Genomic DNA, 72,089 nt, shown 5'->3' on the forward strand with positions numbered 1-72,089 from the left:
GCAGGAGTTCTGGTCCAGCCAGTTGGGACCCTGCCTGATCGGGGAGGCTCAGGCAGCCTACCAAGCCATGAATCACCATCACGCCACCGACTATGACCTGGTCAAGCAGGCTATCCTCCGCCGCCTTAATATAACCACAGAGACCCACCGGGCGCTGTTTAGGGAGTACGGGAGAGCCCCGGAGACACGCCCCAGGGTGGTCGCAGAGCGGTTGTGCGACCACATAGTCCATTGGCTGACCCCCGGGAAGAAGACCGTCCAGCAGATGGGGGAAACCATTGTGGTAGAGCAGTTCTGCCATGTGGTCAGTGCCGAGACCCAGGCGTGGATACGGCGCCACAACCCCGACACCCTGGAGGAGGCTGTCAAACTGGCTGAAGACTTTGAGGACTCCCTGGCTTCTGGCCGGGTCGGAATCCTGTCTGCCCCTGCCCTTCGGAGCAGCCGACCTCTCCATCCCTCTCCTCCAACACCACCACTACCACCACCTTCGTTCCCAGGACCCAGACCTCCTAGAGAACCGACCCCATTGGCCCCATGGAGACCAAGGTTGGCCCCCAGCTGGGATAGAGGTGCTGCCCCTGCCCCATTGCCATACCAGCAGCGGGACAGATTTTTGACCTATGCCCCCTCTGTCCCTCCTATCTGTTTCAGGTGCAATCAGCTGGGACATCTGGCCAGGTCATGCCCCTCTGCCATGGAGTGTGATGTGGCCATGTGCAATTGGTCAGGAGGGGCCTTGTCTGATTAATGTGGTTTTAGGGAATGTGAAAACCCACGCATTAGTGGACACAGGGTGTGAGCAAACCTTGATTAGGACAGCTCTCTTGGGTGGTGTGTCGTGGCAGCCACAAGGTCAGGTGGCCATCTCCTGTATCCAGGAGACACGGCGGCATACCCCACATTAAAAGTATACTTATCGGTAGGACCGATAAAACGTCACCTCGTAGTCGGGGTGGCGGAAAGGTTGCCACACCCAGTTATTCTGGGCCGAGACTGGCCAAAATTCAAAGAATTAATGCAAATAATGGCAGTCTCAGCCACACACGTAAACGTGGCAGAAAAAAAAGGAATGGATTGGTGATGTGTTTCCTTTTCACCCTGAAATGTTTTCCCCTCTTTTCCGTCCTAGAAAAACAAATAGGAGAGACAGACTGCGAAATGGGAGGGAGCGTCTTTGAGACAAGGCTGGGGTCTAGTGGGAGAGTGCTGCAATGGTAACAAACGCCAGTCAAAGGCAGTGGGAACGCAGTGCGACCGAGAGGGCGAGGTTACTGGACCGACTAGGGCAGAGGTTATTCCAGCCCCTCTCAATGTACCGGAACTGTTGGTTCCCCCGTCTTTTCCGACCTAGGTCATGAGGCTCGTGCATGATTCCCTTTTGCGGGGCACCTCGGATCTGAGAAGACGAGGGAATGAATATTGGCTCGATTCTATTGGCTCAGTCTTCATACTGATGTGTCGAAATATGTAGCCACATACCCAGACTGCCAACGAGTAGTGCCGGGTCGAGTGTGCCCCACCCCTTTAGTCCCACTGCCCATTATTTCCACTCCTTTCGAGCGCATTGCAATGGACATAATGGGCCCTTTGCTACCTTCTGACTCTGGGTATATGCATATATTAGTAGTGGTGGATTATGCAACGCTATACCCGGAGGCAGTTCCATTTAGGTCCACTAGTGCAGCTGCAATAGCCACCGAGTTAGCGCAGATTATGGCTAGAGTAGGGATCCCCAAGGAGATTTTGACTGATCACGGGACCAATTTTTTGTCCAAGACGTTACAGCAGGTGTACAAAATATTAAAAATACGTCCCATCAGGACGTCCGTTTATCATCCACAATCGGACGGTTTGGTTGAACGCTTTAATCAGACTTTAAAGTCGATGCTGAGGTGATTCGTAACACAGGAGCAGAAACATTGGGCATCGCTTCTTCCCTACCTCCTTTTTGTGGTGAGAGAAGTGCCACAGAGTTCAACAGGGTTCTCCCCCTTTGAGCTCCTGTATGGCCGGAAGCTTCGCGGCATTCTCGACCTGCTGAGGGAGGGGTGGGAGGAGCACAAAGGCTCGTATAAAAGTGTAGTGAAGTATGTGCTTCTACTACGAGATCGCCTGGATTTGGTTGGTCGTTTGGCCCAAGACAACCTCAGATCGGCTCAGCACCGACAGCAGCAGCATTACAACAATAATGCATGGATTCGAACCTTTCCACCAGGGTACAAGGTAATGCTGCTACTTCCCTCATCAGAATCGAAACTGTGTGCTAAATGGCAGGGACCGTATGAGGTGATTCGGGCTATAAGGAAAGTAAATTATGAAACTAGACATCCCGATCGCTGAAATGAACGTGAAATTTATCATGTCAATTTGTTAAAGCCCTGGCAGGCAAGGGAGGTCTTATTTATAGCCCCAGGCAATATGGAGGATGATTTAGGTCCCTGTCCAGAGACCCCAAGCACAAGAGCGATTTCTATGGGGGAACAATTTGTTCCGGATCAGCAAAGAGAGCTGCGTAAGCTTATTGAGGAGTTCAGCGACGTTTTTTTTCTGACGTGCCCGGCAAAACAAACTTAGTTGAATATGACATTGTCTCTCTACCAGGTGTCACAGTGCGAGAGAGACCATACCGGATCCCGGAAAGTCGGCGAAGTGGCGTTCGCAAAGAGGTATGGGATATGCTCGAGCTTGGGGTGATTGAACCTTCCAGGATAAGTGGTGCAGTCCGATCGTCATAGTGGCTAAGAAAGACGGCACCAACCGCTTCTGTGTGGATTTCAGAAAGGTGAACGCTATTGCTAAGTTCAATGCATATCCCATGACTCAGGTCGACGTACTTTTAGACAGACTGGGAAAAGCAAGGTTTATTTCCACTCTGGACCTGACAAAGGGATACTGGCAAATCCCTTTAACCCACAGCTCCAGAGAGAAAACCGCATTTTCAACACCAGAAGGGCTGTTCCACTTTAAAACCATGTAATTTGGGCTACATGGTGCGCCCGCTGCCTTTCAGAGACTGATGGACCAGGTTTTATGCCCACATCATGAATATGCTGGAGTGTATAGTGATGACGTGGTGATTTATAGCTCCACCTGGCAAGAGCATTTGGCTAGGGTTACAGCCATTCTTCAGTCTCTAAGGGAAGCCCACCTGACAGCTAACTTGAGGAAATGTGCGTTTGCCAAAATAGAGACTCAATATTTGGGATTTTTAATGAGGAATAGAAGGGTGAGACCTGCGGTCACCAAAATCCAGGCTTTGGTTGATACAGCGATCCCCAAAACCAAGACTCAGGTGAGGTCACTACTGTGCTTAGCCAATTATTACCGCTGCTTCATCCCCAAGTACGCCACAGTGGTTAACCCGTTGGTCGACCTCACCAAAAAGAGTGCTCCAAATTTAATTAAATAGTCAGCTGAGTGTCAGGGGGCATTTGATACTATTAAGCGTACACTTTGCCAGGCCTCCACTCTTATCACACTGGATTTCACCAAGAGATTCGTCCTCCACACCTCTCCATGCATTGGATGTAGGTTTGGGTGCAGTCTTGTCCCAAAAAGTGGCTGGAGTAGAGCACCCGATATTGTACCTGAGTAAAAAAATGTTACCTCGGGAACGCAACTACTCCGTACTACTCCGCAACTACTACTCACTCTTTACAATACTACCTGCTGGGACACTCATTTGATCTGGTCACAGACCACGCCCCACTCAAGTGGTTAAGCACAATGAAGGACAGCAATGCCCGGATAACTCGGTGGTATCTGGCATTGCAGCCCTTCATGTACCACATGGTACACCAAAATGCTGATTATTTTTCCCGGGAGGGGGGGAGTAATGGGGAAGGTAGATTTAGCCAAGTGTTCCTTCGGCTCCACTCTGAGCGGTGGAATATGTGACGGAAAGATGAGTTCTGGTGATGAATCTTCCTCCCAACCTGTGAGGGCGCTAAAGAACAAGAGGAGAAGTATCTGGAGGGGCTGGCCTGACCGTTCGTTTCCGGGTCAGGGAAGTGGGTCAGCCTGGAAAGAAGCGAGACTCTGTTGTAAGACCGTATTGATTTGAAAGGTAAACGAGAGGCAGCTTCAAGTAGTAAGGCAGCTGCAACCCATAGGCGCAGAGTTAGAAGGTGCAAAGGGGCATTTGCCCCTGCAATATTTATTTTGAGGGGGCACACCCTAAATAAAGCTATGTACATGGTGTACCTGCTACTGTACCAATGCAGTAGTTGTATGAACACATCAATACTGTAAACTTGTACGAAGGCATGCATCAGTGTGGATGACGTGATCATATGATTATTTCAAATGAAAAATTTTATCCTGTAAAGAAGAGCCATACGTGCAATGCCGAGTAGGCTACAACATAATTTTTTTTTTTTAAAAGTTAGGTAAACTTTCCTTTAATGAAGTTATTTTTTTTTGTTTTATTTTAATTTAAATGTCATCGAGAAGATATGGAGGTGGATACCTCGTCAACCTCGGTGAAAACAAGCACTAGCACTAATGTTTCTGAAATGTTGGAGGATTCAAAAACAAACTGCTGCTGCCGCTACCTCAGATGAACCCCCATTACAATTTGTTTTATAAGATGCTACGGTGGGAAAAAGACATTTTCGAGAGGAATGGATTAAAACATACAACTGGCCCGTCTTTGATGAAAGGAACAATAGTTATTTGTAAACGTGTTCCATGTGCAAGAAGTAGAATATGTTTACATTTTCAACAAAGAATGAACACGACTTCATCTCGGTAGGTTTTGATAACTCAATAAAGGCAACCAAGCAATTTTGAAATCATGAGTCTCGAATCACATTTCAATTGTGTAACTACAATATGAAACAGATGACACAAGCCGGGATGCTCTTTTTGATATTTTTACACGCATTACCTTTCTAGGTCGACAAGGTTTATCAGTTCGTGGCCATAGTGACTTGAATTCAGGTTTAATTCAGCTACTAAATCTCTGGAGTCAGGATAACATTGCATTGAAGCAGTGGCTTCAAAGGGATAAGAAATACAAATGGTTGTTGCGTGACGTTCAGAATTAAATTATTCACATTATTGCTGATGTGAAAGGAACTAATTGTTTTTCTGTTATAGCTGATGAAACAGCATATGTTTCACAAATTGGTCAACTAAGCTTCTGCTTACAATAAGTGACCAGTGCATTGGAAGTGCTGTGAAGATTTTGTAGGGTTTTAGGGAGTCCAATGCAAAAATTCAGAGATGCCTTTCTCAGTACTTAACGACATGTTACTGAAGTTAGATATTTCTGACTCCCATGTACAATGCTACAATGGGGCTGCCAGCATGTCAGGGTGTGTATCTGGTTTGCAGACCCACGTTAAAAGAAACCCAGTGTTGAGCCATGTTTGTGCATTGTAATTCACACTTTCTGAATCTGGCATTTCAGATGCGCTTAAATGTGTGCCTGCTTGTCAAAACTTTTTGAAGGACTTAATAGTGATGGTAAAGTCATCACCCAAGAGATTGGCATTGTTTTAATTATTTCATAAGCCAATAGATGGACAGAGCAAGGTGTCTTAAGGATTGAGCCCATTGTGCCCAACAAGATGGACAATGCGGATTAAGAGTGCAAAATCTTTTCTGACAAACTAAAAAAGTCTGATTGAGTTTCTGGCTGATTTTGCACATCAGAACAATCTTTCAGTGGCTTGCGATGCCTCAGACCTATTTAAGATCTGCTTTTTAAAAATCACCTTGCTCTTCTAACACACATGCAGTCACAACGAACTTGATTAGTGGTTTTTTGTATAAATTAACATGATCACAAATAAGATGAATTAAACCTTTTTTAAACTTGTAGATAGTTGGTAATAGCATATTTGGTGGAATGGATAGCCTAATTTTAAAGACCACCCTAAACTATTATAAGAGTTCCACAAGGTTGCATCCTCTCACAAGTAGACATGGTGTCGATAAAAATGTTTTCATATTTTACTGGGTTTTAATGTTTATTTTTCGTAAACGTTATTTAGTGTATTTTATGATTGTCAGTTTGTATCTTACATGCGTTTTTAGATTACCTGTTTCACTCACGAGCAAACAATGACATTTTTTTATTTTAATGACATTTTATTATGCTCCAAAGATTTGATTTGCTGTTGGTGGTTAAAAAAAAGGGGCTTGTGGGCTCCTGAGGATGCACCTATAGCTTGGAGATCGCCAGCTCGAATGCAAGCTATTCCACTGCTGATCTTGGACGGGAGTTCCTAGGGGGCGGTGCACAATTGGTCAAGCAATGCCTGGTTGGGGTAGGGGTTAGGTTGGCTGGGGAGTCTTTGGCTCACCGCACACCAACAACCCCTACATTTATACTGTAGTCTTTGCATTGAAGTATCTCTAAGCTTCTTGATGACTAAATGTTAAGTGGCTGACTGCACAAGTTCACAATCTCAATAATATTTAATTTGAATGTTAAAAAACTAGAGAAACTAAGGGCTATATATTTGTTCAGCCACTAAATCAAGTTGCATCCAGCTGAAAAATGAATTTGTTTAAATAACTAGAGGATTATAGTAGAAGCACCAGAGTAGTTACTAGGAAGAGAAGAACTAGTGTACACACATACAGAGGGTCCTTATAATTACTTACCAATAGGACCCGAAACTTTACAAATATTTGTATAATTTCAAAATGTTGATAAGAAGCAGCAGTTTAGGTTTGGTGAATATTAGTGAAAATCAAGGAAGTTATTGTGTTCATCATGTAGAGGGTGACAGACAGACAGATGGATGTACATAAAGGCCTCCATTGTTTGTGAGAGCAGCAGTCTTTAAACTTGCCAAACCACTTCAAAGTAAATTAAAGTTATTTTAACTTTCTGTTTGGTATGTGGCAACAGATGGTTTTATTTGGAATTCAATTTAAAGTTTTGACTCGCTCAAAAAGTCTGAACAAAACACAGCACACAGATCTTCTCAAGATGGCTGCCTGCAAAGAGCAGCATGACCACAGTCATATCCAGGAAGCAACAGCATACAACACATTATTATACCAGGAGGGCAAGCCACTCCTCCTTAACTTAGAACTCTTCTTTCCATGAACAATTTTTAAAATATGTATCGCAACTCCTAAAGAAGAGAATTCTACAGTAATACAAAAAAAAAAAAAACAACTAAAAGAGAATTATATTATTAAACTGTAATTTTGACAGGAATTTTCAGTGGCACTGTTGTGGTAGATTTCACGTGGTGGCAGCTTTTGTCCGGACAAGAAGAGTATGATGTCCAGCCATACGTCAACGTGATGCGATTCATTAGAATATAGTGTACAAATAAAAATAATACATTATTTTAAATTAAGGTACAAAGTGTTGTAAAAATATTTATTTTAGATTATTACATAATAAACCTGCACAGATAAAAACTCAACTTGTGATTTAATTAATGTACTCATTTAGAAACAGTGCAAATAATACTGTACTTTAAATATATTTATTCACATGAGTTGCCCTAACAACCTTTGCTACTGAAGAAAATTCCTCAAACGACTCACACAGACATTTTGCCATGACCACCAAACAAGGTTACGATAGTAAGCAGAGTTGAAAAATGTAAATGGTTAATAATTCCTTCCAACTAACACTGGATTCTTTATATTGGGCAGCCCTGCAAAAGCAGCTACATGCATACACAGTAAAAATATACCGCAACCAAAGTATACAAGTGCTACCAGATATAACTTCAGTATCCTTTTCACAGAACCTCCTTGTCCTTTCTGTCATACTATAATTGCACATTAGTAATCCTTGCTCTTAGTCAGAGATTTAGAAGGCTAGTTATAGTCAGTTTGATTAACTATCATCATGCAAAGAAAAGCATAGCTATCCAGGACAGTAAAAAGATTATATCTTAAGTACAGCCACTTTCAACTGTACTCGATTGACAGTCAACAAGTCAGATTTTTTTTCATAGATTTCTTTTATATCTTCAAAAATGACTAAGGATTCCTGCACAAGTGAAATATATTTGTGACCAATGTTATGTATTTTGTTAAATTACCTTTGTGCTTAGGGAAATAATGTGATTTAAATAACAGCTTGGTATGTTTATGAAATATCAGTGTTATCTTAAAAATATGTATTCCTCCCTACAACACTCTGTCTCCAGTGACTGCAAGAAGTATTTGTTGTATGTAATATTTGTACTATGTGCTTCTTACATCTACTAGGGCAGAGTGTAGTAGGATGGGTATGTTTGTTACACTCTGGGCCAGAGGTTCTTAGAGGTTAGTTGTAATTCTGAGGGCCCTGTTCAGGCCATAGGAGTGCTTTTAAAAGTCACCGATAAGACTGAAACAGAAATTGTATACAAAGTGAATCTAAAACAACAAGATAGTTGTAGTAATGCATACCCAATTCGAATCGTCTACCAGATCAGACAAATTGTCTTTTAGAACAGCTACTTACTTATGTCTATAGCAGGCAATTAGAACTGAGGAGCAGGTCCTGAACTCTTTATTTCGCTATCTGACTTACACTAAAAAAACGGAATTAGTAAAAGGCCCTTATACAGGAAAATATATGACTTTTACAGTTTACTGTCAACATGGACAGTGAATTAACCTAATTAGTGAATTAGTGAGGGGATTGTATATGAGTAATTGCAAACGTCATGAAAAGGTAATGGGACAAAAATTAAGAATGTTATTTGAAACTCCTTATTCTTTCAATTTCAGCGCTGTGACCTCCAGTTTGTTCTTCTCCCATCCTCTGAGACTAGCTGCAAAGAATTTAATAGTGGGGTTCCTGATGAACAGCCAGTACACAGCTTTCAAGACCTGCGATGAGTGGATAGTATTGCAAAAGGAAAGGGAAGGTTGCAGCTTTGCTGAGAACATTTACTTCAAGTCATTGGCAAGTCATTTTTTGCACTTCATTAATGTGCCTTGCCTTTCTGTTTTGTTGATCTGTCGATAGTTGTTATTTGCTTATTTATGCCACCTGCTTCTTTTATATTCTGTACATATATACAATTTTTGTGTATGCGCACACACACACACACACACACACACACACACACACACACATATATATAATGTATGGGCTGCATTTTATCAAGGGGTTCTGTGACATCATAAACAAGCCCCTCTACCACAGAACACATGGTGCCCCCTTGTGCAGTTCCTGGTGCCAGGCCTGCTTTAGCATTAAAGCTTTTAATCAAACTCAGCATTCATTGTGAGCTATTCAGAGGAAGAATTTTGAAATTAAAAACAAGGTGTCAATACGTAAGCAACTCAGTGTTTATTGGTTGTGTCCTCATATAAATAAACATACTTTTTTTTTTACACTTTAAACTATACGCAAAAAACACCCTTTTTCCCTTACACACACTCCCTCTGCCCTCTTCTTTCCCTTCTCTCCAGCATGTTCCTGTTTCACCCTAATCCTGGCTGAAGACAGATGCAGTTTGTGTGTAAAAGATATCTCTTTGCTTTTTCTGCCTCAGTTAATTTTTTTCTTTCTTGTCACTTATTGTGATAGGCTGGACAGAAGCATGGAGATGTGTACTGAAGACTCATTCACAAGGCCTTAATCTAGTCTTTAATGCATGACTTCAGAGAAGTCATTTATCTTGTGACTGCAGCAGGCATCCACAAAACTTTATCTCTAATAATATATTGATGGATTAAAAGGGGTCAGGCAGCAGACCAGGCAAGAAAAATTGCTTATTGGCATCAAAATACAGTGGCATGCTCCTGATAAACATAGACAGGAGAGGCGAGAGGGGCGGCTGTATGGAAGGGAGGAGGGGGGGGATGCATTGTGAATATTTGCACTGTAATTTCCCCTTCACCAGAAGACCCTCCAGTGCTAGATAAAACTTGTTTTCTCACTCAAGCACAGCAGAGTTGCCGAAAGGAAAAGCCAACCACTGCCAGCTTCTGGTTTGTCTGTGCTGTCCTTAAACCTTGTTAATCACACTTAAGTATCATGTGAGTCTGGAGCACTTGTTGGGGCACTGAATGCAAAAGAGCTGGCTGGTACAGGCCTCTCAAGGCTGGTCCTGAATACAATAAGGGGCAGTTTTGGGAGACCACCACCCCCCCCCCCCCCCCCCCCCCCCCCATAGATCAACTAGATCAACAATGATAAAGCAACATTTCTGTGCTATAGGGAAATGGTTGGGCATCTAGAATGGTAAGAACATGGTACAATGATACCCTTCCCAAGTGCTTTCCAATGTTTACAGACAATTATAATCCAACTGTTTCTAGGGTATCAGAAGAACAGCTTTTGTACTATGGTACAGTTTTGAACAATGGCAGCCCTATCCTACTGCTGACAATGACATGAGGCTGCTATTGGTATCAATAAACCAAAAGCTGGCTAACTGCAATATAGCTTCCCAAAAGGATCTTCAATGGCAATGCAGAAAGACTGTACTAGTATGACAATGTTGGCAGCTGCACTTGTAAAAGGGTTAGATAGACTGTACACATAGCATCACAATCAATGAACATAATCCATTGCAACACAATATACCATATCAGTAGCAGACATGGTGTATCAGGTTCATTGTACAATCTATTGTGTTGCCATAGCTGGTAAATGATACATCATGTTATCAGTAATCACGACCATGATTTTTTAAATGGAGCACATGTATTTATAGATAAGCATTGTATGTTCAGTGGCTGTAGTTCTGCCATACCTTGTCATGCTAACCTGTAGGGCTTGTCTGACAACACTATACCACTACTAGAACTACAGCAGCTGAACATTACTGACTTTCTAACTAAATTACATACACCTTTAAACAAACAAAACTAGTGGCCCTGCCATTAAAAATATAGGGTATATTTATTATATACTTTTGCTTATAAGAATTACAGTAACTGAAAGGCGTTGACTCTTTTAATGTCTGTCAAACTACATTTTAACGTAAACTTATAGTTGAGACTCATAGACCCTGATAATGTGGTGGGTGTCTACAGAGGTTTGCTGTAACACTGTACGTGGTACTTGACTAAGAAATCTGGCTGTATGGGAAACGCAGTGTATCTTTGAGCTGAGATGTCTACATTATACAAAACACATATCTGCAGAATCTTAATACCATTTTTTTCACACAGAAATGTGAGCCTATATATACCCAGGTGTGAGAGGGTGCCACTTATTCAATTAACAAATGCACTAATGGTGCAGTGTGTAAAGATAATTCCAATGTGATTCCTAAGCGAAAAAAAAATAGTATAATTAAATATACACCAACAAAAGAATACATTACAGTAAAATCAAAATAATAAAAAAATATATACATTAGTGCAAAATCTAATTAACCACCACCACAGCAGTAACTCTGTCACATTAGCTTGCCATTAACTTTCGGTATGTGGATATATAAAAAAAAATGAAAAAAAAAATCTAAAAATAGATAACAACTTTCCTAAAACAATTTTACTAAGAATTTCCAAAAGATGTACACAACAAGAGTATATTGTTTGTTCGCAATGTGTAATTTGCACTAAATGAAAAGACAGAAGCTCTTTTTTTCCTTTATACTTTATATATATATATATATATATATATATATATATATATATATATATATATATATATATATATATATAGCGCTGGAAAAAATTAAGAGACCACTGCAAAATTATCAGTTTCTCTGGTTTTACTATTTATAGGTATGTGTTTGGGTAAAATGAACATTTTTGTTTTATTCTATAAACTACTGACAACATTTCTCCCAAATTCCAAATAAAAATATTGTCATTTAGAGCATTTATTTGCAGAAAATGACAACTGGTCAAAATAACAAAAAAGATGCAGTGTTGTCAGACCTCGAATAATGCAAAGAAAATAAGTTCAGATTCATTTTTAAACAACACAATACTAATGTTTTAACTTAGGAAGAGTTCAGAAATCAATATATGGTGGAATAACCCTGATTTTCAACCACAGCTTTCATGCGTCTTGGCATGCTCTCCACCAGTCTTTCACATTGATGTTGGGTGACTTTATGCCACTCCTGGCGCAAAAATTCAAGCAGCTCGGCTTTGTTTGATGGCTTGTGACCATCCATCTTCCTCTTGATCACATTCCAGAGGTATTCAATGGGGTTCAGGTCTGGAGATTGGGCTGGCCATGACAGGGTCTTGATCTGGTGGTCCTCCATCCACACCTTGATTGACCTGGCTGTGTGGCATGGAGCATTGTCCTGCTGGAAAAACCAATCCTCAGAGTTGGGGAACATTGTCAGAGCAGAAGGAAGCAAGCTTTCTTCCAGGACAACCTTGTACTTGGCTATATATATATATATATATATATATATATATATATATATATATATATATATTATATATATCATATATGTTTATAGAAAGTCTACATCCTCTTGAACTTTTTTCACATTTTGTTGTGTCAGTGCCTCACAGTTTCATGCATTTAAATTAAGATTTTTTTCCACTTATCTACACACCATACTCCACACTCTTAAGGGGGAAAAAAGTTTTTATTGAGAAATTGAAAAAAAAAAAAAAAAATAATATATATATATATATATATATATATATATATATATATATTAAAAATACAAAACTGAAAGATCATAATTGGATAAGTCTCCACCCCCCTGAGTGAGTCTGTTGGAACAGGTCTGTACACCTAGATTTGACAATATTTGACCATTCTTCTTTACAAAACTGTTCAAGCTCTGTCAAGTTCCTTGGGGAGTATGATGGACAGCAATCTTCAAGTCATGCCACACATTTTTGATTAGATTTAGGTCGGGGCTCTGACTGGGCCACCCAAGGACATTTACCGTTTTGTTCCTTAGTCACTCTACTGTAGCTTTGGCTGTGTGCTTTGGGTCATTGTCATGCTGAAAGGTGAACTTCCATCCCAGCTTCCATTTCAGCTTTCTTGCAGAGGGCAGCAGGTTTTCCTCAGGACTTCTCTGTACTTTGCTCCATTCATTTTCCCTTCCATCCTTACAAGTGCCTGTTGCAGGGCGATTGCCCTGCACGTGGGGAAATATGTAGTTTATTGTATGTTTTTGGGTTAATTGTTAACATATTGATTTAATTAATTGTTTAGCTGCTGTGTCGCTCCACCGGGGACGATTACCCGTCTGCGTGGAGCAGCAGCTGAAAGCAATCAGCTGTTCCAGCAGGCGGGTGGGCGTGTGTCAGTGGAGTGTCAGTATAAAAGCATGACGATCGCTGTGATTTGTGCTGCTGCAAGGCCTGCCGTTTTCATGGCACCTTTGATATATAGTTTGTTGTACTATGTTTTATTTTGCAATTTTGTACAGTTTGCTGTATTAGTCCTCTGTGCGCTACCATCGCTGGTAACATGACCACCTTTATTTTACGTTCGTTTTCTGTCTGTTGTGAACAACCTGCGCCCCTGTGCTGGCATTTTCAACATCAACACCACGTCTGTCTCTCTGTGTGCTTGAACAACGGCGACCACACTCGTGACACAAGTAAGACTCTGTCACAGTGCCCCAGTCCCTGCTGATGAGAAACATTCCCATAACATGCTTCACAGTAGGAATGATGTTCTTTGGGTGATGTGCTGTGTTGGATTTGCGCCAAACATAACGCTTTGCTTTTAGGCCAAAATGTTCCATTTTACTTTCGTCAGACCACAAAACTTTTTGCCACATGGCTACAGCACCTCTTGAGTGTTTTTTTTTTCATACTTCAAACGGGATTCAAGATGGGCTTTCTTGCGTAATGGCTACCTTCTTGTCACCCTACCATACAGGCCAGATTTGTGGAGTGCTTGGGATATTGTTGTCACATGCACACTTTGACCAGTCTTGGCCATAAAAGCTTGTAGCTCTTGCAAAGTTGCTACTGGCCTCTTGGTAGCTTCTTTGGATGTACGGCCTGATCTAGGCAGTGTCTTGCTAGTGCCATCCACCTTCCACTTCTTAATAATTGTCTTGACAGTGCTCCAAGGGATATTTAAGGCCTTTGATATTTTTTTTATATCCATCCTCTGATCTATGCTTTTCAACAACTTTGCCCTGGAGTTCTTTTGAAAGCGCCTTGGTGCTCATAGTTGAGTCTTTGCTTTGAAATGCACTACCTGGCAGAGGTAAACTGCTGAATTTATCCTGAAATAATGTGAGTCACTACAGTTTAAAACAGGTGAGGGCCACATAACTTGGTGTGTGATTTTGAAGGCAATTGGTTACACCTGAGCTAACTCTGGATTGCTATTACAAGGGGGTTCACACTTATCCAACCAATCTATTTCAGTTTTTATTTTTAACAAATTTTCTACAACATTTCTAGAATATTTTTTTCAATTGGAAGTTGTGGGGTAGGATTTTAATGCATTTTAATTCTAGGCTATAAGGCAACAAAAGGAGAACATTTTCTAAGGGACTGTAAATATACAGTGGCTTGCAAAAGTATTCAGACCCCTGACCAATTCTCTCATATTACTGAATTACAAATGGTACATTGAAATTTCGTTCTGTTTGATATTGAATTTTTAAACACTGAAACTTATTATTGTAAGGTGACATTGGTTTTAATTACAATTATTGTAAGGTGACATTGGTTTTATGTTGGGAAATATTTTTAAGAAAAATAAAAAACTGAAATATCTTGCTTGCATAAGTATTCAACCCCTGTGCTGTGGAAGCTCCCAGTTTGCACCGATGAAATTGCCCTAACGAGGACACAATTACCTTACCATTGGCCTCCACCTGTGAACCATTAAAGTTGCTGTCACATTTTCTGGATAAAAACCCCACTGTTGAAGGATCATTGGTAAGGCTGTGAATCTGAAGAAAAATTAAGACCAAAAAGCATTCTACAGAAGTTAGAGATAAAGTAATACAAATGCATAAATTAGGGAAAGGGTACAAAATAATATCCCAGTGATATCCCAATAATCAGGAAGTGGAAGATGCATCACACCACCCAGGCACTGCCAAGAAAAGGCTGTCCCTCAAAACTCAACGCTCAAACAAGAAGGAGACTTATGAGAGAAGCCACAGAGAGGCCAACAATCACTTTGAAGGAGCTACAGACATCAGTGGCTGGGAGTGGAGAATTAGTGCACCAGTCAACCATATCAAGAGCTCTGCATAACACTGGCCTGTATGGGAGGGTGGCAAGAAAGAAGTCGTTACTCAAAAAGTACCACCAGAAAGCATGAGAGTGACCCAGCTGTGATGTGGGAAAAGGTTTTGTGGTCAGATGAGACCAAGATAGAGCTTTTTGGCCAAAACTCAAAGCACTATGTGTGGCGCAAACCTAACACTGCCCATGCCTCAAGACACACCAACCCTACAGTGAAGTATAGTGGTGGCAGCTTCATGCTGTAGGGATAATTCTTATCAGCAGGGACTGGGCAATTGAAGGAAGAATGGATGGAGTAAAATACGAAAAATACTGCAAGAAGCTTGGGAGGAAATTTACCTTTCAGCAGGACAATGATCCCAAGCACAAGGCCAAAGCAACATTCTAGTGGCTCAAGAACAAAAAGATGAATGTCCTACAGTGGCCCAGTCAAATCCCATTGAGAATCTGTGGCACTATTTGAAAATTGCGGTCCACAAGCTTCGACCAACCAACCTGAACAACCTGGAGCAAATCTGCCTAGAAGAATGGGCCAAAATCACTCCAACATTGTGTGCAAAGCTGGTACATACTTACTCCAAAAGACTTAAAGCTGTTATTGCAGCGAAAGGTGGCTCTACCAAATATTAATTTGTGGGAGTTGAATACTTATGCAAGCAAGATATTTCAGTTTTTTATTTTTCTTAAAAATATTTCCCAACATAAAACCAATGTCACCTTACAATAATTGATTTTGAGTTTAAGTTTTTTAAAATAAAATATCGAACAGCACAAAATTTCAATGTACCATTTGTAATTCAGTAATATGAGAGAATTGGTCAGGGGTCTGAATACTTTTGCCAGCCATTGTGTGAGTGTGTGTGGTGTGTGTATATTATATATTTACTCATATAATATATATATATATATATATATATATATATATATATAATATATATATATATATTTCATTCATTGTATTCTTTCATTTTATTACAAATTACTTTTTTAAGGGTTTAATTCACTATGGTTCTGAGGCCATTTTACATTTAAATATTTCTTTTAAAATCAATTTCTGCTTTGATCGGTGATGTCACCACAAGAAAAAGACTACTAGGCTGCAAACATTCTGGAAACCCCGCTAAATAGACCTGGCAAAATACTGATTTCTCTTCTATATGTTCTAAAGTACCCTACCATTGCTGCACTTATATTGACATGTTTTGAAAATGTAAGTTCGTTATGTTTTATCAAAATTTAACATACATTTATTTTAAACTACTGTACAGGCTTGTGAATAAAAGGTGCCTAGTAAGCAAGGAGATGCTTACTCAAAATGACAGAGCAGTGTATGAGAAATGATCCTCTGCTGCTAAAAAGGGGGAATGAATGTACCAATGTTTATGAGAACTACTCAAGGTTAACAGAATGCACAATGAATGATGCAAGAAACAAAAATGCAGTAATGTAAAATATTAATGTTTGTTTTCTATAGAATTCTGAAAAACAAGGCTTAACAAGGTTTAGAGTTGTAAAGTGGAAAGAAGCTTTAGTTTTGTTTCTCATCAAGGTAAAAACACATGTAAAGCAAATATACTGCTTGTATATCAATTTTAAAGGCTTTTACTGCTTTACAGTAAAATAGATGACACGAATCTAAGTGGATTCCTGTAGTATATGGGGAGAAGATTGTATTTCCATTAAACTGATGTGGAAAGTTACCTGCGCTTTATATCATACATGGGGAGTCTGATTTGGGGTTTTAACACAAATAAACCAACATACTCTTGGGTTTGTCCACCAGGGTACTATCAACATGTATAAAATGATACATCGATGTGTACCTTGGTTTAGACTAAGTTATCGTTTGGTACCTCAGCATGTCACAAATGTACCCTGCTTTTCAAATTTCGTGAGAAACAACAATTGCCGCAAACTGCCCATTTCCACCCAGAGATGACACGTGCATTACAGCTCCCAACATGGCCTCTGCTGATCAAAATAGGGTTCCTCAGGGCAAAATGCTTGATTATCTCATGAGAATTCAGACATATGCAGCAACTGATATGGTGAGAAAGAGGAAGGAGATTAAGGCAAAATACTGTATGTCACTGTAGACAAGATACAAGACAGTATATTACGCCACTGGCATGATGCCCACAACAAGCGAGTGTATCCTCTTGTGTGTATCGGGGCAGGAAACAAAACCATTGATAAATCATTGTAATGCTTTTCAACAAATAAAACAATCTGATCTCGCGTGCACATTCTCTCTTACTGTGGCATCTCCACTACCATCTGTAGCTCTGACAAATGTTATAACAACGGGATGTTGTAAACGATTCGCAACATGAAATGAGACTTCAAATCAGGGTACATTTGTACAAGGCTGAGGTGAACAATAATTTGTCTAAACCAGGTTACACTGATCTATTTAAATTTACCCTGGATACACTGCGATAATACCCCAGTCGAAAAAGCCCTCATCTGTCATACACTTTCTGTTAACCATTACAATGAGTAAAAAAAAATTAAAAAACCTTTCAATTAATATTTTGAATAAAATTGTAATTAAAAAAAATGTTGTTTTTTTTTCATGTAAAGTTGTGACTCTTATACAGTAACACAATAGCAGAGTGTTATAAGACAGCAATAAAAACATCCACCCACTGGCTATTAATGGATCTACAGGCATAGTCATTTGTGAGCATGCATTGGTCTTTATTTGCTAATTGTTTTGTCTTATTAAAACTACAATCAAGTTCAATTAGTGGGGTTATTTTTATTTGGTTACCATGCTTTTATTTAATCAACTGAATAACATATTCCCAGACTATGCAACGTGAATAGCAGTTCTTATATTGCATCACACAGTCTGTCTAGCACTGATATGTGTTTGTAATAGACTGCCAGTGTGTAGTGGTCCACTGTGACACGACTGAACTGTTCCTACTGCACTGCCATTCTACCTAAGGAATGTGCCATCAGTACAGAACCATTGTAGTGCCACTGTAGGGTTGTGGTAATCAAAGGCAGCGTCTAGGGTGTGGAGTAGAACCTAAATCTTTCCCCAGTACAGCATTGCCTTTTCTCACCTTGATGAACACTTGGGAAAAGCAAAGAAGAAGAACAGGAATAACAAAACAGGCTCTTAAGATCACACAGGCCACCTCGCGCTGGGGAGCAAAAGTAGAGCAATTTCCCTGATAAATAATTTCTCTCCTGCTTTGTTCGTCTACCTAAACACTCAAACAGAGGCCAAGGAGATGGCTCGCAGTAATCTTCCTTTCGGCAGTCGTCTACTAATGCCATTTCCATATTCACTTCCCACTCCCCCATGGCAGCACCACCTCAACACAGAGGAACACAAGCCACCAAGGCAAAACAAGCAGCTGCTCGGCATAGCAATATCCCACAGTACGGTTGCCGAGGAAACAGAGTTCCATCCTGACTCATTATTTAGCATGTCACTGCTATTTTACATGTTAAAGCTGTTTCTCTGCTCTCTAATTTAATGCAGGAATATCAAATGGGCCACATTCAAATTGAGTCATTTGTGTCCTTAGAAAAAAAAAAGCTCAACCGAAAACAGTCAAGGTGAAAACTTGTGTTGGTTGGAGGCTACAGAACATATAAATCAGCTTTAGAACAAGAAACAAGTTATTCATTTATTTGTGTGGTAAATAAATATACAATTGTATGTGTTGGTAAGTGTAACAGAGGTAGGAGCCCTGTACATTTATTTATTTATTTTTAGAACGGGGTCCCCCCCTCCGCCCCTGTGTCGTATTTGTTTTTGTATTATGATTTATTTATTGTATTGATGATGGCGTAGCCATGCGCTTTTGTTTGTTATTGTTTTGTTTCTGGCAGAAGCGAGATTAGGCAGCTCGTCATCTGCTAGCGGTAATTAAAACCCTTGTGCATAAGGTGGGCATCCCCCAAATTAATTAAGTGATTCCTTTGTTGCTAATCTGGAGATGGTCACCTGCATAAAAACCTGCAGCTCTCTGTACTCTGGGTGGATGTTGAAAAGGTGGAACGAGAGTGAGCGATGTGATTAGAAACTAAACTAACTAACAGGAACAGTGAAGGCGATTGCCCCGCCTGACCTATTGTTTGTGTTCGAGATTTATTTTTGTTATTAAAATAAACGGTGCACACTGTGCTTTTGCCCTGCAGTACCTTGCCTGCTATTCTTCCTGCTTCTGACCTTCTGACCACAAAGCTATCCTGTCACACGTGATGTCCTGCGTGGGATTGCAGCACCTCCAGGACTCCCGAAAAGGTACTGCAATTTATTTATTTATTTATTTTTTAATTACTTGTGGAGTGATGAAGAAGAGGAGGATGGAGGAAGCTTCATGTTGCGTGCGCTCCCCAGAGGCCAACTCTCCAGAAAATGATGGAGAGGTACGAGAGCTGGCTGAGGGACCCCCGCGCCCCCCGTGCCTAAAAACAGAGGGGAGACACCTGCTGGGGGACAGCAAATTGAATATCCTTAGACTTCATCAGGCTGAAGCCAGAAGTCTAACAAAAAAACAAACAAAAGAAAAAAACCAGAGAATATCCAGGGCTCACAGAGGAATTGGAGTGGATGACCTAGATGGTTGACTGGGACTACCAGGAGTGGGAGAGAGGAGACATTGAGCCCAAGAGGGAGGTGTCGGTGCATCCACAGCCCAAAAGGGAGGAGGCCGAGTGTCCACAGCCAAGTGGGAGGAGTCGGTTCATCCACAGCCCAAGAGGGGGAAGGCCAAATGTCCACAGTCAAGTGGGAGGAGCCAGTGCGTCCACAGCCCTGGAGGGGGTAGGTCGAATGTCCACAGCCCAAGAGGGAGGAGCCAGTGCATCCACAACTCAAAAGGGGGGAGGCCGAACGTCCACAGCCCACATCTCCACCAGCAGAGGAAGAGTACCTGCTGGTTCCACTTCTACCTCCGTGGGATGACTGCATGCCACTCCCACCTCCACCAGCAGATGGAGAATACCTGATGGTTTCGCCTCCACCGCCGTGGGAGGACTGCTTGCTGCTCCCACCTCCACCAACAAAAGGAGAGTATCTGCTGGTTCTGCCTCCACCATTGTGGGAGGACCTACTGTGCCCATCTCCACCAGCAGAGAGAGCATGCCTGATGGTCCCCCCACTGCAGCCCCTGCTGTCCTTGCAGCCAAAAGGGGAGGGTCTGCTGCCGCCATTGCAGCCAGATGGCCTGCTGCCGCCATCGCCTTCCAAGGATGCCTGCCTTGCACCGCCCAAGGATGTCATGCCCGCTCCACTCGGGGATGCCACACTCGCTCTGCTCAAGGATGCCATGTCTAGATCGCCTGGGGTTGCCTGCTGTTCCACATCACCTGGGGTTGCCTGCTGCTCCGCATTGCCTGGGATTGCCTGCTGGCTGCCTGCTGCACATCACCTGGGAGAGCTGCGTCTTTTATCTCTCCTAGGGTTGCTGACGGTTCTGCTTCCCATGGGGTCACTGCCATCTCTGCTTCGCTTGAAGTTGCTGCCATCTTTGCTTCACCTGGGGTCTCTGCCGTCTCTGCTTCGCCTGGGGTCACTGAGAGCTCTGCTTTGCTTGAGATCGCTTAGAGCTCTACTTCACCTGGAGTTGCTGCTGGTCCTGTGGCCGGAGCCCCATAGAGGGGAGCTGCCAGCCATGAAAAAGGAAGGGGGGAGGTCAGGAGATCAGCTCCCCTCCACAGCAGTTTCATTGCAGAAGATCGGGTGGCCGGAGTCCCAAAAAGGGGAACTGCCAGCCACGAAGAAATGGGGGGTGAAGGACCTCCCACCATGGCGCCACCATGGACACCTTGCTTCCCCTCTTCCGGGACTTTGAAATTGAGGGGGGATGTGGTATGAAAGCAAGAGTTGTTGAATTATAGCAAAATGTCATGTTTAATGGAGGCTAGGAGTGTGACGATTGGTGCAAAATCAAAGCCGTTATCATGGTCACCATGTAGGGTGTCAGAGAGAGATGGGCTGAAGGGTCCCAATTTTTTAATGAGAACCCTAAAAAAAGGGCCCGGGATTGCATGGATAGAGGGACAGAACCACTCCCTTACCCCTATTAGGATGGCCCAACAAGCAGATAGGGGAATGCAAGGCTGTTCATTAGCCCTGTTCAGTAAATTCTTCCACTTCACCTCGTGTTATGATTACATACCTTGTAGCTACAAATCCATCTGATCAATCTTACCTGTTGTGCTCTTCCAGTTACTACATAGGTCTCATATGTGAAGTTCTGAAAGAAACACATGTTATGTCTTTTTAAAACATGATATCGTGTACTACACTGGGTTGAAGAAATCTCTGCAATGCTTTCAGGCCATGTTGGAGTTCCTTGTTCACTTCATGTAAAAAATAAATAAAAAATAAAAAAACAAAGGGAAATCTTCCCCTACACCTCCACCACATCAAAATAAACACTAATTCACTGGGCAGTGTCTGATTACAGATTGTGGATTTCTGGCCAAGAGTCCCCCTCTGGCTATTGAGAACCCAGTGCCAACTCTCTCTAACTTGCCTCTAAAGGGAGATGCAGTTGCAATGGTGTTGGAGGGGAGGATGGAGGAAAAAATGGCCCAGACAGGGAGAGGTGCTTGAACTAGGATTTAAATAGCTATCTGGAAGAAGTAAGAGGAGGAGCCCTTACTACTGCCCCATGAACCATACTATTGGTTACAAAAACTAAGAACACTATTTCAGGGGTGTCCTGGAAAAATGGGATATCCCGTTATTTCAGATTTATTGCTTAGTATTACCATCACATTGTGGTGGAATACTAAAGAAAGGTAACCCACAGACATTTCACTTTAAAAAAAAAAAAAAAAATCATAATAAAAGGAATAAGCTTTGTGATTCGTCTTAGAAAACGGGGAACGTAGGTCCAAAATAAGGCCTCATTCACACTTGGCTGATATTCGGTTTGTTTGAGTTTGGAACGTTTGCCCTTAAGTGTGAAAGCGCCAAATGTTCCCAGGAATGACTAAAACGAACCATCCCGAAACCACATGAAAGAGGTGGTCTCAGCACGGTTGCATCTGTTCTGGGGACAGTTCGCTTATTTTTGCTTCAGTGTGAAAGAAAAATGTTCTCAGTTCAGTTGCGAACATCAAGTGTACCAGTGTCAATTATATTTAGTTCAGTAACTGATGTAACTCAGTTGGAACTAAAACCAGTAGAATCTTGTATACAATAGTATTATTGCCATCATTGTAGCATACCTTGAAAGTGAAGATGTCACTTCATGGAGATGAAGAAAAGCATCCCGTTGCCTCTTGTGCAGCTGTAGAAATATTGTACTTATGCTTTAGCTAACTGTGCTATCGGATGGAAAACGTTAAGTTACTTTTTAAAAAAGATTTAAAAAAAAAAAAAAAACACCACATTTAATACAGTCGAGAATTAAGAATCTTTAACTATGTCATAGAAGTTATATTAGGCGGGTCTATAATAAATAAATCATAACTTGAGATTTGTTTTCGTAGTAGTGCCAGTAGCTGAGAGACTACAAACTGCGGGTGAGATTTTATGCAAACAGCAGATCCCACAAGAAGATAGTGTGAACACACAGTAGGCTTGTGAGGCGAGAGTGTATTAAATGGAATGTCCAGACAGTAATTTATGTGTACAAAAATAAAATAATTTATTTTTATTATGTATACACAACAAAATAATTAAATAACAAAAGAAAACAAAATGGTGTGAGGGAAGGAGTGCAGGGGTGAAATCCAAAACAAACCGTGATGACTCGTCTTTAATCGTCTTCGTGGCGAACCATACATAAACAAAAAAAGACAAAAGAAATGTTAGTGTTTTTTTTTGTTTGTTTTAAAAATCCCGCTGCACCAAACCAGTCTCTCCCTCCACCCGTTACTCCTCCTATTTTACTTTCAGACCAACCCCGAACACAGTAGTACGTTCCCTTTAGTATGTAATGTCCCGCCTCTGTAGTCAAGGGAACACCAATCCCCAACTGACAAGTGTCCTTATCATTCACTTGACTCCCATGGCTGGAATTTACATACTCGTACTTCCGCCCCTCACCAAGGTGCCGCCCCTCAAAAGATGACTGTTGCCATGGTCACGAGATCTTGGTAAGGTAAGTCCGGAGTTGGTTTGATGCCATCTACTGTCGGGAGGCTGAATCACAGACCGAAATCCCTTTGACTCATCACAAGGCTATAATAATAATACAGGTTTTATTTTATTCACGCTTCTCTCATGCAGTGGTTTCATTTGAATGGTACTTTTACTTTAATTTGTAAATTCTGTGATGTGAATACATTTTAATTAAGATGCGTAATTCTCCCAGTGCTATAAAGAAAACAATTGAGTTTTGTTCGGTTTTGCCAAGATCATAATATTGCTACTGCATAATATAGATCAGCTGCATAAAGACCTGTCTACCACAGAATAGAATATGTAGGAGATAAGTGGCTTATGAACAGTAAGTGCAAAATGTTTTATTATTATATTCAATTATAGTGTATTAAATTAAAGCTGCCAAATGTTAAATTCATATGTTTTTTTGTATCATATATCAAACTGTACCGAGTTTTGTTTTATTTGCTATTTATTAGCTATTATCTGTTTTTTGTGTTCTCAGTACAATTGCAGATGTGTAATGTGAAAGGGAAGTGTTCTCGGTACACTTGAAAATAGATGGAAGTGAACTCAGTACATTTGCAAGTGTACTCGGCACAGATCCAGTCTGAAAGAGAAGCGATCTGAGGATGTTTCCACTGAAGCACCGAGCACACTTGGTAAGTGTACCATACTCAGTACATTTACAAGTGTTCCCAGTGTGAAAAGGGGGTAAGACATTTTTTTTACTTTTACTGAATTTAAATATTGGTAGACTTATTGCACAAGCCCCAACTCCACCCCCCCCCCCCCCCCCCCCCCCCCCCCCCCCCCCCCCCTTGATCTGACACAGATGGTCAAAGTAGATCATTTGAAAGAGCAGACAACAAGGACAATGATAGAAAGAGAGAGGGGGCATATATCAGTGCACTCTAGGATGGAGGATTGCTAATCGTTGTGAACATTCAGAAAATTATGTCTTGTGCCTTGAACATCTTGCTTACAGCAGCAGGGTCTGATCCAAACATTATATGAGAAAGCACTTAAAGTCCCCCATCCTTCGCACAGCTTTCTAAACAGAAGTAAATTATCAAAACCGCTTTTGAAAGTGAATGAAAGGTGACTCTCTCTCTCTCTCTCTTTCTACCCCCCTTCCTACTTTGACATCTCTTTTTTTCTTACTTGCTATTTTCTGGGCTAGGTGATAACCGCCGGTAATAGGATTAACATTGATTTATTTTTGCAAGAACAGAGATGTGCCAGTTCTAGCTATTTATTGAACTGCTAGCTTTGAACTGACAAAACTGACTGCAGGAAAAAGACCTAATGTAGTATTTTAAAGAAAAGAAAAGCCTTTCTTTATTTTTGTGCATTTTTTTTCTCTCTTTTTGTTATTGCAGGATAAAAGTGAAAACTTGGCGTCTGTGTTCTGAGCATCAGTAATTACTTGATTTATTCACTTTGTATTCTTTACCTTCCCGGCTTAATATATTTAAGATTTGATCTATGATTTTTTTTATTGTGATTTAACTTCTTTTTCAGCTTGAAATGGAAGATCCTTAGAGACTTTTTTCAGGGTTTTTTTTTCAGTCTATGCATCTCTCAAAGCCAGTGTCTGTAAGTGATTTTAACGCACACTCTACATAGTACTGATGAAATACTGGGTTTAGTGGAAGAATATCTCGAATGCTATGTTGTAATGATGGTTATTAAAAAGACAGGCCCTTGGTGGCAAGATGATATTATGTACTGAACTCATTGTCGCCTCTGGTTTAGGAACTCACTTTTTACTGAAACTTCACTTCTTTACTCATTTACTCACTGAGTTACTGACATACCATGTTTTGGCAACCCAGGTCACAGTCCCACATACTGTTAAACTAATTACCTGAGTCGACCCTAGCCCGATCCGGGTCGGCAACGACCCACCTCGGGATGTGGGCTGACATGCTTTGTCCCTGGTCGAGCAAGATAAAATACATGATGGGCGTTCATAAGTGGACGAAGTAACAAACATCAATGCGTGCGTGAAAGTTTCACTTGTGAGCCATTTCTGTTTATTCTGTTTAGCCAGCTGAAAGGATAGTGTTGAGCGATGAAGAAACGTTTGCTCTAATCAATATTTGGGCAGACGATTCAATCTAGAGAGGCATCTGTAACAAGAATGCCACCTTGAAAGCCTGAACAGATAAAAGGGTTATCATGTGAACATTGCTGCTTCTGGGACATTGTGTACTGTACATGCATTATGTACTTGCTTCTGTCACCCAGGTCGACCCTGCTTCTTCAAAAACCCTTATAAAAACATATCGATACACGTAACATCGGTTCATGACCGAGGTAGGGTCCGACCTGGGTAGAGCATGCCAATATGAGTGTATGACATGGTTGCCGACACATATGCAGTGAGAAACCAGTTGCATTTTATTAACAATTAGGTATTTTTAAGATCCTCATTCAAAAAATTGGGACCCTTAATTGCTGACCGCACATATCCATCAGTCTGTCATTAGTCAGTCACATTCTACATGGCAAGCACCATAATTGCCTTGATTTTGCATCAAACCTTTATGACAATCTGGACGTTTTGGATTGCATTTGGGTATAAGCTCGATTTTGAAATATTTTCAACCTTTAAGTACTGTGTGATTATTACATAAACAATTAAACATATTTCCCAGAGTAAGGATTCTACTTTGAGAAAGATGTTGTCAATCAGGGGAGACTCTGTGAGCATGAGTTATCAATCATGTGGCTATGCAAGATGGTGACTTCTACAGAAGATGACATGGTTAGGAATCCTGCTACAACCAATAGTTATAATGATATGTATGCCGAAGCATTGTAATGCAATTGTGGGATATTCGTGGACTAAGCCTCAGCAGCTCCTCAAAAGTATTTGGATCCATACAAATAAAATTGCTATAACTTAAGATCACAGTCTGCTCCTCTCTCCTCCCGATTCAAGATTCACTCCCTTATCCACACGACTCCTTTGCTGTGCTTTCCTCTTTATTCGAGGAGTATGATCAGCTCCTCTCTTCTCCCGATTCAGATGCACTCCCTTGTCCAGACGGTCCTCTGTTTCCACTTTTACAAAGTTTTAGTGCGATTACATGTGCAGACTTTCCTTCCTTTTTGGAGTGTGCAGCAGAAATGATCATGTGCTGTTTGAAAATGTTTCCCCGACAATGTTTTCTGACAATTTTTGAAGAAAAAAATGTTTCCACAGGCTTAAAGAGTAAGTAGCAGGATTCAGAAAAAATTTAACCTTATATGTTCCCACTTGATGCTACACTGTTTAAATAATGTATCTGTAATTTTTCTTTTCATTGTTAAAATCCTGACAACTTTTTACACTTATAACTTTGAAGTTTCAAAGCTCTTTTAAAAATGTCTGCTCTGGTGCACTGCATTTTGAGGTCTGTCCTCCAAATCAGTGGTTCTCAAACTTTTTGGGCCTTCCTCTTGTCTGTGGTACTTGACACCCCCCTTCCCCCAACACATACACACGCACACACACACACACACACACACACACACACACACACACACACACACACACACACATACACATACTGGTAAAAAAAAAAAAAATCCAACATGCCTGTGGCTTCTCTGTATGTCACTGCTGTTTTTTTCTTCTTCTTTTGAACAAACTAGCCACCGATCCATCAAAATAAGAGCAAACTTGACACTGCAATTTACAGTGTACTGATTGTGACCATCGCTTACTAACGTGGACACCAAGCTGTTAAACAACATAATCTGCTGCCATAATCTGCTGCCAACTTCATCCAAAAATATGCAAGCTTATAAGGCACCAGTCAGATGCACAGTGTCAGATTTTTACATGCCTGGCGGTGTTAGCATAAAGATTTGTTTTAATATACACCTGTGACAGAGATCGAATGACGTTTGGTGTTAGATCTCCCTCCCGACATGAGAGGGCACTAGATAAAAGGAACAGAGTACCCTGGACCAAAAGGCATGACACTTTATTCCTGCGGGTAGGTGGAAGTCGGTCAGCTAGAAAAGGGGCAGGACTATGGTACCCGAACTCAATGACCTGGACGAGAAACGGCGTGGCATCCACGGGTTGGAGAAATGGATGCATTCGTTAACCAAGGGGTCATGAGCGAAGGTATAAAATAGAGGCGTAGCAAAGTAATCTGTTCCTTTGTAAATGGTTAGAATATAACCTCAGAGGATACCCTGCAATAGTAAAAGAAACATGAGTGTTTGTTAAGTCTGTCTTGTTATGCCGTTTGTCTGTATTCTCTGTTCAAGATTACTAACACGATCTGTAGCTGCAGCCGCAGGCCAGCATCAAACCCAAACACCAGCACTTCACTTTTCAATTCAAATTTTTATTGGATTTTATTAAAACACCAAAAAATAGATATATAATAATAACTATAATGGCAATTAAAAAAAAAAAAAAACCATAAAACACTGCAGTTCACTAACAGACCAAAGGAGCATAAACATTTTCCATGGAATAGCCTATACTATAAAAAGGAAAACATAAATAAAAGAGCACAATACATCAATACATAAAAGTCAAGGTCATATCTAACTTTCAGGGGCTGAAGTATGCCCCACTCCCACTCTCAGCATAATTTATTTTATAGCCAGAAAAAATGCTATACTGATCAATTGTGCTAAGAACACCAGGGACCGATTTTTCAGGGTTTGTTGAGTATAAGAGAATATCATCAGCGTAAAGAGATAGTTCATGTTCACTGTCATTAGATAAAATACCATCAATTGTAGAAAAAGATCTAATGGATTCCATGAGGGGTTCTATTGCTAAGGCAAAAAGAAGTGGGGATAGGGTTCACCCCTGCCGTGTGCCTCTACTAAGAGAAAAATTCCATGATAAAATACCATTTAAAAGTATTTGAGCCTGCGGCGAAGAGTACATTGATTTAACCCATTTTATAAAATTAGGACCTAAATAAACTTTTTCAAGCACTAAGAAAAGAAAATCCCACTCAACCCTATTGAAGGCCTTTTCAGCATCTAGTGACACAATCATTGCAGATTTATTATGTTTGTTTATATTATCAATGAGATACCTTCCCTTAAAACCGGTCTGATCTGGCTTAATCACCTCTGGGAGACGTGGCTCTAATATCCTGGCAAATAATTTTGCAACAATTTTATAATCTACATTTAGCAATGATATGGGTCTAAAAGATGATCACTCTAGTGGGTCTATCTTTCTTTTTTAGGAGACTGATGGCAGCAGACTTCATGGAGTTAGGCAAAGAGCCATTTAAAAAAAAAAAAAACATTTAGCATAGGCATAAACACTGGCATGAGTTCTAGCCAAAAATATTTATAATACTCGGCTGGATAGCCATCCAGTCCAGGACGTTTGTTAGAATGCATAGCTTTAATGGCTTCTGGAACTTCCTCAGGTGTAAATGGAGCATTTAGATTCTCATGATCATCATCAGAAATGTTTTGGAGGTCCATAGCATCTAGGTAGGTCGGCATGTCTTTTGCTGTGAAGCTCGATTGGGATTGATAGAGTTTGTTATAGAAATCATGAAAAAGTGTTATTAATAACTGTTGGATTGTATGTAATATCATTATCTGGGGTTCTAATTGATTTTATAAGATGTTCAGTTTGTACTTTTTTAAGCTGGTGAGTGAGTAATTTGCTAGGTTTATTACTAAATTCATAGAACTTCTGTTTAGTAAGAAATAGTAGTTTTTTTATATGGCTAGTGTGGTCCAAGTTGAGTTTAGCTCTGGCTGCTGCCAAAAGGTTCCAGTTTGTGTATTTAGATTTTGCTTATGCAGCTGTTCCAGATGACTCACATGTGCTTCTAGTTCTTTTCTATGTTGTAGTTGTGCTTTTGTTTTAGATGAGGCATATGATATTAAATGACCACGAATAGTTGCTTTAGCAGCATCCCAGAGTAGCTGGGAAAACAAGGGAGTTTCATTGTCCTGCTTGTGTTGGACAATCACCTCACGAATCACAGCATTTCTGATCCAATAGAAGTGATGAATTGAACCTCCAGTTTCTTGTCTTGGGGGTAAAACTATCTAAAGTTATTTCTATATAAACATGTGCATGATCAGAGAGCATGATGGTACTGAGTGAATGTGTTTAGGAGGAATAAAAAAATAATCCAATTGGGAATAGGATTTATGTGGGTTAGAATAAAATGTGTAGTACCTTAATCTAGGGTTTAGTTCTCTCCAGATATCTGTAAGACCGACCTCTTTTCGTAGAGAACTCTGAGTTGTAGAAGCTTTAGAATTAGATAGAGGAGATTCCGAAGATTTATCAAGGTTAAGGTTCAGTACACAATTGAAGTCGCCTGCCATCAAACCCATACCCCTACAGTGCTGACTGAATAGAGTGACCATATCAGACATAAATTAAAGGGGAGTCCTCATTTGGAGCGTAAATATTAAGAATTGTAATATACTGGCCAAGGAGAGATCCCGTAATTAGAATAAACCTGCCCTCTGAGTCTGCAGCTTGATGTTCTAAAATAAAGGGAACATGTTTATTTATTAGAATAGCAGCACCTATATTGTGAGATTTAAAGGAAAAGAAGAATACCTACCTTACCCAGTCTCATTTCAATTTAATATGTTCATTGTCATTCAGATGAGACTCTTGTAATAGTGATATAGACACCTTCTGTTTCTTAAAGAAAGTAATATTGTTTTTTACATTTTATTGGGTGTCCCAGGCCCTTGACATTTCATGTGACAACCCTCAGATTACTCATGGCTCTGTAGTATTATATATATATATATTCAAGTATCTTTTCTTTTTCACGGCCCGCTTCACTTGTGTTGTCTTTTCTTGGCTGTCCATCATATGAGTGTGACTGTGAGCTGTATTGGTGTGTGAATGTGCTGTTTTTCAGCCTACACCTTCAGGGAGAACATTGTTCCTCCATCAGGGCTTGGCTTGCTACCCCGTTTTTGAGTGACTCTGCTGGCTGTCATTAGTGCAGCTTGGGCAAAAAAAAACAAAAACAAAAAAAAAAACAGCTGTGTGTTCCTCCATTGGGGCTGTGCTTTAGCCTGCCCCGTTGTCAAGTAGACCTTGTCGGCTGCCTTGGCCCACCCACCTAGGTGCTTTGGGCCTTCAAAAAAAAACAAAAAAGTGTGTTCTCCCTTCTGCTTTGTTCTTTTTTGAACTAATTGAGCTCTGGCCCACACTTTGGCCTGTGTGTTTCCACTGGTGCATGTTGTTGTTGTCCAGATGACTGACTACACACGGTTGGGTAGGCACCACTGCATTAGCTGCCCCCTGGTGCTTCATTATCTCGGTGCACGTTCAACCCTTGGTACTTCGGTACTCGGTGCACACGGTGTGCACGGTACTTTGGTGCCTCTGTGCATGCGGTATGAGGCTCGTTGCCTCGATGCACTCTGCCTGTAGACGGTGCTCCTATCCGCTGTATGCTACACACTGCCCCGGTTGTATGACAGTTGTGTGTGTAGTCTGCTTTTCTAACCTTACCGCGCTGGCTGTTTTGTGTTTTTTCTTCTGCTATGCAGCTAAAAAAAAAAAGAAAAGAAGAAGAGACACATGATCCTCCACCGGGCCCTGACTCTTCTGCACCTAGCTGTTGAGTTTAGTCTAGTTGTTGGATTGTCTTCGCCCGCTCTCTCGATGCGCTCAAAAATTCAGTTCACCCGCATTGCCGTGGTGTCTGTTTTATTTACCCGCATAGCTTTGCTGTTGTCTTTGTGTTTGTGTTTTTTTTTCTTTTTTTGGTTCGACTGTCAAACCACTGGCTACAGCCAACATTCTGATGAGTGAACAGTTACGTCTGGATCAGAAACGTGAGCTCCATCAATTGGTGGAAAGGTTTAGGGATGTTTTTTCCGACTTGCCTGGCAGAACTAATGTTATTTCTCATGCTATTATTACTCCGCCAGGTGTCAGGGTCTGAGAGAGGCTGTACCGGATCCTGGAGAGTTGCAGGGGTCCTATTCGCAAGGAGGTGGAGAATATGCTTGGGCTTGGAGTCATTGATCCTTCCCAGAGCGAGTGGTGCAGTCCTATCGTGATGGTGGGCAAGAAGGATGGCTCCACTTGGTTCTGTGTGGATTTTCTAAAGGTTAATGCCATCTCCAAGTCAATGCATCTCCAATCCTGTTTACTTTTTTGTTTTATGTGGTTTGTGTTAGTTTCATTGCAGAGGAGGAGTTAGCCCGTGGATCTAGGTCTACCACCAGCAGTCACAACAGCACTTCACTGCACAGCACCACACTCATTGGCAGTACGCTTCCCAGGACCCGAGCATGCACACTACCATGCACAGAGGACTGGGGACAGACAAAGTCCAGTTTATTTGTTTTCTTTTGGGTTTGAAGTCCCGTCGTGTACCCCCCAATAACATTGCTGGTAAAGGGGTGGATTGCTTTTTGTGATTATTATTAAAATACACAGACTGTTTTTGGGAGAAATAGTGCCTGGACATTCCTTTCATTTTTTTGCACCACTTACACCTGACGGCAGGTCATTAGTACACTACAGAACGCTAAGGCTTCCTCCACAAGAGCACTATATGCTTACAAGTGGAGGTAGTTTCAGAAGTGGTGTATGGCCAGAGGTCATAACCCCATCTACTGCCCAAAAGCAATTATTTTACAGTTTCTGCGATATTGTTTCTGCGGGCAGGTCCCCCCCTATGCTGAAAGTGTACCTGGCAGCTATATCTGCATGCCATGTTCCCTTAGACTCCCCTTAGTATCCCCAGATGCCCATATTCTGGTGACCTGTTTTTTAAAGAGTGTGCAGCGGCTGCGTTCCCTAGAAAGGACGTCCTCCTCAAGTGGAGTCTGGAAGTGGTATTGGAGGCTCTCAATAAGACACTGTTTTAGCCTTTACATTCCATAGAGCTGAAATATCTCTCTATGAAGACAGCCTTTATTGGCCATTGTGTCTCCACTAAGTGGGTCAGTGAGCAACAGGCCCTGTCTGTGCACAGTTCCTGTATGCACATTTGGGATAATGAAAACATTGTGCATGAACCCTGCATTCCTGCCTAAGGTGATTACAGCTTTCCACTGGAACCAATCAGTGGAACTAGAGGCCTTCCACCCCACTCCCTTTGATTCGGAGGAGGACAGGAAACTGAATTCCCTCTGCCCAGTGATGGCATTGAGAGATTATGTGGACAAAAGCACTGTGTCAGTCTGACCAGCTCTTTGTTTGCTATGGTGAAAGGGCCCTGGGTCAAGCCCGCTTGAAGCAACAATTGGCCCACTGGATTGTGGACACAGTATCAACTGTGTACAATAATGCCGGCCTACCCCCACCTGGAAGGGTGGCCGCGTACTTTACCAGTAGAGTGGCTGCATCATGGGCTCTCTTTCGAGGTGCATCATTGAGTGACATTTGTACTGCGGCTAGTTGGGCAAAGCCGCATACATTCATCAGGTTCTACTGATTTAATGTGGTAGATCTCTCTAAGCCTTCATTAGGCACAAGGATCCTTGAGGTTGTATGTACACACCACTAATACTAGTTGGCGGTAATGAGGCATCCCTCGTATGCCTTCCACTCAAGCTTCCTCGCGACAGCTATGGTATACTTCCCCAAAAGTATTGGTTGGTGGTCATCTTCGAATTGAAAGGGAACGTTAGGTTACTTACTGTAACCCTGCTTCCTGAGAGAGAAGATGACCATCAAACCTTGCAAGGTCGCATCACTTGCATTCACGGATTCGATGGTGAGCTACACAGAACGACTACTTATTCCTTCGGCAGGCAGGACCAAGGACATCAATCCACGAAGGGGCCTATAGAAAGCTCTGACATAAAATGTTCAGCGAATACCTACATAAGGCAGGAATATCCCAAAAGTATTGGTTGGTGGTCATCTTCTTTTTCAGGGAACCAGGGTTATGGTAAGTAACCTAAAGTTCCCAACATAACACAGTGGAACAATCACAGTACCACCATGCTGTACTTTTAGGGCAGTGCTGCCACATGTGAAATCTTTAACAATAAAGCCGAAATGAAAATGCTTTTATTTGCTTTGAAATCATTTCAAACTGGTTAGTAGACCAGCAAGCACTGGCAAAATCAGCTCAGTTTTATATGGTGCAAAATGTTTTGTTTTGTTACTGGACTTTGCAATACCTGCACGATGCCTGCATTAATAGTTGTATCTACAACATATCTACAATAACAATCATCCATTTTGTTAGACTTTCAACAAGTCTGACACAAACAATTATGGCTATTATTTAATTAACCCTTGTAAAAAAAAAAAAAAAAAAAAAAAGAAAAAAATGCTTAACATAAAAAAGAACAATCTTACTACAGTAACAGGCAGTTTACACTGCTCTAGGTTTCTGATCATATTATCAAGTCAAGATTTTTTAAATCCTGTCATACAAAGTAATACAATATTTTCAAGCAAATTGGCTCCATCACTGCCATTCTCATATCCACTTTGATATCAGACACATTATTTCTCTTGTCCAGTGCTTCTTTAACATGTTCTCTACACCAGTGTGAGGGAGGGATCGCTACAAGTACTTTAATGCAACCCTCTGACTGGTGGAAGTATTAATGGCGAGACAATCAAAACAGCCAATAAAGCCCAAGTAAAGTATCCGCCCATTATACGGTATAGCCTAGGGAGGTATGACACAGGCCCGGTTTTTGGGATGGAACCGCAAAACAGTCTCGCATTTTGATTGGTCCATGTCTGTCACAGGAATATATTGTCACATGAGTGGAAAAGCTTGCAGGCATTTTTAACATTGCGATCAAAGAGAGAAAGAGAGTGAAAGACAGCAATCCACAACCTTCCAATTAAAACATAACATAGTATTTTGCTGTACTAATATAACAAACTATGGGTTATTACAAATGTAAGAATTATTTTTCTGTAGTGGTGTACAAATAGCATTTCTATAATCGTTTGAGCTACGTATTTTATTATCAAATATATACACTATTGCAGTTTTGTTACAGGATACATTAGTTTATCTCTAATGTAATCACAGTTTTAAATATAGACTGCCCCTGTTTTCATTTATGTCCCAAATTCTGGGCCGCTTTGCTTTTCAGATAATGTCACAAATTCTGGGCCCCTTTGGTTTTTAGATAATTTTCTAATTCAGCCCAGTTTTTGGAACTCAGCTGCAGCCATGTTTCTAAGTCATGCATACACAGTTTACCGTTACCTGGATCATGAATTAATTTAAGAATAACCCTTAAAACATGAATCAAAGTTAATGTATTTTTTTACTCACCCCTGAAAACATTATTTTTTATGAAAAACTGAAAGAAAATGCAAATGTTAAAAAAGTATTTCTTATTACAATGAAGAAACTACATTGCACTGATATAGATACATGCAAATTAAAGCAGCTGTTTTCCTTTATTAAAGGGCTAATATTAAAACACATTTTTCAGAAGGAACATGGTATTCCAAAAAAGGACATCTCATTTACTTATGTAATGTCCTCTATATTGTAGCATTTCGGGTTCTTTTTGGGACAGAAATGAGACTGCAACCATAGGTACATGAAGGGTGTTTATTTTGACAATAATTAAATAAACACAAAATAAAATCATAGAGTGAAAAAAGGGGACTGGGAGTCAAAAGTGAAAATAAATGATTGTAGCAGTTTTTCTTTTACCCTACCCTTCCCAGTCTTTTCCCTGCACCCCCTTCCCTGCACCCTCCCCCTCTTTTGTGCCAAACCTGCACTCCCCCCACATCATCAACATGCAACCCCTGCACGTACACACCACCATGCAACCCCATGCACGCACACACCACCATGCAACTCCTGCATGCATACACCACAATGCAACTGTAACAAGTGTAATTTATTATTTTATTTTTTTGAATTTCACCAAAGTTTCATGTTAATTTTCTGTTTTGTTTCAAAGGAAAATGTTTGTTTCCTTTAATTGTAGTCGAAGGTCTTTAATAGGGAATACGACTTTAAGACCAAGCACATGTAAGAATTACCCAGTAATCCCTCAGTCGCCCTGTTGTTAATGTTGAGGGTAAGTCAAGTTTCATGTTCTCTTCCTTTTATAGACTAGAATCTTTATTTAAAATACATTTGTACATGGAGAAAACTGTTGTAACTCATGTTGTAATATGTGTTCATGATGTGTTAATAATAACTCGCTCATCAAATTGTGTTAAAACTATATATATATTTTTTTTTTTTGATAACTTGTGTAGTACTATTGAGAGTGTAGTGTTGCGCACTTCTAATGGTTGTTGTTTTATATAGGGAGAGAACTTCTGGAGTGATCTGCATGTGCTGGTATTCTTTTTATTTTCTGTTAAACAGGTATGTTTCCGACTAGTTACTTTGTGGTCTAAAAAATGTAAAACTGATGTCTGCCTGTGTGTGTGCGTGTAGAGGAAAGATAGAAAAAAAAAAATTAGAATCCGAGTAATAAGGATGTGCATTTTACACTTTTAATTTGTAGGAACAAAAGACAAAAGAAACCTGTAATACCACTATACAATCTAAAAAAAAGAAGAAATTGTTTATTGTTTTTTGTTTTTATTTAATTTACTATGAATTGGTACATGTCTGATTACTACAAGGAAAATATGTAATTATGAATCGCCCTGTTGTTAATGCTGAGGGGAGAGAACTTCTGGAGTGATCTGCATGTGCTGGTATTCTTTTTATTTTCTGTTAAACAGGCACAATAAACAGAGACTGAATCAACACTCATTAGCACTCATGTGGTTTATGAAGCAGTGTATAGAAAGATAACGTAGCAGCTGGGTCGTGTCTGCCACACAACTCCAGCACGCATACACCCACCATGCAACCCCTGCATGCATACACCCACCATGCAACGCCCGCATACACACACACACCATGCAACCCCTGCATGCACACACCCACCATACAACCCTTGCATGCATACACCCACCATGCAACCCCTGCACGCACACACCAGCATGCAGCCCTTGCACACTACACACCACTAATCAACCCCTGCACACACACACATACACCTAGCTATACATTCCTTGAACAAAACGGATCGCTTTACACTCACTGTAAAGAAGATGTAGTCACTACACTACACAACGCTTGTTTCATAAAATACATACATTCTGCCTGGAGAAGCACATAATAAATGCAGAATTAGCAAGAAACAATAAGGAGATTCATTAGGTGTTTTAATTGAAAAGGGCGCAATATATATCTGGTGATATGGAGCAATGAATCTGCTAGCAGGGGTCTCCAATCCTGGTTGTGGAGGGTTGGTGTCCCTCCTGGTTTTTGTTCCAACTATACCCTAAATGACTTAACTAAGTAACAAACGCATGTGCTCAGCTGAAAATTGCTACAGAGCACCTGTAGTACATGCAGATAATAAATTCAAAGCACCTGTTGTTAGGTGGCACAAATCACAGTATTGCCTTATGCTTAAAGCCATTACTTTTAGTGTATATTTCAGGAACAAAAGCACCTAAACCACCATTCAAAGTGATATAGACTCAGGGGAGAGCCCCAAACCACCTCCTAAAATGACGCATTTCACCCAAAAACTGGAGTTGTGATGAAAAAATGTACTTTGCCAAGCCGTCCTGGCACCTAGAGCTGTGAATGTTAACTCCTTGTACCGCTGCAAAAAACATCAATTCCTAACCTCCACAGAACCCAAGATACACCCCTTCTCTGGTCATATCTCAATGAGCCCGGGGCCTAGAACCTGGTTTGATCTTCCTAGGGTCCTGTCTGGGGCCCCTTCTTTTCAAATGCTACATTTTCAACAAATGTTGCCATTTCCATCATGATGGCATGTCAAGGCTAGATTTCCAATAGCTTTTGAGCTTCAGGTTTGCAAAAAATGTCTAAATTGGGGTCCTTTCAAGTTGGGAACATGTCAATTGGAGAGATCGACCGGGGCTCCGAGATGGACCCCGGTACCCATTTTAAGTCTCGATGACCCCCGAAACCCGAGATATAGCACCCTGAAAAATATTTTTCAAATCCCATTATAAAACACCTTTGGGGCAAAGCCTGCCATCTGGCGGCAGGGTGGCTACAAACCCATGGCCGGTGATTTTCTTTAGCTGAGAGTCATGTGCACATGAAGACAGTGCTCTCTAGTTCTTTGGCCCAGGGTTCGTGGAGATATGAGGTACGATGAGACCACCCCCTCTATGGCAAATCCCATTATAAAAACACCATTGGGGAAAGGCTTGGCAAATGGGTGGGGGGTGAGGGGGGTGTTCAACAGATTATTCTCCATTTTATTGCAACTGAGGTACCGTTCATTTGAGTGAAAATTGTAATGGTGTACTTGAGCTGAAACCTCCAGGTAGAAGGGGTACAATTTCAAAAAAAGTTTGAAAACCCCTGGCCTACAGAATAGACTATCAGGAATATATAAGGTTTTATTTGAAGTTGTTGAAGGGCACTGGTCTCTTAAACCCAGAAGGTCTCAACGTTAGTTTACCTACCGTAAACCTGGTTCCTTGAAAGAGAAGATGGCCACCAAAAACTACCTTTTGGTAGGTGTCACTGAGCTCTTTCTATCAAAGCTGCCGATAGGCCCCCTTCCCTCGGTGACCTCCTCGGTCCTGCCTACTGAGGGTATATAATTGTCATGCAGGGAAGGATGTCTCTCTTTTCGCGACGAAACCGTGATGACGATCGATATGAACTTGCGGTTGGTGGCCATCTTCTCTTTCAGGGAACCAGATTTACGGTAGGTAAACTAACGTTCCTTTTCAATTCGAAGATGGCCACCAAAAACAAGATTTATGGAAAAATGAATACCAGAGCCGTTGCGACGGAGAGAAGAAGAAGAATGGTCAGCAGTCGGAGTGTGCAACCTCAAGGACCACTGAAGGGAATGAGGGCTCTATCACATAGGTGATAAAACCTAGAAAAGGTATGCAGGGTAGCCCAGCTACCTGCATCACAAATCTCAGCCATGGAGGCACCTCTGAAGAGGGCCCATGACATAGCCACACTTCTCGTGGAATGTGCAGCTACCTGCCCAGGTGGGGGTAAGCCAGCACCATCATACGCAGTCAAGACTGTGTCCACAATCCAATGGGACAGTCGCTGCTTCGAGAGGGGCTGTCCCAGGGTTCGTGTCCCGTGGCAGACAAAAAGCTGGTCTGAAAGACGCAGCGCTCTTGTCCTATCCATATAACATCTCAATGCCCGAACCGGGCAGAGGAAGTTCAACTTATCCTCCTCCAAAGTAAACGGTGGAGGATGAAAAGACTCCAGTTCCACAGACTGATTCATTGGGAAGGCTGTAACCATCCTGGGGAAGAAAGCAGGGTTTGCATGCAGTGACACTCTGATACCATCGTCCCAAATACGCATGCAGGAGCTATGACAGCACCTGCAGCTCACTAAACCGTTTTGCGGAGGTGACAGCCAAGAGGAAGGCTGTCTTCATAGACAGATACTTCAACTCAATGGAGTATATAGGCTCAAACGGGCCCTGCATACCTGGGGTAAATGGGGGCATGGCAAGCAAAAATAGCCACTAGGTATACCTTCAATGGAGAAGGTGATCTACCAGCCTCAAGCAGATCTTGCAGAAACTGCAAGATGACAGGCATCCAACAAGAGATTGGATCATGACCGTTAGTACGGCATCAATCTTGGAAATACTTACACTTATAGGTATATATCGACCTAGTGAAATGAGCCCTAGTATTCTGCAGCGTACCCACAACCTTGTCTGACAGCCCTAAGGCTGACCAATGGTCCCTTTCAGGGGCCAGACCCATAACTGGAGCCTGCCCAACTCTGGGTGCCAAAGTGTGCCTCTCACCTGACTAAGACAGCATGTGGGAGAAGTACAGGCGTGGAAAAGTACAGAGCAGTTTCGAAGCAGAAAGGAGAAATTGCATCTTGAATTGCTTTAATCAGAAACAAGAGGACATTGGGGAAACACAGCAGCAGCTCAAAGTCAAACAGCCGTGTGTGTTTTTCTGATAACAAACAAGCTGAAACTCGGTGCAGCTGATTCAAATTCAGCGCCGTTTTGAGACACGGGCGAGGGGAGGAGCCAACAGCACAGCAGAACAACGCAGTTAAACGAGGCAGTCTTCCCAGCGACAGCGAGTGGAAGCGACAGCGAGTGGCAGAAGTACAGGCGTGGAAAAGTACAGAGCAGTTTCGAAGCAGTTTGAAAGCAGGCTGACGGCTGCAGAAGAAACTAAACTTAAAAAAAAAAAAACCTCAACATGGTCTTCAAGCCAGTAATCTGTGACACCTGCTTGATGTGGGAAATCCGAGAAAACCCAGCGGAGCTAAACCAAGTGTGCGTAAAGTGCTGCGCGATCCAGGATTTGCATAAACTAGTAAGTATGCTAGAAATGGAGCTGGAAGAAGTGAGACAGCAACAGGATCTTGAGGAACTGGCACACCCACAATTCATGGAAGTCTGCATCACCCCTAACAGACTGAAAGCCACCAGGGAGATAGAAGGTCAGAACAGCTGGGTTCAGGTAGGCAGAAGCAGGGGAAAAAAGAAACTTCGTCAAACACAACCACCAGAAATCAAAACAACCAACAGATTTGAGTCACTTCAGAATTTTGATGAGCAGAACCAACAACAAGAGAATGAAAGGAACAACATCCAGGACCCTATTGACAGTGGTGACCAGACAGCAAAAAGAAGGGAGGTCATGATTGTTGGGGACTCCATATTGAGAAACACAGCAAGTTCAATTCGCAGTTTGGACCCCCTTACTACAACAGTGTGCTGCCTTCCGGGAGCCTCGGTCAAGCACATCACTGAGAACGTGGACAGGCTCCTGGAACGAACAGGAGACGACCCGGTAGTAGTCGTCCACATTGGTACAAACAACATTGGAAGAGACAGACCAAAATCCCTGCAAAACAAATTCAGAGAGCTAGGAAGGAAATTAAAAGAGAAAACCAAAACTGTGGTATTTTCTGGTATACTACCCGCACCTTGCAAAGGACCATATGGACAGCTGGAAATAATTAATCAAAACGCATGGCTGAAGACGTGGTGCACACGGGAAGGCTTCACCTATCTTGATCATTGGACCACATTCTACAACGAGGACTATCTGTATAGACGGGATGGACTGCATTTAAATAACAAGGGAACTAGTCTACTCGGAGAAAAGATCCTCGAGCAGGTTCGGAAGCATTTAAACTAGAAAGGAAGGGGGGAGAAATCAACAAAAAAACAGAAGGGAGACCGCATCAAAACAAGAACAACAACTCAGGTAAGACAACCATTAAATGTATTTATCTAAATGCTAGAAGTATCAGAAACAAAATTCTAGAACTTGAAGCTACTGCACTAACAGGTAACTATGATGTGATAGGTGTTACAGAAACGTGGTTGTCTGAGAGTGATGGGGACGAATTTAATATTTGTGGGTATACACTGTATAGGAAAGACAGGCAGGACAGAAGAGGAGGAGGGGTAGCGCTATACATAAGAAACAGTCTTGAAGCCCAGGTGTTAAACCTGGACAAAGAAAATAAAACCGAATCAATATGGGTCAGAATAACAGACAAAAATTCAAAAGGCATAATAATAGGAGCATGCTATAGACCGCCAGATTCAGACGGTGAGCACAATAATCTGTTATACAATGACATTAGAAATGTGTGTAGCAAAGGAGAAGCCATACTAATGGGGGATTTCAACTTCCCCCAAATAAAATGGGAAAACCCGGTGGGTAGCGCGAAGGATGAAATAGAAATGGTGGAAATGACAAATGACTGCTTCCTAACACAATTTGTGAAGGCACCCACTAGAGGGGAGGCATGCCTTGATTTAGTCTTTTCAAATAACGAAGATAGAATAACTAAAACAGAGGTCAGAGAACCACTGGCAAACTCAGACCACAACATGGTCTCATTTGAAGTGTTTTTTAAATCCCCAAAAGAAATGACTAAAGCTAAGGTTTACAATTTTAGAAAAGCAAACTATGAAGGTATGAAACAGAGACTAACAGAAGTAGATTGGAGTAAAATAGAGAAAACACCCACAGAAGAAGGATGGTTGTTCTTCAAAAATGTAGTACTAGAGGCACAAAGCAATTATATCCCTAAAGTAGACAAATCTAAATGTAAAACTAAATTGCCAAAATGGTTTAATAGATCAATTAAAAAAAATATTCAGCGAAAAAAGGCACTTTACAGAGCATTGAAAAAGGACAAAAAAGAAAGTACGCAGAAAGAGTACACGGAACTGCAAACGCAAGTCAAAAAGGAAGTTAGAAAGGCCAAGAGAGAAATAGAAATGAACATTGCTAAGGGAGCTAAAACCAATTCCAAAATGTTTTTCCAATATTACAACAGCAAGAGAACATTCAAAGAGGAGATTAAATGTTTAAGAGATACAAATGGCAAAATCGTACAGGAAGAAAAAAAAATAGCAAATATGTTAAATGATTACTTTTCACAAGTTTTTACAAAGGAAGATACTGACAACATTAGAACATAAGAACATAAGAACATAAGAAAGTTTACAAACGAGAGGAGGCCATTCGGCCCATCTTGCTCGTTTGGTTGTTAGTAGCTTATTGATCCCAAAATCTCATCAAGCAGCTTCTTGAAGGATCCCAGGGTGTCAGCTTCAACAACATTACTGGGGAGTTGATTCCAGACCCTCACAATTCTCTGTGTAAAAAAGTGTCTCCTATTTTCTGTTCTGAATGCCCCTTTTTCTAAATGCCCCACATGTCATCCAGTTCCTATCCAGTTTTAAATAACTTTAGCATAACTGAGGCAGAAGTGTTAAAGGGACTAGGAGCTCTTAAAATAAACAAATCCCCTGGGCCGGATGAGATCCTCCCAGTAGTACTCAAATAAATGAAAGAAGTTATTTACAAACCGCTAACCAAGATCATGCAGCAGTCTCTTGACACAGGGGTAGTACCGACAGACTGGAAAATTGCAAACGTAATACCGATCCACAAAAAGGGAAACAAAACTGAACCAGGTAACTACAGACCAGTAAGCCTGACTTCTATTATATGCAAACTTATGGAAACTATAATAAGATCCAAAATGGAAAATTACCTATATGGTAACAGGGTACTGGGAGACAGTCAACATGGTTTTAGGAAAGGGAGATCGTGCCTAACTAACTTGCTTGATTTTTTTGACGATGCAACATCGATAATGGATAATTGCAAAGCATATGACATGGTTTATTTAGATTTCCAGAAAGCTTTTGACAAAGTCCCGCACAAAAGATTAATTCTCAAACTGAACGCAGTTGGAATTCAAGGAAACACATGTACATGGATTAGGGAGTGGTTAACATGTAGAAAACAGAAAGTACTAATTAGAGGAAAAACCTCAGAATGGAGTGTGGTAACCAGCGGTGTACCACAGGGATCAGTATTAGGTCCTCTGCTATTCCTAATCTACATTAATGATTTAGATTCTGGTATAGTAAGCAAACTTGTTAAATTTGCAGACGACACAAAAGTAGGAGGAGTGGCAAACACTGTTGCAGCAGCAAAGGTCATTCAAAATGATCTAGACAAGATTCAGAACTGGGCAGACACATGGCAAATGACATTTAATAGAGAAAAGTGTAAGGTACTGCACGCAGGAAATAAAAATGTACATTATAAATATCATATGGGAGATATTGAAATTGGAGAAGGAATCTATGAAAAAGACCTAGGAGTTTTTGTTGACTCAGAAATGTCTTCATCTAGACAATGTGGGGAAGCTATAAAAAAGGCTAACAAGATGCTCGGATACATTGTGAAAAGTGTTGAATTTAAATCAAGGGAAGTAATGTTAAAACTGTACAATGCACTAGTAAGACCTCATCTTGAATATTGTGTTCAGTTCTGGTCACCGCGCTATAAAAAAGATATTGCTGCTCTAGAAAGAGTGCAAAGAAGAGCGACCAGAATTATTCCGGGCTTAAAAGGCATGTCATATGCAGACAGGCTAAAAGAATTGAATCTGATCAGTCTTGAACAAAGAAGACTACATGGCGACCTAATTCAAGCATTCAAAATTCTAAAAGGTATTGACAGTGTCGACCCAAGGGACTTTTTCAGCCTGAAAAAAGAAACAAGGACCAGGGGTCACAAATGGAGTTTAGAAAAAGGGGCATTCAGAACAGAAAATAGGAGACACTTTTTTACACAGAGAATTGTGAGGGTCTGGAATCAACTCCCCAGTAATGTTGTTGAAGCTGACACCCTGGGATCCTTCAAGAAGCTGCTTGATGAGATTTTGGGATCAATAAGCTACTAACAACCAAACGAGCAAGATGGGCCAAATGGCCTCCTCTCGTTTGTAAACTTTCTTATGTTCTTATGTTCTTATGTTCTTATTAGCTGAAGACAGGAGTAGATCTCAAAAAAAAGGGCAAAGTACACAGAGGATAGCACACTATACTTCGCTTAATATGAAACGTCACTGTGGCAGTGTGCTCTGCCCCTGTGTGTATTTTGTGTTATATGTTGTATGTGGAGTGTTAATGTTGGTGTATAGGTATTGCTGCAGAGTATATAAATGGGTCTGTGTATCACGAGTGATTTAAAATATGTAGTTATATTTAGGCACAGGGATCGCTTCACGTTCATTTAAAATATTTAATAAAATGTGAGCACGGGTTTGCACAAATGAATTGACGTGCTGGGATTCAAGTGAACAATTAATTAGTAATTGAATCCCGGCACAACAGTATATATATATATATATATATATATATATATATATATATATATATATGCACATTTCACTCACTCGGGGTTGTGTGTCCAGGTTGAAGGAATGGGAGAGAGTGAGGAGGTAAAAATAATAAGAATAAGAAGTTGCAATTGCTACGTCGTGCTGGAGGACCAGCACAGAACTTGTTTGTTTAGTGTTCATCCATGTTGGTTAGTGTCTGTTTGTTTTGTTTGTCTGTCTGTTTTGGCCAATGCGCCGTTCCCTTTCAAGTGGAATGACAACCATTACCAAATGGAAAGAGCCTCTCTGACTTCCAGTTACGAGCATATATTAAAAAACTGCCCTATCAGGGCCCTGCTGTGAGGAGGAAGTCCCTCACATCTCCTGCTGAAGAGGGTCGTCCTCACAGTAACACATTACTATTTTCTCTCTCACACACTGAGACTGGACATAGATTGCCTCGTGCTTTCTTTGTTCCAAAAATTGGCTGATTTGTACGGTTTTGACCTGCAAATTGAGGATACACGGTAAGCTACATAATTAAGTGCTTTGATATTGCTTATTGCCTTAGTCTCGTGTCGGCATTTTTACTGATTAGAGTTGGTTTCGACCCCTCTATTTGAGACTGTCGATTTGCTATTGTTCTCTTCACTGCCTCGTGTAGTTATATTTACCATTGATAAGAGCTATTGTGGTGCTGTAGGGTGACCCTGCGGGCTCGCGGTGCCGTCCTCTTTGCTGATTACTTGGCCTCAGCTACCTTCCAGCTCAGGCCTATGTGCCCCTCTCAAGCCTCAGGCTTTCCTATCGTGGCCGCACTTCCCCTTGACGCCGACGCTGATTGATTCAGCTATATCAGCCCGGCATAGACCACACCCTCCTCGACACCGACAGCGATTAAACTTGGCACCAGTCAGAACCGACCTTGGCGCCGATTGACTCAGGACTGACCGCTTGGCATCGACCATACTCTTCCTCGGCACCAGTTGACTCAGGAACAGAGTGCACTCCTCCTCGACCCCAACTGATAGCCCGGCACCGTCCGCGCCCTTTTCGGCAACGATTGTGCGTTTGCTCGGCAACAACGCCCCACGCCATGTCAGTGCGCTCTACAGGGTCCTCCGCTGGGTTCCACCAGTGCAACCAGTGTGCAGCTAAGCTCCCCAGGCAAGATGAACACACCTCCTGCACCAGATGCCTAGGGCCAGACCACACAGCCAGGGCGCTGGTGGGTGAGTTGGACTGCTGTCCCTGTGAAAAGTTCTCAAAACAAACAAAGCACAGGAGGGCAGCCCTCTCCCTAGCAGATTCTCTCTCCTCGGGGCAGGGGAGAATGAGATCTGGGTCGCTCATCTTGGAGTAACCCGGCATCCGCTCCCACAGGCTCCAGAACAGCAGAGTCCCTGCTACACACCTCAGAAGCCCAAGATGCTGGCCTAGACACATTCCCTACTACTGGGACACGGTCATGGTACTGCTGCAAGGATCCACCTTCACCAGAAGAGACAAAGACCCATTTGCCCATCCAAGCCATGCAGGACTACTGACGCTTAATGGGGGAGTTAGGTCAGGCATCAGGCATGTCTCTAGAGGTGCTAGTAGCCGCTCGCCAACACCACTGGCTAACCCAGGCCAAGGTCATGGAACCTGAGAAGGTGGCGCTGTTAGATGCCCCTATAACATCAGGGCAGATGTTTGGAGCGACCATTGATGTGAGCCTTGAGAGGTCCCAAAAGGCTATGGAGGTCACAACGAAATTCTCGCATCTTCCTGCCTACCACCAGCACCATAGGTGACCTTCCCAGCCTACAGGGGCAACTGGGCCTGAATGCCACCCTCCATCCCAGATCAAGCAAGCAGGCGGGGTAAGGGACCGCTGCCAACTAGGGGTAACCGGTTCTGCGGCTGGAGACCAAGGCCGGGGCTCCCTCCCAAGCCCAAGGGAGACCCCTGAGGGACTCCGGCTGCCTCCTTCCCCCTTCATAACTGGACTGACCAATGGACACGACGCATAGCAAGGCTACACCCAGGACTCCTGGGTGCTATCGACAATAAGACAAGGTTACGCTCTGTAATTTCGCTTAGGCCCACCACCTTTCAAGGGTGTGCTCCTTACCACCATCGAACCAGCATGCACGATTCTCCTTCAACAGGATCCAATCTTCAACAGAAGAACGCTGTGCGCTTGTTAAACCCAAGCGATGCCCTCAGAGGCTTCTACTACAGCTACTTCCTGGTGCCCAAGAGGGAAGACAGTTTCAGACATATTCTGGACCTCAGGGTCCTCAATATGTTCCTCAAACAAAGGAAGTTCAACATGTTGACCGCACAGCGTATCCTCCAGTCCGTCCAGCCGGAAGACTCGTTCACATAGATCAACCTGCAAGATGCCTGCTTCCATGTCCCGATCTGTGCCACGCACAGAAAATATCTACGCTTCACCTTTCAAGGCAGCGCCTATGAATTTTGCATGCTTTCGTTTGGCCTCTCGCTGTTGCCCTGCACATTTTCCAAGTACATGGATACAGCACTGGCTCCACTCAGGCTGTGAACTACCTGAATGATTTTCTAGTTTGTGTGCTTACAAAGCACCCACCGAGGCGCACACCAGACAGGTCATCAACAGAAGAGCAACTTAGCACCGTCTCAGTCCAAAGTGTTCCTGGGGATCAAACTGAACTCTGTGACCATGCTTGCCTCACTTTCAGAAGACAGGATTCGCCCCGACAATCTGCGCCTCAGATCTCCCCTCGGCTCCCCTCACAAAAGGGAAGTTGTTACTACGAATGCTTCCAGCCTGGGCTGAGGAGCGGTCAGGAATGGGAGGGGAATAAGAAGTCAGTGGAAGGGACATTGGCAGCAAGTGCATATAAATGCCCAAGAGCTGCAAACAGTAGCCCTGGCGCTATGTCATTTTCGTCAGCAGTTAGCGCACAAACATGTGCTGGTCCGGAATGACAACACTACAGTGGGAGCCTACATAAACCACCAAGGTGGCCTGCACTCAGGGCCTTCACCACACAGCGCACAGACTCTTGTCTTGGAAGCACAGAAACTTGCGTTCCATCAGGGCAGTTCAGCTCCCCGATGTGGACAACAGCACAGCAGACCTCCTGTTCAGAGGAGTTCCAGACAGCTAAGAGTGGGGACTGCACCCTCAGGTGGTGAAACAGATTTGGGAGAGGTTTCCTACTGAACAAGTCGACCTCTTCACCGTCCGAGTCCACTCATTGACCCCTATGTGTCTCTATGGAGAGAGACAGGGGCCCCCTGGGAGTAGATGCGCTAGCTCACCCCTGGCCACAGGGGCTCTTGTATGCTTTCCCTCCGCTACCGCTATTACGACTGACACTAGAGAGGATCAGGGTGGAGAGAGCACAGGTTTTGCGGGTTGCACCCAGATGGCGAGGCGCCCCTGGTTTGCTCTTCTCTCCAACATGTTGTTGGGCCAGCCATGGCATCTCCTACTACACAAGGACCTCCTGAGCCAAGCAAAGAGGTTATTATGGCACCCTAACCCAGCCCACCTCCAACTCTGGGTCTGGCCGTTGAACGGGGCCGTCTATCCAGATGAGGTTTGCCAGATGCAGTGGTAGAGACAGTACAGAGACACTACAGACTCTACAGTACCTGTTTGATGAGGGAAAATCCGCATCCACTCTGAAGGTCTACCTGGCAGCATTATCACTGTGCCACGATAAAATTGATTCTGTGTCTCCTGGGGCACACTTCCTACAGTGCATTTCTTAAAAGGGCTGTCTCCGTGAGGCTGTACTATCATTAATCTGGAGCCACGACAGCTTTGGTACAGCTTCCCGTTCGGTAACGGTTGTCATTCCACTTAAAAGGGAATCTTAGGTTATTACCATAACCCTGGTTCCCTGAAAACAATGACAACCATTACCCTTCGAGGTCGTGTCCCCAGCTGACCTCCGATTTTGAAAGAAAATGGCGATATACTACTGTGAGGATGACCCTCTTCAGCAGAAAGTGGGAGGGACTTCCTCCTCACAGCAGGGCCCTGATAGGGCAGCTTTTTTATATATGCTCAGTGATTGGTGGACAGAGAGGCTCTTGCCTTCGGTAATGGTTTTCATTCTTTTCAGGGAACTAGAGTATGGTAATAACCTAACGTTTTCTTTTACAAAGTGTTTTCTGTTTAAACCTTTTATTTACAATAAACTTACTGAGTGCCACAGTGTCTCATTTTCAACCCAGTACTGCTCGTGTCACGTGTAGGGTGACAGCGATAACCACTATACTAAAAGAACTTGAACATAAGTAGCCAACTACATCACCTTGGGTTTCAGAAGGGCAAGGACCTTCGTGGCCGAGAAATCTTTTAATTATTCCTACACAGGTTATTTTCAATCCCCGGGGTTTCGCATATACAACAACAGCAAAAAGTTTAAAATTAATAAAACAAACTTTATTAATTCTCCACAGCGTTAGGTTCACTTTAAAAATACACACACAAGCAAGCACCAACTAAAACAAACAAAATACAAAGTCTAGAAATACTATTTGGAGTTACCCTCCTGTAGGTAAAAAAAAAACTTGAATAATAAATCACAGCAAATCCAACAAAGGAGACAAGGTGCAATAATAATGCAGTTCATAGTTAATAGTCCATGATCCTGCAAAGGAATGGAAAAGATCGAAGACTCCAAACAGAGGGGTGTTGTACTCACCCCACCGTCCCTGCCTGAGATTGTCACCCTCCAGGAGGCACTACACCCACCAGAACTGTCCTCCAATCCGTCGCCAACTCTAGAGAGGGGAGATTCCAGGAAACCTGGAAAAGTAGCTTTCAGGGTTGAGTAAATACAGGTAAGTAGGTTCACAATTCCTCCTAAATACAACAAAGCTGGTTACTTCCCTTTTGCTGGACTTGTGCCCTTGCATGTCTCCTCCTCTTTGTCTCCTCAGCCCGGATGGAACCCACATCGCTGCTGCTATCTCCTAAATGCTGGAACTAGTATCGTTGTCGTCAACTGACCCCAGTAGTGCCTTGGAACAATGCACATGGTAAGTAGCTGCTTGACTCCCCCCAGTTGTACACGTTTAACATGAAATCACATAATAAATGTAAACAGAATACTATCCCACTTGCTGGTGTCTTTTCAGGTTCCCAGTACCATATCACCCCAACCAAGCCTGCTGTGTTCGTCCCAGTAAGTAGTCCACCACCGCACAATACTATGCCATTATCACTCCTTCCTCCCTCCTGGTGGCAGCTCTGTCCCACCGGCCCACAAATCTCAGAGGGCATTCCCCTTCCCAAATCACCGGTTGTGTAGTATGCTTAAGGCGGGACCTACTCAACAGTGTTGTGAAAGTGCAGTGGGTTAACACAGATAGTGTTAGTTAGAGAGTCAAAAATAAATGCAAAGGTTTTAGTGCAGCAGATTCAACAAAACAGTCCACAGTGCACTCAGTGAGAAAGAAAAAATAAATAAAACAACAATACAAAAACTACAGTTCGTCACCTGTGACATTTGTTTGCATGTGTACTCCTTTGTGGTCTGACGTCACCCTACCGCCAGCCTGTTCACAATCACTAACTTGCATTAGCAAGGGGCATATAACCAACAAAACCCATTCCAAGTTCATTCTGCCTTTTTCTTAACAAATAACATTGATAGCAATAATTATTTAAAGTGACTGTAATGGATATCTACGTCGACTATAGAGCTTTCTCTTTGATTGGTAAGATGTTCATCTTTCCGCATGGTTTGCAGTTTGTTCAAACGGTCCTTGCATATTAAACATGCCGTTTAAGCCGGAATAACCCTTATTTTTGCCATTCATTTCAATGGATGATGTACATGCCACTGGCCCTTGGATTCATTACAGTGTACATTGTATTTTGATAGTACAAACACTCAAGAGTTGTAAAATAGTCTAACTATATTACCTTGCTTTCAGCATCATGTATAAAAAATGATTTGTTGTGTAAATACCACCTCTTATAAAAGTTGACCACAGTAATTATATAATGTGCTTTACTATACCTCTCTGAGATGTACAATGCTTACCTATGCTTTACCATGCCTTCATAAGAACATAAGAAAGTTTACAAACAAAAGAAGGCCATTCAGCACATCTTGCTCATTTGGTTGTTAGTAGTTTATTAATCCCAGAATCTCATCAAGCAACTTATTAAAGGATCCCAGGGTGTCTGCTTCAACAACATTACTGGGGAGTTGATTCCAGATCCTCACAATTCTCTGTGTAAAAAAGTGCCTACTATTTTCTGTTCTGAATGTCCCTTTAGCTAATCTTCATTTGTGACCCCTGGTCAAAAAAGTCCCTTGGGTCGCCATTGTCAGTGTTCACTATGCTCTGTTATAATTTGCTATGGTTTTACTATGGTAAACCTTTATAGGGGTCGACTTATGAAACAGATCAGTTATATAAAGCAGAATTCATAATTCATTTGTATTGTCAAATAACAATGTACTCTTAACCACTGCACTGTACAGACTGCCATATATATTGAGCTTCTTATTGAGTCAGTTTTTATTTTCAATTGTGTGATGACCCTTTTTTTTTGAGCCGACTCCGTTAAGTTAAACTCTTGGAAAAGTGTTGATTGTGAAACGAGTTCACTTTAGTTTAAGTCATGTAATGGAAATCATTTTTCTTCTGTAGAGAGAGACTGTGATTCTGTTTCATTGATAAAGGGGAAAAAAGGCAGCTCCTTATTTTTTAATTCAAACTGAACACCAACAGCGAGTGAAGTTAAACTGATTTAATTAAATTGTAACTAAGAGGAAACTATTATTTGCAAAACAGGTTATAACATTTTAGCAATGATACATTACAATTTTAATTCTGGGAAAAGCAATTAATCTGGTGTAGGGGAATAATTGCATAGAACCATTCCTGTACCTGTTTGTTGCTACCCTGTACTACATTTATTCACTGAGTTATATGTTTTAAAATCTTTTGAGTTTGTGATCTATTAAGTTTATAGAAATAAAGTAAATGTATTAAACTGCAGATGTGTAGCTGGGAACCAAACTGTGGGTGGTGGGACAAAAGGAACATGACATTCCATCTAAACTTTTATTGAATTACCACCTACTGAGTTGACTTCTCACTACCTCGTAAATACCTGTCCCCCCCCCCCCCCCCCCCCCCCCCCCCGTTGTTAATTACCCCAACTGAGCTGGCTCCAGCTTATCGGTTGATTTTTATTGTGTTACCTCATAAATACCTGTCCCCCTTGTTGTTAATTACCCCAACTGAGCTGGCTCCAGCTTATTGGTTGAAAGGGAAACGACCCTGTCTCTCTGTAAAGGTATAATAACTGTATGCTAACTCTGTATGGCAGAACACTGCTCAGGTTTCCTAGCACTGATGTGCTGAGCTGTTCTCATTTGCGCAAACTAATAAAGCTTTATATCTCTGAACACCTGGTGCAGTTTGCTCTTTTAGTTGCGGACCTAAAAGTTCCACGACATATTCGCGTTGTCGGCAGGATCCTAAACTCCGCCCGGTGGAAATAGCCCTGGGACAAAGAGTCAACCGTCGACGGGGTTCCAACTAAATTACTGGAATCAGGACATCGCGTTCTGGGAACAGGCAGGGTCCGCTCTGAGTCTGGCTGAGGGCTCCACCGAGGTGGATAAAGGATCCTGAGAGCAACGGAGAGGTGAGTCAGACAATACTGAGTCTGGGACTCAATAAGTTATTCTTGGTCTGGGACCAAAAAGACGGAGTACTCCATATTAGGTTTGGAACCTAATTGTGGTCTGAGACCACAGGACATCCGAGAAAAAGAAAAAAAAAAGAAAAAAAAATAATAATAATAATGAAATAAAAACTCAGAATTTCTTTATTAATGATTGTTTAGCTCATGCCTGAGCTGAGCAGGGAGATAACATTTTCTTTGAATGGAAAACAAATAATAATGAAACAAAAAACTCAGTACTATAAAGTACCGAGTTATGTTACCAGCATCGAACTGCCTTTATGTTGAAGTAAGTCGTTTTGTGTTTTTGTCTTGGTATGTTTAACTGTGTGTGAATTTTGAGTAGGCCTATGTGTGTGCATGCATGTGTGTGCGGGAATGTGTAAACTGTGTTTACGATAGGAATTAGCAGAGCGTTTGGCAGCAATTAGACCCTGAGATAGAGACAGAATCTGTTTACAGTTTGAGAATGGGAGCCAGTTTCTGTTTAGGGTTGACTTGTTCGAAAAGAGCTCATTTGTGTTTAATTGTCTGTTGATTTGTTCTCTTCTTTGCTCTCACTCCTTCAATACGTTAGCAAAACAGGATGGGGCAGGGAAGTAGTAAATAGTTAAACAAATGCCAGGTATATAACCTTACAAGACCACAGAAACGAATATGTGACAGATGGGGTCCTGGTGTACACAACATATAGATTTATGGTTTGACAAGGGCGGGTTTTCACTAGAAGGAAGTTTAAGTGTAACTAAATTAGCCAGTGTACGCAGCCAGTTAGAAGGTTGGGAAAAAGAAAAGAAAAAGAGAAAGGGCAGAATAGACTGGGATAGCTTTAGGAAGTGGGAATGAATGGCAGATGGGGACAAAGAGAAACAAGAAAAGGGAAAGACAGACAGGGAGGCTCTAGTTATGTTGCAGATGGATCAGAGGAAGTCGAAACAGCCCAGAGAGAGACTCGCTCCCCCTCCATACTCCGGGGTGACCACGCCTCCGGTAACTACTGACTACTCCACCACAAGCGAAGACAACGCAAGAGAACATAAGAACATAAGAAAGTTTATAAACGAGAGGAGGCCATTCGGCCCATCTTGCTCGTTTGGTTGTTAGTAGCTTATTGATCCCAGAATCTCATCAAGCAGCTTCTTGAAGGATCCCAGGGTGTCAGCTTCAACAACATTACTGGGGAGTTGATTCCAGACCCTCATGATTCTCTGTGTAAAAAAAGTGCCTCCTATTTTCTGTTCTGAATGCCCCTTTGTCTAATCTCCATTTGTGACACCTGGTCCTTGTTTGTTTTTTCAGGCTGAAAAAGTTCCTTGGGTCGACACTGTCAATACCTTTTAGAATTTTGAATGCTTGAATTAGGTCGCCACGTAGTCTTCTTTGTTCAAGACTGAACAGATTCAATTCTTTTAGCCTGTCTGCATATGACATGCCTTTTAAGCCCGGAATAATTCTGGTGACTCTAGGAACTGGATGACATGTGGGGCATGTTGTCCATATCTTCCTTTGTAAAAACTTGTTAAAAGTAATCATTTAATATATTTGCTATTTTTTTTTTTCTTCATCTATGATTTTGCCATTTGTATCTCTTAAACATTTAATCTCCTCTTTGAATGTTCACTTGCTGTTATAATATTGGAAAAACATTTTGGAATTGGTTTTAGCTCCCTTAGCAATGTTCATTTCTATTTCTCTCTTGGCCTTTCTAACTTCCTTTTTGACTTGTGTTTGCAGTTCCGTGTACTCTTTCTGCGTACTTTCTTTTTGGTCCTTTTTTAATGCTCTATAAAGTGCCTTTTTTTGCTGATTTTTTTTTTTTTTTAATTGATCTATTAAACCATTTTGGCAATTTAGTTTTACATTTAGATTTGTCTACTTTAGGGATGTAATTGTTTTGCGCCTCTAGTACTACATTTTTGAAGAACAACCATCCTTCTTCTGTGGATGTTTTCTCTATTTTACTCCAATCTACTTCTGTTAGTCTCGTTTCATACCTTCATAGTTTGCTTTTCTAAAATTGTAAACCTTAGCTTTAGTCATTACTTTTGGGGTTTTAAAAAGCACTTCAAATGAGACCATGTTGTGGTCTGAGTTTGCCAGTGGTTCTCTGACCTCTGTTTTAGTTATTCTATCTTCGTTATTTGAAAAGACTAAATCAAGGCATGCCTCCTATCTAGTCAGTGCCTTGACAAATTGTGTTAGGAAGCAGTCATTTGTCATTTCCACCATTTCTATTTCATCCTTCGTGCTACCCACCGGGTTTTCCCATTTTATCTGGGGGAAGTTGAAATCCCCCATTAGTATGGCATCTCCTTTGCTACACGTTATCCTTTGCTTTCCTAGCACTGATGTGCTGAGCTGTTCTCATTTGCGCAAACTAATAAAGCTTTATATCTCTGAACACCTGGTGCAGTTGACTCTTTTAGTTGAGGACCTGAAAAGTTCCATGACACCGGATACTCACTTTTTGTGTTTGATAAAAAATAAGGAGCTGCCTGTTTTTTACATTATCAATGAATTATAGTCTCATTCAAGTTACGGGAGAAAAAACTAAAGTGATCTTGTTTCACAATCAATGCTTTTCCAAGAGTTTAATTGAGAAAAGGAGTCAGCTCAATATAATTTTAAAGGGACATCATGTTACCAAAAATAAAAACCGAAAATAAAGAGCTCTGAGTATACAGTACATTTGAAGATGGGACGATTGTCTGTTGAGGGGAACCATGATATTTAATAAGCAAGGACGTTAGGTGAGGCAACATGAGCAATATATTCTAGAAAATTGATATTTTGCAGTGCAACTGCACTTGTGAGACAGTCTGCTTATTAATACCTTTTTAATCTGAAGAGAAACAATATTTCTTTTCACAGCGCTCTTAAATGTCTCTCTTTGTGTCCTTTGATTTTAAAAGTTCCAGCACACGTTTTATTTTCACGCCAGAGATTTAATTTTCAATAATTTCCCAGTAAAACACATTCATAAACATTGTGTTTACAATAGTCAAATTTTAAACAGTCTCATGAGCTGCAGTGTACATCATGGAGCAATTCCAGTCGCTGGCTATAGATCAGCTTCCCTTGCTTATTTCAATACAAGACATTAAATACATGTCAGCACTTGTCCAGAAGGGTTTATGTTATACATTAAGACCTTTATCTGTCAAGGTGCACATCAAACACCTGCTACTGTATTCCAAAAAGCTCCATCTATATGTGAAGGGTGCCTGAGAAAAATGCTGTTTTATTGTCAGGTGGTTTTGTGATGTGGATTTATGTGACATGTGTTCCGCACTTGAATCCTAATCTGAACACCCCCTGAGTTTAACATGATCTGTCAATGGTTAACCATGGTGAATGAGGGGCAAACAGGGGTGACCCTGCTAATAGTTCATGGTTGAGCCATGAAAATACCATGGGGTAAGATTGTTTGAACATTAGTCAAATGCCTGAGCTATGCTGGTCTTCCTCATCCAACACATAATTCAGAAAATCTGTAATAACAAAGTAGTAAGATGGAGTTGATAAAACAGCAATTATCTGTACTCAAAGTAATATATTTTATTAAGGCTATTGTCTCACATTAATAAGGTTGTTTTTGCATATTGCTTTATAATGTTAACATAGCTTGTCAAATCTATTTGACCTTATTGAATTTTCTTGATGTTATAATATTATCAAAAAAAAAAAAAAGGAATATCTGCTTTGAAGAACATTAAAAAAATTAGACTCAAGCACTGTTCTATGCAGGGAAAATACAGGACTGCACACACAATGTTATCCAACAAGAACGCATGAGACCTGCAATACCTTTTTTTTTCAGTCTAAAGAATTATAGTCACTGCTCTGAACCAATGAATAATACACTGAAGCCTAAACTCAAATCAAAGCACTGTACTGTCCTATTCATTTTGTATATTTGTTCATACATGAAAGGGTGTGGTGAGGGTAATATAAGGTTATGATTAGTGTGCTAAGCACTGAATTCTAAAAGACAAATTAAGCACTACAGTGCAGATGGTGCTATAGAAGTTAGATATGTGGCAGACACTGCATCCAGTTTTTTGGTTTGTTTGTTTGTTTTTTGACATTATGTGTTTGACTGTGGCCACAGCACTAAGGTTGTACCCATACAGGGCAGCAATGTTCTACTGTACTAAAGCACCATATATTCTTCTCATTTCTTGCTAGTAATACATTTTATAGTATAATTATTTCTGTTTCATTTTGGTTTTATTGATCCTTTATATTAAGGCTTGTTTTTTTTTTTTTTTTTGTTTGTTTTTTTCCAAATTCATCTCTAGTTTCTTTTTTTATTAACGGATACATTCATTCCCCATTTCAATTTTTTTTTTCAGTTTCTGTTAACAAGTGCACACTGCTCAAGTGTTTGTTTGCAAACTCACTCCATTCTGTCTTTTTACTATTAAACAAGGGATGTAATGGCCATACAGGCACATGTCTTGGCTGAAATGTACCAAGATAGTGGTTCATTTTAAGCCATAACAGTAAGTAGTAAATAACTTTACATAGCTGATATGAATGGCACGAGAGCCAAAGCCCAAATTAACACAGCAGAACAACGCCAGATTGGACCAAAAGAGAAAAAGATCAATCATCTGTCTCTGATCAATACTAGTCTATCAATAAGTGACAATTGCATTATTCAGACACTTCAATCCAATAACAGAAAGAGATCATTGCCAGTTCATGGTGTAAATTGGTTATCAAAGAGCTGCTATTTGTACATTACTTACTGATCAGGATAACGGTTTCTTTCACGGTTCCATTGATAACAATGCATAACCTTATGTACTGTGTTTATATGCACAATCTAATCAGATGTCTGAGGAAGGAATCCCCAAATCCTCTCTATATTGTGCATGTAATTGGGTTCTGGGTGTAACTGGATTCAAGTGCACACAGTTTGAGAAGCACTGATTCCTCCAAACCTGATTCTTCCAAACTAGTTTGACATGTAAACTCTACACATTTGTTTTTGGATTCAAAATAATCAGTTACAAAAAGTTTGATTCCTTGCTCGTGTAAACATACATAAATTTGTGAACTAGTTCAGTTGTACTGGATAATGCCAACAATGAAACTGAGAAAATCATAGAATACAACAGTGTATCAAACCTTTATATGCCTAACATATTTGATATTCATGGTATTCTAGTTGTTGGCTTTTATAATTTTTCGTAGGTCATTTTATATATTTCTAAATATATTTGTACAATCTATAAATATATTTGGCTTAACTTACTGACTTAATAATAAAATGTTTGGACCATATGAATAATGTGTGCATTGCTGTATACATTATATTTAAAATGCCACGGTTCCATATGTTAAGCTATAAACGTATCATCAGTGATGCTCCACATTCACTTGTTAATTACAGAAACACTATCAGCGTTTCTCTCCAGCACAAATGCTAATTGAATTGGGCCTTAAGAAACACTGCACTTCAAGTTAAATCTGCTACTAACTGGAAGGAGCCATTTGGCTTGTCATTTGTGAGACCCCACACAAAACCTGTCTCAATTGCTTTGAAGGAATCTAGCCAGTTATCAATCAATATAAGCCCAGAACACTTGTTGAGACTAAGGACCATTTTAAATCATATTTAACTATAAACTCAAAGTTAATAATACAAGATGAGAAGCCACCATCTTGATAGCTGAAATGTAACTGATGCTTTGAAATCCATGTTCTTACATATTGTTAATTTTATTACCAATATCTCCTTTTATTGTGCTGAAAATATGTTGGTTCTTCACTTATTATTTAATGTTTATTCAGTCTGACAGACAGCTGTCTGGTATGATTAATAAGGTTGGACCTTGAAAGGAGAGACATTAAGACAGAAAAAAGCTTTACAGACTTTCTGACTTTTCTTTTTATTATTAGAAGAGCTGTGAGCCTTGAATGAAATCCCCACTCCTTCCTCTTCCCTCTTACCCCCCTCCCCCCTCTGGGTGCTAACCACAGAAGGGTGCCCGGGCCTCTGGCAGCCTCTGGCAGCCTCTGTCGACTGGAAAGAGGGAAGCTGCCAGGCCGTCCTGATGGATAGGCTCATTTAGCAGCCGGCAGCAAGTCTCGGCAAAGCATCCTTGTCATTTTTAATGTCAGCCAACAAAATGTAATCAAACATTCCAGCAGTTTAATCACTGAGGGCTGCTCAAGAGATGATTGTAGTGTCAATATAACTATATTTCATTATCTGTTTGTATTTTATATTGACAGTGTCAGATAAACAGTGTGGAAAATTAAGATTAAAAATATGGTAATTTCATTTCAATCACCCTGCTACAGTTGCTGGCCCATTATGCGATTGATTACTTCTGAATTAAATTTGGGGCTGAATGTAAAGTTTAATCTTCTTTCTTCTTCACAATTCAGTTCCCTAAAGGCCTCTTAGTAAGTAAGGAAGTAAGTACCCATTCCATTTGATCTTTAATGAAAAGTAATGGCCCAAATGATTTGTATAAATCAAGCTGCATGTATACCTATATGGCATTCTATTAATTCATGCACTTACAAGCCTACCCCCCCCCCCCCCCCCCCCCCTCTCTTTTTTTAAGTCAGGGATTTGATTTGTGACTTGTGATAGAGTGCAATCCTTGCTAGAATGAAGAACACATCTTTTTTCAAACTTATTTTTTTTCATACGGGGTAAGGGGGTTTATATATATATATATTAAATAAACAGAAAAGAGGCAGGAATTTAGTTCTTTTTGAGGTGCTTAGCAGCTGAATTAAATTGAGTGTTTTATAGTCTAGAGAGTCATTTTGAAAGCACACACCGACTTGATAGCAGTAGTGGCATAATAGACATTTTAATTACATGTTACATTTTTATATTTCTCTCTCTCTCTCTCTCTCTCTCTCTCTCTATACTGTTTTTCAGACTTGCCAAGGATCCTGTTTTTTTTTTTGTTTTTTTTTTATGTCTTTTGGAGCCGCACAACTGTTAAATAGGGCTCTGTAAAGAAAATCCTGTCTTTGTGAGACCCATTCAGAGCGATTTGTCCCCCTTTGTAGTCCTAATTACGTGCCAAAGTAGGATAACAGAACTTCTCAGCTTGGTCATTATGCCAGCACAACAAAACAGGCACATACATACAAGATGCTGATCACTTTGGAATTAGCAAACATGATATTATATATATAAAAAAAAAATCATTAATACTGTTAGGGATTAGAGATTCTGATTAAAGACTCGCTTTTACTGTATGCAAATGAGTGATAGGCATTTATCAGCTCCTCGGCAAGCTGTCTTAGCAGCAAAGCCACATATGTTTTTTAGCTGATTAAAAAAAAAACTGCTTGAAGTTGCAAGCTTCTTTTTTTATTTTGTAACGGGAGGCAAGGCAATCAACTAATTTCCTTTTGGCCAAATTCCTCCAAGAGCTCTGAGCATTTGTTTAATTCCCTCTTTTATTAACTGTGTTCTTGTGTACGTAATTAAAGCATTTCTGAAGTGTGTGTGTGTGCGTGTTTTTTTTTTAATAACAACCACCGTGATAGTTATTTTCTTCCCCATGTAACACAGAAAAAAAAATGTATACAGAAACAACATAAAAAGAAAAAGTATTTATCTCCAGCCCACTATTGTCTCAGCCCTTGTATGGTTTACAGTATTATTATACTTTTTCTAATAGTGACCGCTTTAGTGTTGACAAAGGAGGCTGGGATGAAACTGAGCAATTTGCTTTTCTTGTGTAGCTGATACATGTTTGTACTCCCCTGTCTCGCTCCCATGCTGTAAGAATGCCCTTTTATTGTACGTGCTTTTCATCTAAGCAAGACTCTCTTTTTATCCCCTTTCAGCCCACTACACCCAAGAATTTTCCCTTGTAATCAAAATGCTGCGCTGTAAACATGTGCCATGCACAAATCACAAGGGAACATGATTCCCGTAAAGTTGGCGCTCCGGTGGGCTGATACTCTAGCCTTTCATGTCTTTTATTTCCCAAGGACTGGGTTCCAATCGGGTTTCTCAGGTCACAAGTATTGATGAGTTTGTCTGTCTCTACTGACATCACAATATAAACACCAGATACGTTGATCAGTTTTATCACATCTTTCAATGTCAGCTTTAAGAGAAACCTTTTCAGGTCTAGAATGAGGTATAGAATATTATAATATATTGGTGAAACTTGAATATGTGTCTGTAATTAAAATGTGCATACAATTAAAATTTAAAAACATTAAATTCAAATGGAGTAAACTATAATTCACACTTAACCTGACATTTTTTTATATTACGAAGATGAGGAAGTATTGAATGGATCCTAAAGTGAAACTGATACTGATGTGAAATATATTAATTACATTTGTATTACTGACAGTATAAAGTACAGTATGTGTAATATGTGATATGAGAATGGAGAGTACGTCACAAAAGACTAGTTCAAGATCTGCAGTTAGCAAAGACATGGAACTCCTGGTTTGTGTCTGCGGCTGAAGCAAGGTGACAACGGTCAGAGGTTTGAAGATTCGTGAAGGGAGAATGAAATGCTTGAGGGTCCTCGCATTGATCAGTACTTCTTATGAAGTCAGTCAAGTCAGTCGACTGAAATCCAGAGACAGGAAGCAAACCACAGTTTGCAGGATATCAGCGCCCCTGTCATAGATGTGAGGAGGACTTGCATGGATACAACTAGTGATGAACCAAATGATCCTTGTGAACCCGGTCAGATGAACCAGCGTAAGAGAGAAAAGAACCTCAATGGACGCAAGCCTGGAGTTAAATGGCCAAGAGCTTGTGAGAAAACTGCGTGGGACACAATAAACACGGATCTACGCATTATCATTATCATTATCATTATCTACACATATTGAATTGAGAGGTTTGGAATTGAAAGAAGGAAGGAAAAAGTACAAACTTCGTGGAAAGTCTAGATGGAAGCAGGAGACTGAACGCTTAGAGAAACAAAGGGGTCACAAAGGGTCATATAAGATAAGCTTGCAAAATTGCGCAGAGCTGAGCGCCTACGGAAACGCTACAAAAAGAAAGAGCTTGTCAAGAACTAACTGTTATAAAGATCCATTCAAATTTGTAAAGAAGATATTCACCAGTGACAAAAATGGCACACTAAAATCATCTAAGTTTAAGCTGGAGAGATATTTGGAGGAAACACATACAGATTCAAAAAGGCAGGAGCCTATGTCAATTCCTTCAGACATCCCACCTATCAATCCATCCGAATACCAAATGGAGGACTGTGCACCTAAGTGGAAAGAAGTAGAGCAAGCTGTGAAAAAAGCAAGGACATCTTCCATACAGAGTGTACAAGAGTGCTTCTGGAGTTCTACGAATCCTGTGGAAATTGATGAAAGTGGCATGGGAAAAATAGGTTCTACCAAGATTATGGCGCAGAGCAGGTGGAGTCTTTATAACAAAAGAAAAGGATGTACAAGCATCGGTCAGTTTCATCCTATTTCCCTATTAAATGTAGAAGGCAAGATTTTCTTCAGCATTATTGCTCAGAGATTGTCAACCTACCTATTAAAGAACTGCTTCATTGACACTTCAGTACAAAGAGCAGGTATTCCAGGTTTCCCAGGATGCTTAGAACACATCAGCATAATCTGGCAACAAATTCAATCAGTAAAAAAGGAGAGGAAGGAGCTCCATGTGACATTCCTGGATTTGGCTAATGCATATGGTTCAATGCCATATGAACTTCTGTGGGCAGCATTTGACTTTTTCAGCATACCGATGACAATAACAAATTTAGTGAAAGCCTACTTTGGAGATTTTAAATTTAGTTTTTCAACTTCAAAATTCAGCACTACATGGCAATGCCTAGAAGTTGGAATAATGGCAGGATGTAGGGTCTTAGCCAAGGACGGTTTACTTGGTGCCACAACCAGGTGCTACAATGTTTGGCCTTAGCATTGGAAGACAAACATAACCTGACCAATAAGTTATCACCAGTTCCATCAAAGCATTACACACAAAAAACAATATTCCTCCATCCAGGAGAGCAACCACCAAAAAAAGGTTTTGAAACTAAGCCTCTCCCAGGACAACTGGAAGCTGCTAGAGCCTGGAAGATGCTGACAGATGTTGGTCAACGGCTTATTTTTCCACATGAGATTGCCACCATTAACCTTCGACCGGACATTGTCTTGTGGTCTGGATCAGCACGCCTTTTTCATCTGGTAGAATTAACAATGCCATGGGAAGATGCTGTGGATGAGGCGTATGAGAGGAAGAAACTTAGGTATGCTCAACTAACTTACTGAGTTTACCCAGTGGAGGTGGGTTGTCGAGGATTTGTGGCACACTCTACAACCCAGTTTCTCAGAGACATCAGGTTCAGTGGCCAAGAGTTGCGTTGCACAGTGAAGAACTTATCTGAAACAACAGAAAGGAGGAGCAACTGGCTGTGGTTGAGATGGAAAGATTCTGGACGGGGATCTCAAGCACAATAGAAAGAAAACAACGCTGATGTACAGGTAAGTTAGCTGGGCTGAGCTGAGTGGAGAATGGAAGGAGGTGATGCTGGGATGCTAGAATTACTGTTGTGCCCTCTTGAGGTGCCATGGGCTAGTCAACGAAACACAGAGGATGGAAGGTGCCCACTTGAAGACCCCATAGATGTACCCTACTTAGCTCAATCCAAATGGTTGTCATGCTGATGTGCTGGGGAGACAGCACTGGGTTGATCCCCAGAGCCAGCATTACACTTCAGCACTCAACACCAACTGAAGGATATCTACATCATCAGATGGAAAGCAACGCAAATGGATGGAGATACAGATGGATTACATTAGTTTACTGCAAAGCTGTGTCTTAGTTGGTGCTTATCTTGGCGAGAGCAGAGTTCAAATGAGCATGAAGTTGAATATCTACTCTCACGTAATGTAAATCATGTGGAAACATATGAATATTGACTATTCCTTTATATATCCAAATCCATTTAAACGTATATTTTAATAAACAAAAACATACTATAAATATACACCATTATGCTTTTCATTTTATATGTAATATATTTTAAATATATGATTCATGTTACAAATTGGATGATTTTATAGCTTTTAAAATTCTATTTTATTGTACATGGTAAACATGTTTGCCTTATATTAAAAATATACAGGAAGCTTGTATGAAAAAAAAAAACATGTATGAACTCGGGGTAGAATCACTAATTAGGAGTCAAATTGTTGAGGGAAAAACAGTCAAATACATGGACTACTGGTCACTTTAAAAATGATGTGTTTCATAATGTTTGGTGTATAAGAGCCTGTCACAGATTTAATCACCCACCTTAGTGACATGTACATCTCCGAGGAAGAGGCAGATCTTTCTGGAGTTGATGATGATGAAAGTAATCTGACAGTGATGTGATAGGACAATTGACTGAGCATGGTTCCCAGCTCACAGAGCGGGTTTACAGGAGAGCAGTATTAACCGTAAACAGGTCCTGTGAGGCTACATCGAAGGATACTTCACACACATGAAGAGGCGAAAGCAATAGGCCATGGACTAAATGGATCTGGAAGTGGTGAAGTGCCATAAACACCGCAATGTGCTGTGGGAAGAAGAGCTGAAGATACTCTTCAAGATGACTAGCACCCCTCGTCTGCTGCTTGCTTTGACATCTCTCTCATGTGGAAGCAGTCTGCCCCACAACAGTTCTCTTTTGAGGGTGGGTTGGCTGATTACCGTGGCTCCAGAAATGAAGGAAGTTTCCCTCAAGCAGCTGCTTATTAAAATCAACTACCCAGAGTTTGGCGGGGAAGCCAGCAATGATGCCATTGACTACCTGGACAAGTGCAATAAATTCCTTGCGCTACGGCCATTGAAGCTGTATAAGATCATGGCAACCATGTCCAGTGTGCTGAAAGACTCAGCAAAGAGCTGGTGGGTCGTGGAGCGCAAGGGAATCCAGTCCTGAGAACAGTTCAAGACTGTCTTTCGTCAAGCCTTTCTTCCCGCCTGACTTCCAGACAGAAGTGGAAGACCGACCACTTCAGATTTCAACTAACTGAGGAGTGCATACTTGACATCACTTAAGACTATTGTGCCTTATGTCTGTGCTGGAAGCCAGAAATGGAAGAGGCTGAAGTGGTTAATCACATTCTCAACAACTGTAATCACAAACTGGCTAGCTGTCTGAGGGGAATGGTGAAGACAGTGACAGAACTGGTGTGCATCAGGACCCAGGTGGAGAGAAACAGTGCTGCCCAGCGGGAGTACTGGGCCAAGGCAAACTCCAGCAAAGCCATCCAGGACAAGAGGAGCATAAAGGAGCTACCAAGAAGCCGGCAGAAGTCAGAAGAAGCCAGAAGAAGAAAATAATTCCTGCTGGATGTGGCCATTCGAAGGCTTCAAGGGCCTGCCGTCCTGGACACTGGGAGCACCTTCACTCTGATGAGAGAGAGTCTTTGAAGGAAGATAGGTCACCCAGGGGAAGAGCTGGAGACTGCACAGGGCTAGTACTTCATACTGGTGGATGGACAGTCCCACCAGGCCAAAGGTCAAGTACTCCTCTTACCTTCTCCACGGTCTGGTTTCTAGGCACATATGTTCTGGATGGCATTTCCCTTTGTCCTAGGCCTGGATTTAATGGTGAAAACTCAGATTGACATTGTCAATAGGCAGTATAGTGTCAAACACCAGAAGGATTTCACCATCATTTTTTTCCGTGGTATGATGGGGAAGCTTCCTGGGACAGGTCCTTACTGAGTGTCAATCTCTACTACCATCTCTGATCCAAAGCCATGCCAACCGACGAAGGTGACCATGACTATCACATCAGCTGAACAATCTCCTGTTGAGCTACAACTCCAGAAGTTCTAGTGGTCAAGTCCAGACCACTACTGTAAAGGAGCATGGAGATATGCTGGGTCTGGATCTAATGGGAACTTTGCCAAGAAGTAAAATAGGTAACACCTACATCCTGGTCATTGTTGATTACTTCACAAAGTGGGTTGAGCTGTTTCCATTGCGGGACAGTAAGACCACCAAGATTGTGAACATTTTGATGAAGGAAATCTTCAATCAATGGAAAACACCGCAACACATTATTTCAGACCGTGGACCTCAGTTCACGAGCCAGTTACTCGCAGAAGTGTTCTAAACCTGGGGAGTCGTACAAAAAAAACACCACCAGCTACCACCCACAGACCAACTTGACGGAACTTGTGAACCACACCTTAAAAACCATGGTTGCATCTGTCACTGGGAAAAACCATCAGGTGTGGGATCAGTGGCCACCTGAGTTCCGTTTCGTCCTCAACACTGCCAAACATGAAACCACTAGCTTCTCTCCTACAGTACTAGCGCTTGGAAGGACCATCAGAGGCCCACTGGATTGATTAATCGCTGTTGCTCCTGCTCCATCCACTGATCCTACCAACTGCTAGATCGCCAGCAGCAGATTGCTAAAAAGGTGAGGGATCATGTATCCAAAGCTCAGAAATGGCAAGCTTAGAATTATAATGCCCGGAGAGCATACTGTCAGTATGAATAAGGTGAATTAGTCTGGATAAGATCTCACCTTTGGGCTAGCTCTTGTAACTAAGAGACTCGGACCAAACAACTACAAAGTCAAGTGGAGGGAGCCAGATTCTTTCAAAGAGGATACAGTCAACATTGTTAATTTAAAACGCTATTATGGCGTTTACCACTTGTACCCTCAGTGTGTGGAGGAGTGTGTGTGTGTGTGTGTGTGTGTGGGGGGGGGGGGGGGTGTATGTAGCTACATAATGTGGGTTAAGTCTCACCCACTTGTCCCTTTAATTAGGGTCAGTAGCCTAGCCAGGTTAAAGCTTCATTTCCCACAGATTCTTGCAACCACCCTTTGTTCGTCCTCTCTCCCCATTGGCTCATTCAAATATCCAATCCTCCAATTTCAGAACTTCTTAGAAGCCAGCACCTGTACTAAAGCTGGCTGATTAGGCCTGGAGAGCGACTCCCTTTCCCTGAGGAATCCATCACAACCTACAGCATTACAAACTTAAAATATCTGTGAATTTAAACTACTCTAGATAATTCCAGTGCAGTCATTCTTTTTTAATTGTATTCTGCATGTTGTCAAAACTCTTCTTTTTATGTCACTGTTACTTGTTTAAGTGTAGCTGTCTAATTAAGGTCTGCTTAGTGTTTGGTGTTTTATGTATGACAGTCTCAATTTATTTCTGAGCCTCCTGATTTCAACTACGGTTCACCATTCTTCTCAGATTCAATTTCAACGTACAATTTTTTTTTTTTCATGCACCATCCATTGCCATCCAGACTGTTTTTATTATTGTTACCAGCTCTGATGATTTAATGTACCTGTATATTTCTCTCTCTGTCTGGCTGTGCATTGTTTTTGTGTTGTGTTTGTCTGTGTGGGTTTATTTGAGGCCCACCGGACACTCCATCCATTTCTCCTTTGTGTTACTTTTTGGCCTTCTGTTTTCCGTTTACTAACTTACCTGTACCATCTTTATATTTACCAGTTTTGTCCACCTCTCCTACTTATCTGTACCAGCTTTGTTCTTACCTGTTACCCTGCAATTATTATTTTTCCTTTCTTATCATTATTGTTATTATTGTTTTCAATCTTTCTTATTCTTACCGAGGCAGAAGTGTTAAAGGGACTAGGAGCTCTTAAAAAAAAACAAATCCCCTGGGCCGGATGAGATCCTCCCAATAGTACTCAAAGAAATGAAAGAAGTTATTTACAAACCGCTAACCAAGATCATGCAACAGTCTCTTGACACAGGGGTGGTACCGACAGACTGGAAAATTGCAAACATAATATCGATGCACAAAAAGGGAAACAAAACTGAACCAGGTAACTACAGACCAGTAAGCCTGACTTCTATTATATGCAAACTTATGGAAACTATAATAAGATCCAAAATGGAAAATTACCTATATGGTAACAGTGTCCTGGGAGACAGTCAACATTGTTTTAGGAAAGGGAGATCGTGTCTAACTAACCTGCTTGATTTTTTTGAGGCTGCAACATCTATAATGGATAATTGCAAAGCATATGACATGGTTTATTTAGATTTCCAGAAAGCTTTTGACAAAGTCCTGCATAAAAGATTAATTCTCAAACTGAACACAGTAGGGATTCAAAACACATGTACATGGATTAGGGAGTGGTTAACATGTAGAAAGCAGAAAGTACTAATTAGAGGAGAAACCTCAGAATGGAGTGTGGTAACCAGTGGAGTACCACAGGAATCAGTATTAGGTCCTCTGTTATTCCTAATCTACATTAATGATTTAGATTCTGGTATAGTAAGCAAACTTGTTAAATTTGCAGATGACACAAAAATAGGAGGAGTGGCAAACACAGTTGCAGCAGCAAAGGTCATTCAAAATGATCTAGACAAGATTCAGAACTGGGCAGACACATGGCAAATGACATTTAATAGAGAAAAGTGTAAGGTACTGCACGCAGGAAATAAAAATGTACATTATAAATATCATATTCCATTTGGTCACCTCGCTATAAAAAAGATATTGCTGCTATAGAAAGAGTGCAAAGAAGAGCGACCAGAATTTTTCCAGGTCTAAAAGGCATGTCATATGCAGACAGGCTAAAAGAATTGAATCTGTTCAGTCTTGAACAAAGAAGACTACTTGGCAACCTAATTCAAGCATTCAAAATTCTAAAAGGTATTGACAATGTTGACTCAAGGGACTTTTTTGACCTGAAAAAAAGAAACAAGGACCAGAGGTCACAAATGAAGATTAGACAAGGGGCATTCAGAACAGAAAATAGGAGGCACTTTTTTACACAGAGAATAGTGAGGTTCTGGAATCAACTTCCCAGTAATGTTGTTGAAGCTGACACCCTTGGATCCTTCAAGAAGCTGCTTGATGAAATTCTGGGATCAATAAGCTACTAACAACCAAACGAGCAAGATGGGCCGAATGGCCTCCTCTCATTTGTAAACTTTCTTATGTTCTTATGTTGTACACCACTGCTGTCACTAGCATTGTATTAATTCACCACTTGCACTAGGAGCACTCACTGCTGGACTTGTGATTGTGTGTGTAATAAGTGTGTATAACTATTGATATTATTTCAGGACTGAACCCTGTGGTTTACCTGCACTATGCATATGATTGTGTAGAGCCAGGTATTATTTTTTAAGTGTTGCGAGCATGCAAACCGGCCAAATAAAAGAGCTGTTGTTCACCATGAACTGTCTTATGTGTGTTATTCCTGTGCACTGCAAACCATTTTGCCACAATATTTTACTTTCATTTTAAATTTAAAAATAATTTAGTTTTTACAGTTTTGTATCTACGTGTTTACACACTAGTTTCTTTTGAAATGTTTAGTGTTCCCTAATGGATGTTTCATAGAAGGAAATGCATGTTTTTGTACTTGAAATGGAATCTGGGGGTGGGTAACAGGTTCTTGTCAAGGTCTTCTGAGAATTATCATTATTTTTTTTTTATAAATAATTAAACCAATGAGATGTCACGATGCCCCGAGTACAAAAATTCTAATTAAAGAATTAGGCATCAAGAAAAAAAAATTATGTAAAAACTTTCTAAACACATTCCTTCTCTGGAATTCAGCTGTATTGTCCTTGTTAATATAGTGCTAATAGAATAAGGTGCGCAACAATGGGGCTTGGCTGGAGATGAAGTACTGATGTCCTTTTGCTATGCAGTGCCTTTTAAACCTGTTTTACTCTGGAAAAAAATTAAAGAGCTTGTGTAAAGTAAACAGCGCTTGTAAAAATAAATTGGGCCTGACGCGCCTCACAAGGCTGAATAAATGAACTGTAAAGGGTTAATGGTGACACAACTTTGCCCCAATCAGAATTTTTCTGAAATGACACCCCTGGCCAAAATAAAATATTTAAACAAAACAATACTAACCACAAACACTAATGTCAGACTATGACCAACAAACACTACAGCTCTCACACCCAGTGAAACACTCACCTACTCCCTCCACCAGACAAATGATTTCTACTTCCTATATACATGTAGCCACTCCCCAATTAGCACTCAATTACATAAATGAGGAATGGCCACACCTGTGATTGCTAGCAGGGAAAGATTTAACCCATCCCTGCCAATCTTCCATTCCCACACACCCGCTATTTACAGCATTGTGGCTTCTGCCCTGCCACACTGAACTTACGAAAACTGCTTCATCAGAGAATTGCTTTGGAGAAAATATACCTGCATGTGTTGTGGTGTGCTGTGCTGTGCTGTGCTCTGCTTCAATAAGCCACTGTGAATGACTTGAAAGTGGTTTGACCAGTTCATTTCTAACTTTTCTTTCTAGATTTGTTGTATAACTACTTGCATGTTGTTTCTTAAAAGACATAAAAAAACAAAACAAAACAAAAAAAATATGTGTTGGTCTAGTAGAGGTTTAATATACTTGGCAGTGGAGATGGTGGCCTTAATTAGTACATGGGTGGTCTTAATATTGCTATCATAGGAGCAAATCAGGACTGGAAAGAAATGGCCTTAATTGTGTGGTGGTCTTTATACCCTGATCTCACGTTTTAGAGAACAGTCGTTAGTAAGTTTACATTTTTGGGGAGGACTGCAATGCTGTGGATAGCTGAAAACCAGAGTGTTACTGAAAAAGTTAGTTTCTTTAAAGCTTGGTATTTTTACCACTTAACATTATTTACCTTGAAGCTGAACTACTACCTGCCTTGAAAGCTTCAACAAAACACACTATTATATTACATGTAAAGACAGAGTTTCATTATCAATGACATGTATTTAAATGCATTGCAGAGGGCAGTATTTTTTTTCTGATTTCAAGGTGCAACAGGGCAAGAAATTATTGGAACAAAGAAGCTGCTGGTTCCTGCTGTACATGTTCTGCTAAAACCTTGGCTGAAAGTTTGAAAAGGCCGTTGTATTCCTCCTTATCCTTTCATTTCCAAAAGAAAGAACAAGATTAATCACTGTCCTTCACATTAATGAAAAGAAAAATCTCTTTTTAAAAAACAATCAATGTGAATACGCAACATGTTGAATGCTTAAATAATTATCTAGGTACTATCCAAACTGTGTGAAACTAATTCAAATTATGCAACATGAATTTATTTTCAAAGAATGACCTTCAGCTATCTTGTTCAATAATACATTACATTATCTTTTTTGTCATCATTAGTTTTTAATACATGTTTAACACCACCAATTATTCATTTTTATGCTGACGGCTCTCAGATATGTCCATCTCTCAATACTCATCAGAGTGTTGTTGTCCCTGAGATGCTAGCTTGTTTGACGCACATTAAAATCTTCTTCAGTTTAATTCAAACAACAATTTCCTCAAGTGGCTCACCTGGTAAAAGCACACATGTAAGGTGTGCAGGGTGGGTCTTACAGTCAGGTGAGAGCAGGCTTGTGTCACATTGACTCTTTTGCTTCAACAAAACATACTCTATATGTGACCCCTGGTCCTTGTTTCTTTTTTCAGGTCAAAAAAGTTCCTTGGGTCGACGCTGTCAATACCTTTTAGAATTTTGAATGCTTGAATTAGGTCGCCGCGTAGTCTTCTTTGTTCAAGACTGAACAGATTCAATTCTTTTAGCCTGTCTGCATATGACATGCCTTTTAAGCCCGGAATAATGCTGGTCGCTCTTCTTTGCACTCTTTCTAGAGCAGTAATATCTTTTTTATAGCGAGGTGACCAGAACTGCATACAATATTCAAGATGGGGTCTTACTAGTGCATTGTACAGTTTTAACATTACTTCCCTTGATTTAAATTCAACACTTTTCACAATGTATCCAAGCATCTTGTTACCCTTTTTTATAGCTTCCCCACATTGTTTAGATGAAGATATTTCTGAGTCAACAAAAACTCCTAAGTCTTTTTCATAGATTCCTTCTCCAATTTCAATATCTCTATATTTATAATGTACGTTTTTTATTTCCTGGGTGCAGTACCTTACATTTTTCTCTATTAGATGTCATTTGCCATGTGTCTGCCCAGCTCTGAATCTTGTCTAGATCATTTTGAATGACCTTTGCTGCTGCAACTGTGTTTGCCACTCCTCCTATTTTTGTGTCATCTGCAAATTTAACAAGTTTGCTTACTATACCAGAATCAAAATCATTAATGTAGATTAGGAATAGCAGAGGACCTAATACTGATCCCTGTGGTTACCACACTCTATTCTGAGGTTTTTCCTCTAATCAGTACTTTCTGTTTTCTACATGTTAACCACTCCCTAATCCATGTACATGTATTTCTTTGAATTCCTACTGCGTTCAGTTCGAGAATTAATCTTTTGTGCGGGACTTTGTCAAAAGCTTTCTGGAAATCTAAATAAACCATGTCATATGCTCTGCAATTATCCATTATAAATGTTGCATCCTCAAAAAAATCAAGCAAATTAGTTAGACACGATCTCCCTTTTCTAAAACCATGTTGACTGTCTCCCAGGACCCTGTTACCATATAGGTAATTTTCCATTTTGGATCTTATTATAGTTTCCATAAGTTTGCATATAATAGAAGTCAGGCTTACTGGTCTGTAGTTACCTGGTTCAGTTTTGTTTCCCTTTTTGTGGATCGGTATTACGTTTGCAATTTTCTAGTCTGTCGGTACCACCCCTGTGTCAAGAGACTGCTGCATGATCTTGGTTAGCGGTTTGTAAATTACTTTTCTTTTCTTTGAGTACTACTGGGAGGATTTCATCTGGCCCAGGGGATTTGTTTATTTTAAGAGCTCCTAGTCCCTTTAACACTTCTGCCTCAGTTATGCTAAAGTTATTTAAAACTGGATAGGAACTGGATGACATGTGGGGCATGTTGTCAGTATCTTCCTTTGTAAAAACTTGTGAAAAGTAATCATTTAATATATTTGCTATTTTTTTTTCTTCATCTACGATTTTGCCATTTGTATCTCTTAAACATTTAATCTCCTCTTTGAATGTTCGCTTGCTGTTGTAATATTGGAAAAACATTTTGGAACTGGTTTTAACTCCCTTAGCAATGTTCATTTCTATTTCTCTCTTGGCCTTTCTAACTTCCTTTTTGACTTGCATTTGCAGTTCTGTGTACTCTTTCTGTGTACTGTTTTTTTGGTCCCTTTTTAATGCTCTGTAAAGTGCTTTTTTCGCTGAATATTTTTTTTAATTGATCTATTAAACCATTTTGGCAATTTAGTTTTACATTTAGATTTGTCTACTTTAGGGATGTAATTGTTTTGCGCCTCTAGTACTACATTTTTGAAGAACAGCCATTTGTATCTCTTAAACATTTAATCTCCTCTTTGAATGTTCGCTTGCTGTTGTAATATTGGAAAAACATTTTGGAACTGGTTTTAACTCCCTTAGCAATGTTCATTTCTATTTCTCTCTTGGCCTTTCTAACTTCCTTTTTGACTTGCATTTGCAGTTCTGTGTACTCTTTCTGTGTACTGTTTTTTTGGTCCCTTTTTAATGCTCTGTAAAGTGCTTTTTTCGCTGAATATTTTTTTAATTGATCTATTAAACCATTTTGGCAATTTAGTTTTACATTTAGATTTGTCTACTTTAGGGATGTAATTGTTTTGCGCCTCTAGTACTACATTTTTGAAGAACAGCCATCCTTTTTCTGTGGATGT

This window comes from Polyodon spathula, chromosome 14 (assembly GCF_017654505.1).
Source record: "Polyodon spathula isolate WHYD16114869_AA chromosome 14, ASM1765450v1, whole genome shotgun sequence".
In the NCBI taxonomy this organism is placed as follows: domain Eukaryota; kingdom Metazoa; phylum Chordata; class Actinopteri; order Acipenseriformes; family Polyodontidae; genus Polyodon; species Polyodon spathula.